Here is a 72,089-nt window from a genome sequence, read left to right on the forward strand (position 1 = left end):
CCTTTAATTAAAACTGTAAATAAGATATCATATAAAAGTATCTGTATAATAACCCACACCTATGTCATTTAAAATATGGAAATTTTTTGAATTATTTATCCAATCATACTTCTAACTATAATAGATAATCTCTATTTTCTGTGTATATTGTATATGACATGATTCTGAAAACTTCCCTAGATGGTTGTATGTCATGATTTAACCCTTCATGATAGGGTTGTGCGGCCCGTAGGCGGGACTAAACACTGGGTGGTCTACCAGAGGTAGTATAACTGTATGCATATGCTTGTGTATGCCTATAGCATGAAAGGCCCACTCCACCTGGTCCGGAAGTTAGGGAGCCCTCTACTCTATCTGTGGCACAATCGGCAATATTATACTCTATCTGAGATGTATGGTTACACTATCTATACTGTATAGTTACGGTACCGTGCTCTATAAATTGCTCTGTTCCATCAAGGTCTAATACTATAATTCTCTGTATTAACCATGACGTTATAATAATTGTAAATCTGTATAATCTGTATATCTGTATGTCATGGTTTTGTAAAATACTATACATTCATGGTATTGTAAAACACTGTATATTCATGGTACTGTGAAACACTATATAATCATGGTTCTGTAAAATACTGTATAATCATGGTTCTATAAAATACTGTATAATCATGATTTTGTAAAATACTATATAATCATGGTTCTTTAAAATGCTATATAAACATGGTTCTGTAAAATACTGTAATATTCCAGTATTACTCATGCCACACAATTAAATAAAATTCATTAAATAAAATCTGTAAGTCTGTATAATTTTCCATGCTCTGATATACTTAAAAATCATACTTTAAAAACTCATGATCTAATACTATATTTTACTGATAAAGTTTCTAATTTAACTGGCATAACATATTTTCCTTACCAAACTTTCTGAGAACTGTTTATTTTTTCCCTGTTTCACGCTTGCAGCGTTCATAATTTCAATGCCTTGAAATAACACACACACACACACACACACACACACACACACACATATATATATATATATATATATATATATATCCCCTATTAATCAACTGAATACCTAGAATAATTATCATACTCACATTTCTAAACTATAAACAATTTATCATTTTACCTGGGTTCTTAAGATAACACCCGCTGGGATCCTTAACCCATGCCTACGGTGTTTGGAAACCCAAACCCTGAAATCATAACACCCTAGTTTAATCATCTCAAACACCAGTATATCAACATCTAATACAAAATCTGCGTTCAGAAAGGCCTGATAACTATGAAAACCCTAAAATATCCAACTTACCCTGATTTTGGAATGGTGTCTGAACTCCTTAAACCAAAATTCTACTCTTGTTAAGTTGTAAAGAATCTCCCCAGGATCATTGTGGTAGCTTCTTATCGTCGAACCGGGGAGAAACGGGGCCAGAATCTTAGAGAGAAGGTGAGAGGGCCGAATTTCTAGAGAGAGAAACAGTAAGAAAACAATTCTCTCGCTGAAAATGCAATTTCCGACTATATATAGGCAGTTGTCCACGTGGCTTCGTCAACAAGCCACGTGTACTTGTCGACGAAACAAAGAAGGGAGTTTGTTGACAAAGGTGATGAGCTTGTTAACGAACCAAAGGGTCTGAAATCACCCTTCTCAGTATCTTTTCGTCGACGAAACACTGAAGTTCATCCACGAACCTTATGTGGGAGTTCTTCGACGAAACTAAGATGTTCGTCAACGAACCCGGCTTTGTTTCTTTTCAGATTTTCTCTCCTCTCTATTATTTAATTGCTATTATTTTTCAGGTCTTTACATGGGTGAACACCAACTTGACTCAAAATTTTAAGTCTATTAAGTCTTGGGTCTAACCATGTATATTGATGGGGATCAACATGCTTTGACTATCTCCTTTGCTGATATGGTGACACGTGGACGACCTCCTAATGTCCACTATTACTCATAATTGTTTTGTAAGTATACATGAAATTACTTGAAGATCATCTACCTTTTGATGAAAGACTTTTGAAGACATTATTTGTGGATGCATACTTGAAGATAATATTCTATGTTGGACTTTATATTTTGCATGGACATTTAATTTGGACTTGGATATTTTATGGACTCATGGATTGAAGATTTGAAGACTTAGCTATTTAGTCTTGAAGTCTATTAGGTGCATTAAGACCCAAGTGAAGATGTTGAAGCAAGATTAAGCCCAAGACCCATGTGGGCCCCACACGATTTTATGCTCCATAGACCACACGGTTTTGGCCTCCCTTTTGTCACATGTTTGAGTCTCTAATTTGAATTGTAATAGTTTAAGACAACTAAGCATGAGTGTGTGTCTAGTAAGTAGGAAAGTATTAATTATGTTAGGATTTAGTGAGAGTATTTAATGTTTTGTCTCTCATGCTAATCTTTATATTCTTCTCATTGTAAAAACTCTAAGGCAACCTATGTTTTGAATATTAAAATAAAAACTCCATTGTTGAAAGTTGAAGCTTTGTCCAATCTTGTGATTGGGTAGCGCGAGGCTACACCGTTCTCACCGAAGATCAAGTGATGAGAGATCACTCTATCCAACACCACCATCACCCCCCCCCCCTCGTCCCTCTCTTACGCACACGGCCTCCCCTCTAAACACCCACACGGCCTCCTCTCCCTACACCCCCATAGCTACCTTCATCTTGGTGTTTTAATGCTTGTTCGAAGGACTTCCGATGTGGTCCAAAATCGTGTTGAATAACGTTAAATCATTCAACGATTCTCTTGGGTAAATTCGTTACTTATCTTGAATTCTTGATTTATTGTGAGAACCATTGCTTGAAGCCTAGAATTCCATATTAGAGGAGCCCATTTGAATCCTCACATTTCAATATTTTCACTTGCTGATATCATCCTAAGAATATTGCATTGTTTACGTAGAACTTGCATTCTTGAATTTTAAAATAACACCTTTTCGCATAAAACTTGATTCCTTGATAAAAGAACACTTGAGACTTAATTTTTGGATAAAATCATACACCTTTTCAAAAATCTTAAAACATGTGAATCATAGCATAATTTATGATGTTTACTTTTGGTTGATTGAATTCTTAAATTAAAGTGTTTACATGTATGTGCTTATTTGAGAGTTGACCATAGGATTAGGCCTACCATACCTGTCCTACATCATATATAAGCACCCTTCATCCATTCAAGTTTTTCAATATGAGACAAACTCACAAGTGGAATTCTTAATAATCCCCTCCTCACTTATGAGTTCTAATTGCTCCCTCTTGAGCAGAAACCCATCTCCCCCATGGGAGTAAGTCTAACTCTCCAACAGTTGCTCAAGTGGGTCATTACCACCGTGCCTTACATCCCTCGGACTACATACCACATGCCTTTGAACCAATTCTACTTCCCACGTCTTGACCTTATTCGGATCCATCTTTGATGCCTAGATGATCCTTTTATTGGTCTCGATCACACCCTTGGTCCTTAACTATTAGCACGTCAAGAGAATTAATTTCACGTATCGATTTCTTTTTTTTAAAGATGTCGCTCACCTAGAGTTAGCACCGGAGGAGCCCATAGATGAGTTTGTTACACATGGGCGAACACCTACTTGACCCAAAAGCTTAAACTTATTGGGACTTGCGCTCAACCATGTATATAAGCACCCATCATCCACTCATTTTTTTCATTGTGAGACAAACTTACAAGTGGAATTATCAACATGAATAAGGTTGAGATGCCCATGATAATGTTTGAAATAAAACTTTTCAAAGGCGGCCCAAATTTCACAGTTTATATCAGTTACCATATGATATATTTGAGTTGTTTCTTTAGAATTTTTTGCCTACATTGTTCTAGACTTGAACTTAAGAAGAGACACCATTTGCAAGTCCCTACTTTAGCACAAGCTTAGAGAGACAAACTTCATTGATCGCTACCCAAAGGCTTGCCCAATGGTAAGATACTTTTCATCCCCATCCACCTCTATCTCTAATTTTGTTTACCCCTTCCTTCAAATTGTAATAACATCTCTCATTTCCACACAACTCACACCTATGCAGTCCACCCATCCCGTATCAAGGGATTTTTGTCGTGATGGTCTAGGAGCTGTTTATTTTTAGTGGCAGTGGCTCATTAAGAAAAATCATCGTAAATTTGATCCAAATTGATAGAATTTGAAAAACAAAAAATGCTAAAAAAAATTTTTGCTAACAAATTGTTTGCACCAAAATTCATAGATCAATTCAATTTCCAAGTTTAGGATATAACACATCAAATAAATACTGTTTAATACATTGTGTACCTAAAACGTGAATCAATTTACAAATGAATTCCACTTAACAAATCAAATTATAGACTTGAGCCCTCTTAAAACTAGTACAATTTGCAAATATCCTCGAAGGGAGATCAAAGGACAATTTCCGAAGAAATTATATTCCTCATAACAGAATTCAATTGAATTATGATGTCCAAAACATAGCCGCGTGAATTTATTATTGGCACATGAATTTCAAAAAGAATTCTTTGTCAAATACAGAATTTTATTTCCATTTGCATTCTTGAGGGAAAGGATGGCTCCCACAAATTTCACAAATAATACGTATTATTGCTGCAATAATCCTTTTGTTATATTCATTAAAAGTCTGATTTAGTTTGTGCTTAAATTATCAACTTTTTTTGCTGTTTAATTTCATTAAACTAAAAAATTTCAATCGTCAATTTTCTAATTGATTTTTGGAATTTAGTTTGGTTTAGATTCTTAAGGGAAGAGTTACCTTAGGTGCAACTACATAAAAGGGGGTTTTTTCCTTGATTATTGCCCGAGTTCTCCCATGCTGCAGAAACATGTCGACTCTTCCTCTTCATCTTCTCCGTGTGTTGATTTACTTAAGCTGAGATTGGGCTTAGTTCATAGGTACCGATTAAGTTTGCAGCTTGCCAGTTACCTCAGGGCGGCTCCCTCTCTCTCTCTCTCTCTCTCTCTCTCTTTGGCCATGAGCGCAGCGCCTGCTTTCCCCGTTCCCCACAAGAAGCTGTCAGTCGATGTCAAAGTAAGTCTTCTAATTCTCTTTTATGATTAATTCCGAAATTATATTATTACTTGCCGAGCGCTTATCGGCATAGCTTTCACAACAGTATACTGAACTAAGGAGCTTGTCACTGAGAAGGCATGTTGCCCATAACCTGTTCGATTTATTGCCACTTCCATTTCTGCATATGAGATTTTGTTTTAGCACACCCTCAACATTGAATTTTCTCCACTTATGTTATTCTAATTAGCTAATATTTTAAAAAAAAAAAACTTTAGGTGATTATATCTGTACCCAAGTTTGACTTACATTTGCCTTAATCTATGATTAAGAGTTCTGGGGTTTTGGCTCTAGTATGGTAATGAATGCCCAGTTGGAGCGAGAGCTTTATTTCAGTTTTTGAATTTGTGGGTATTTTCCCTGAAATATTTTTGTTGAACCTCGTGTAGTGATTCGAGATAAAATGGGTGTGGTGTGCAAATCCAGTTGGAGTGACATTTAGTTTTAATATGACAAATAGTGATAGGCTGTTCCAACTGATTTGAAATGAGGTGTTCTTTGAATCATAGTAAGTGGAATAAGTTGTTCATCCTTGTGTGTCCGCACATCTCAAATTGAAGAATCACTCTTGTACCACATTGGTGTGGCAGGGGCAGGAGGTTGTTCTCCCATTCATATGATATTCCCAAATAGATTTGGTCTCCTCTAGTGTTAGACTTGGTATCTTATAGTGGTGGGCTAGAGAGTAGACCTCTAGCAGGCGTATAAAATCCACTGGCACCGTCTTCATGCATTGACTTGTGTTGAAACAAGAATTCTTCTCCCTTTTTTTAAGTAGGGGTCAATTTGTGGAGTAAAAAGGATTTCTCTGGCTTAATGCATCTCATCCAATACATGGCAGCAGTAAAATTATTTTTAAAATTTGACTTTTAAGTATCCCGTTAAAGATTTTAGGCACTGTTATTGCTGCAATAATCCTTTTGTTATATCCATTCAAAATCTGATTTAATTTGTGTTTAAATTATCTACTATTTTTTGCTGTTTAATTTCATTAAACTAAAAAAAATCAATTGTCAATTTTCTAATTGATTTTTGGAATTTAGTTTGGCTTAGATCCTTAAGGGAAGAGTTACCTTAGGTGCAACTATATAGAAGGGGGGGGGGGGGGGGGGTGTTGGTTTCCAGCTTTGAGACATAGATTCTTGCCTGAGTTCTCCCATACTGCAGAAACATGTCGACTCTTTCTTTTCATTTTCTGTGTGTGTTGATCTACTTAAGCGTAGATTGGGCTTAGTTTGTAGTAACCGATTAAGTTTTCATCTTGCCAGTTACCTCAGACCATCAAATCCTGGAGACCGATGTCAAACACCTCTTGCACCATAGTGTGGTGGATTTGGATTTAGGGCAATAGAATAATAGCTTCAGCTTGCTGTTCTTCTGCTGTAACTTCTTATTAATTATCCTTATATTTTTTTCATCTTACATTGTAATTTTAACTTTGCTCCCTGTGATTAATTATGCTAAATTATGGAAATTATTTTTTCTCCAACATAACCATGGTTACATGAAGAATTTCATTTTGGGGATATATATGGTGTTCAGATTTCGGGACTAATTGGCACTTTGACTTGAGTATCTAACAAGTTTATGATCCAATATTGGTATAAGTGTGGTGGCGTGGTTTAAACAGTTCATTCATTCTGCTTTCTGGGAAAAAATTATAAGGCTAAATTAGTTTCATATGCATGTGTATTGCAAATGATAATGTGCACTGGTATGCACTGTTGGTACATTGCTCATTCTGTGTTGAATCTAGTTGCTTAAGCTCCATGTCTATCATTATGAACTATACCATGAACACCAACCTAAACGTGGGGCTTTTTTAGAAAACTACAGAAAAGTTTTCCACAGAGCTGGCAGTGCTTCATCAAGCTTATGTATTGCAAGGCTAATCACAGTTTTGATTAGTTGGCTGATGCTGGTCTCAATTCAGACCTTGGTTTTCATGTGTTAAGCTTCCCTCCCCCCACTGCTGAATCTTGTTTTCTATTTTGATGTTATTGGGGCTTCGTCACTCTGATGGAATTGTGCTTACTTGTTTTGGGCTTAAGCCTACCTTTGGACCCAAAAAGGTGAACACATAAAAGACTCAACTTGGGAATCTACTGTTTGCCTCTTGTCTTAAATTTTTTTCCATTTTTTATTTTTTTTGTATTTTTGTTTTTGTTTTTCTTTCTTTTTATTTTTTTTTTCATTTTATTATCAATATTCACATGTACCAATCACATTTACTTTTCTTAAAATGAAAAGCATCTAGAAGTGCATCCAAATGGGCCTCCAAGTGCGCATGCATGTATGAACAATTTAGAATCTCTATGATCACTTATATATATAGACTTTTTTGTTCTAAAACTCTGCTCAGTTGCTATTTTTTTTTTTCTCTTGCAGGGGTTTAAAACAGATGTAGTCATATGCAGCTATGATGATCATTTTCTTGTAAGTTATGGCCTCCCTTTTCTTTGTAGTAGGGTTTGTCTGCATGCGTGCTCATGTGATTTCTTTGTTTAGAAACTGTTCTGAGGTTTAAAACAATTCTTAGGTTATTGCAACTCAAATTGGAAGCATGGGAACTATACTACAAGCCAGGTTTGCCATTTCTTTCTGCATGAGATAGCTATGTTACTTTTAATGATTGATCATATGTATCATTGGATTAAATTTTCCCACTTCCCATTGTATGATAGGAATACTTATGATGATATTGGGATTATTGCAAACTGAAGTGTGTCACTTTGTCTAACAAAGCAATGAATCTTGAGCAAGAGATATCTTCACATTGATGTGCATTTCAAAACTTTCAGATACTACAATCTTGCATAATTGAAAAGAAAAGGAAACTGCATTGATTTTGAACGTTTTCAGTTTTAGGTTATTAATCACTGTCAAAGCACCTTTCACTAAGTTGTTTGATTTTAGGGATATTTGAGGATACCTGGAATCTGAGCTTTGACAATCCCAAGTGCCGAAGTTTGTTTCATATAGGGAATCCTACATGTGAGGTGTTTGGGATTCCCACTACTTCTGTAAGCCACCTATTGGATATTGTTAATCTTTGACTCTCATTGGATAGGCATCCTATTCCCCAGTTTAGGATTCTTAGGCTTGGATTCCCGTAACCAAACACCTAGTTAAGTGTCCATTATCAATTAATTTGTTCAAGCATTCCATCAGAACCTGTCTCTTAGTATAGTTGTAAGCATTACGGCCATATCCTTCATTTCATATTTTTTAAGTTTTGATGGTGGAGTTGAGTAGCAGAATGGAACATCTAGAGGTGAAGCTTGTGCAGTGGGAAAAAAACTCCTCACCGTGATATCGCAACAGGATACCTTTTCTTCATATTTTATATTGTTTTTGGATATTGTTGTCAATTGATTCATTCTTTTCCTCAGAAAATTTATGTTAGCTTTTTACCTAACTTCTTCTGCTCTCATTTTATTATCTAGTACTAGAGATGTGTAATGTGTGGTATTTCTTCCATCCCTTGATTTTTATATTTATATTCAATACCATTCTTAATCTGAAATAATCATTCATATATTTTCTCTACTCCACTTTATTATGGGTTCATTTGGATCAAGAATTTTATCTGGAGAAAGGAAAGAGGAAGAAATTTATTTTCCATTATATTTTCTTTCTATACTAAATGCCGTTAAAAATGAAAACTTGTTTTGATATAATTAAAATTTAAGAAAACTCAAATGTTAATGATGTGTAAACTTGAATTTTTGCTCATTCATTTTTGTATATTTTTTATTTTCTTTCTTACTTCTCTTGATAACCAAACATGAGAAAATGGATTCCTTTGAATTTTTCTTTCATTTCCCTAGTGTTTTCCAAATTTCAAATGGAGCCTACAGAACTCTAGCTAATACTATGAAAGCTTGTCCTGGATATTTCTTTCTTGTTAATGTCCATCTTTAACTAGTTAGTGATATATATATATATATATATAACAGATTGTGACTCATACGAAAGGCAGTATTTCTTTCAAAAAAGTATAGATTAACAATCTCTTGGTTTTAAGAAGTTTTTGTGTTGGTGAAAGACCATATTCATAAACATACTATTGACTTATAAATAACTGTGTGAAACTACTCGACTTTTAAGCTTCCGTTTGGGAGCACCTAAAAAAAAGGTGCTTACAGCACTTTTCATTTAAAATAAGCATTTTTACAACAAAAAAAATGCCATTTGGCTTATACAGTTATATTACAGCAAACACTTTTTCACTTATTGCTAGAAGTGCTTTTTCATAACAACTCTTTTTTTAGAACGGTTTAAGTGAATTTTGAGAAGCAATCAAAAATAACTTTTTCGTCACTTATAAGTGGCACTGTTTATAAAAGAGATCAATTTTGTAAATATAAGAAAATTTAATGTCTATTTTATAATTTAAAAAATACATTAGAAGATAATTATATATTATTTTATTATGTACTATACTATATTAATTATTAAGAAAACATAATTAAATTCTGGAATGAAGAAAAAGAATCATATATTAATTTAAATTGATATTAAATTTTAAAATACTAATTTAATTAATAATATTATTTTAACATAGATTAATATAATAATCATATGTTATAAATATAAATTAAGAACAAGTTTATTGTTTATCAAAAAATAATATTGTATTATTTTTACTTAATAAAAAAATAATTGTTAATTAAAAATAATAGTCAACATAATTATTAATTAAATTGTTAATTAAAAATTAATTATATATTATTTTATTATGCATTATAACCAATTAATTATTAATTAAATATAATTAAATTCCGAAATAAATAAAAATAAAGGGCAGCTCGTTGCATGAAGCTTCCGCATATGCAGGGTCCGGAGAAGGGGCGGACCATAATGGGTCTCTATTAACGTGATAATCATATGTTATAAATATACAATTATACATTAATAACAAGATTATTTTTAATTAATATTATTTTAATTAATATAAAGTATCAAATTTTAATTATGAGATTAATATAATTATAATTTAAATTTTTAATTATAAAAATGTTAATATTTTTATATAAAGTATATTTAGAAATACATATTAGTTATTATAATTAAATTCTAGATTGAACAAGAACTATTTATTAATTTAAACTAATATTGAATAAATTAAAATTTTAAATTTAACTAATAATATTAATTTTTCCTAATTTAATATGATATTTATATGTTATAAATATACATAAATAACAAAATTATTATTAATTAAAAATAATAACCTTATATTATTTTTAAATAGAAAATATTTAAATTTTAATTTGTAAATAATTAAAATAATAATTAATGAAATTGTTAGTTAAAAACTTAAAAATATTAATATTTGTAATTTAAAAGTAAGCATCCGAATATTACTTATTTGAAATACAATCAAACACCACTTATAACTTTCAACAATTTTTTAGTTCAACACTTATTATCAGCACTTATCAATTCAGGACTTTTTTTCTGAAAAACACTTGTGCGTTGTTCCAAATGACCCCTAATACTTCAAAGAATACATATCTTCTCCTTGAATTATGTTCTTGGAGCTGAAGGTTAATTATTGGAAACTACTATCAAGGTATCGTACCCTCTTCATAATTCCTTCACTTTCTCAATTATGACTTCTTTAATAATTAGAAGCTTGGAAGTTTTCTTTTCCTCATTTGAATGACAGAAGAGGAGAGCAGTTGACACTGTTCATGATAAAAACATTAAAAGAGTATATGAATTTAGGCATCACACATGTAGAAGATAAAAGGAAAGGACAGTTAAGATAATTTGGGCATTTGCAATGTAAGTCAAATAGCACACCAGCGATGAGGAGTGGGCTAACTAATGGTAGTGGGAAGAGGGGGAGGGGTAGACTCAGAATGACTCGGAAACAAATAGTAGTTAAGGTTTTGACAGCCCTGTATTTATCAAAAGATATTGCCCTGGATTGTACAGAATGACGGAAGAGGTTCATGTAGCAGACCCCACCTAGGAGGACTCAAGGCTCCTTCATTGTTGTCGTCATTGTAGTATATGACTAGTGTGGCCCTCCTTTAGTTATATTAAATTTATTTTTTCGGATGACATCTTGTTTGCAAACATTAGTCAAATTTGGCAATGTCAGATGATCAACAATGCAGTAATGCAGCTGGCTTGGTCTTATGTCCGAAGAAAGTAGAAGGTTGCATTGAGGAAAAATTAAAAAGAAAAGGGAAAAAAAAAGGGACAGTTTGATAATCTAATATTGGATTATTCCCATGCTGGCAACTTTTGGGTGCAGCCCGATTACTTTGTGGGTTCAACCTGATTCCCTTGCAGAGGCGCACGTTTCACTGTGCAAATCTAGTGACTGTTGGTTTAGTTGTTGTAATATAGCCCATAGTTCAACAGTGAATACAATGTAAGGTGGCAAAAATTTGGATATGTTCTTATTTGGCCATCCACAACTAGAGAACTTAATATTTGTTACAGAAAATTGTTGTACTGAAACAAGCCTTTGAGATACATTTTTCTTCTTCATGACCAGGAAGGAGGAAGGGGTGTCAACTCAAGCAACATTCAATGTATCTGTAATATTTGGAAAACGAGATGAGGTAAACTACCTCACTACCAAGCCTGCTAGTAAAATTTGTTGTCTATGCTTGATAAATCCATTGTGTGCAGCCGATGCTGGTGGCATGTGCTCGTCAGCTGATTGAACACATAAGGTATGGTTTTATTTCAGTTACTAAGTCATGATTGTTTCTGTTTTATAAATAAATAAAAAGATACAGTTTCTTAACTAGCAGTTCATCTTCAGTAGTACTGTCCCGGTCACCATCTTTTAGCATGTTATGTTGTGTTTACAGCAACTCAGGCTCCTCAAGACCCTTGGTGCTATCTCTTGGTCTGAAAGACCATTCTATGGTACTATCTAAAAAAAAAAAATTGTCTGTATCTGTCTTGATCATGGCATGATGAAATGTATAAACACGTCTCTTTATTTATGCAGGAGACACTGAAAGGCATTGCTTCTGTTGTAATTGAGAATCGCCTCTGGTAGCAAAACTTCAGGCTATTGTAGCTTGGTTCTGAGATACCTGTTTACATTCCCAAATCCTCAAGCTTGCAGCATTTAATGTTCTGTAGGATAAAAGAACGTTGATTCAAGCGGGCAGCACCTGTCGATCTGCTTTTCTATTTAAAGGAGAGAAAATTGATCATTTGATTATGTACTATGCTTTCTGTAATTGTGTAGTTGCTGCTGCAACTTCAATGATGTAATACCCACAATTTGAAGCAGCATTTTTGTCTGAACAAGGTTGGGATGCCCATGATAATGTTCGAAATTAAACTTTTTTTAGAGGCGGCCCAAATTCCAGTTTATATCAGTTACCATCTGATATATTTGAGTTGTTTCTCTCGAAGATTTTTGCCTACATTCTTCCAGATAGACTGGAACTTAAGAAGAGACACCATTTGCGAGACCCTACTTTAGCTCGAGCTTTAGCGCGACAAACTTCATTGATCACTACCCAGAGGCTTGTCCAATGGTTAGATAATTTTCATCCTCATGCACCTCCATCTCTAATTTTGTCTACCCCTTCCTTCAAATTGTAATAACATCTCTCATTTTCACACAGCTCACACCTATGCAGTCCACCCATTCCATATCAGGTGATTTTTGTCGTGATGGTCTAGGAGCTGTTTTTTTTTTTTTTTTAGTGGCTCATTAAGAGAAATCATCGTAAATTTGATCCAAATTGATAGAATTTGAAAAAAAAAAATTGCTAAAACACATTTTTGCTAACAAATAGTTTGCACTAAAATTCATAGATCAATTCAATTTCCAAGTTTAGCATATTGCACATTAAATAAATACTGTTTATTGCATTGTGTACCTAAAACATGAATCAATTTACAAATGAATTCCGCTTAACAAATCAAAATATAGACTTGAGCCCTCTTAAAACTAGTACAATTTGCAAATATCCTAACATAGACGCATGAATTTATTATTAGCACATGAATTTCAAAAAAAATTCTTTGTCAAATACTGAATTTTATTTCCATTTGCATTCTTGAGGGAAACCACGGCTCCCCCAAATTTCACATGTATATATATATATATAGCAATTATGTGTAGCCTCTCTTTCTCCCTCGTGAATCCCCCAGGCCCAAACTTAATATTTCCTCACTAGGGTAAACAAGTGTATAGTCTTGGCCATACGGCTTAACTCATTAACCTTACAATTTTACTTTATAAAAATTGTCTTGCGTAACTACTAGAGTCTAACCCAATGTTTAAGATCTCCCTAACACATATTTGTATAAGAGCCTCGCATACTCTCATACCAATATAGTATCCCCGAGGGGTGATAAAATGGATCGTTACTCAAATGGTGACTCATTATTTGTCCATTTAAAACACGTTTGAGTCTAAGGAGTGACTCGTTTATAAATCAATCGATCTGAACTCAACCCAATTAATAAACAGGTTAGTCAAACTTGAGTTAAGTACACACTCGGTCACTATTTTAAGTTTTTACAAAAAATAATATATATATATATATATATATATATATAAATCTCTATATATTTTTAAGTTATGATATTTGATGCATGTATGATATACCATGTATTTTTTAAACGAATAGAAATAAAATACAAGTTATATAACTACATTTTTTGAAATATTTAAGAGGAAGAAAATAATAAATAGGTTATAAGTACTATTTTTTAAATTTCAAATCACTTTTTAAAGACAAATTTAAAGAGAAAAATAAATTAAATAATTATTAACTCACAAATGTTAAGATATTATACTACTTCTAAAAGTATAAAGTCAAAAATATGATAGCCCTTGAGATAACAAATTTCATAATAGCAAAATTATCCTTAAGAATATATTATTTTATGTTTTAATTCATATCTTATCCTTCTAAACCTCCTTTTTTTTTTTTTTTTTCACTAAAGGAGAGCGACACCACCAATTATTTATACCCTCACTTTTGGCGGAAGAATATCATGGTTACAAGAAAAACATTGGGAGTTTACAAATAAAAAAACATTAAGGGCCTCCCAAAAACAACACCAACAACCACCAAAACAGGACTACAAATCCAAACAAATCTAAATAAGCCTATCAAAAACAAAAATAATAAAATAAACTACAATCAAAAGATCTAAACTAACCAAACAGAAATCGAGAGGATGAACTAATGACGAAAGGAAGTGAGACCCAACATATTCATCCAAAGGATACCTTTCAGAAAACGTGGTAAAAGATGTTATTCTTCGTAGAAGACATTGTTTCCCATTTCTCATTCCCTAACAAGAAAATCAGTCACACTATTGTCTTCCCTATATTGATGGATCACCATGAAGTTCACTCCTAACTCTACTACGAGGACCTCCCAAAAATCTCAAAGATACCACAAGGTACATCTACCTTTCCGAAACCAATCAATAACAATTCGCGAGTCATTTTCAATAATCACATTAAAATAATGAAGTCGTTTGTATAGACGAATTCCTTTCAGAATTGTTTTTAATTCCGCACTATTGTTCGTACCATTGCCAAAATAGTTTGAAGAAACCGCTTTCACCATGCCATGGCAATCTCAAATAATTCTTCCACTTCCTGAAGTACCTGGATTGTCCCTACAGCTCCCATCACAATTAAGTTTTATTCACCTTACTGGGGGTTTAACTCACGAAATAATTTTTCCAGATCTGACGCAAACTCCCTAATACTGAATTTGAAACTCTTTCAAAATCGTAATGTTTGATATCTTCAATTTTTGAAAAGAATTAGAACTCTCAGCTAAAGAACTAACCCATTATCAAACACTTCTCCACGTCTGATCCGTACTTTGATAAACTCCTTCCATTCTCGCTTTGCATCTTCAATTCCAGAGGCACCACGTAATCAAACACAGAATCAAACCGATTAAAATACCTTTAATAGATGATTTTTGAGTATAGTGGAACCAATTTGCAATTCTATTTTTCTAGGGAAGAAACCGTTGGAAAGGAATCCCCAACACCACACTAACCCGACGCCAAACCTATAAAGCCACATCGCCTAAAGAAAGAATGTGATCAGTGTTTTCCTGACTTCTCTGCACGCAGCAATCACAAGCCTATCTTTGCTATATGAATGGTTATGACCTATTCATAATTACCTTTTAATAATGCTTAGGAGCTCTTTAGATTCATTATTTTAACTTCAAAAATACACCTTTCCTCATTTATTGTCTGTCTTTTGAATTCCCCAAAACCCCAACCGTACTATTTTAATAACATATTGAACTATTATTCAATATTAGGAATTTGAGGATCACTCCACCAATGGCACCAACGTGGTTGGGGAGGCGAAATGAGCAAGTGTCATTTTGTCTTTCATGTCTTTTATCTTTGTGAATGTTGTGTATAAAGGAAATCAAGTAGTTAACCACAAAACTGTCAACGGTTATTGCATAGCCCGTTGATAGTTATATTGACGGTTTAAGACAAAAACATTTTCAGACAGAAACCATCGATGGTTTTCTGAAATCGTCGATGGTTTTATTAGTTGATAAATAGTCGAGAATCTTCATAGTTGAATATTGGTTGATATCCGATAGCCTACTAGCCTGGAATTCTCCTGTTGTATTACTTGAATATTTGTTCATATTTGATAGTTGAGGATCTTCTTGTTATGGTATTTAAATAATTTTGAATTTGTAACAACCCAGCTCTGCAAGTCTTATATATAGGATGTAACGACCCGGCCCTTTATACGGACCAGCACCGTTAACCCAAATACAAAATACTTGTACCTGTTTAAGATACGTAGACAACCCACCCTAAACAGAGACATACATGTGTAGATCATACATAGTTACAATGTAAATGTTGCGGAAAAACATAAACATTCATTGGGATTTCTGCTAGACTTATACCAGAGCTTACTATTACATCCTCAAGTACATAAATTCGAACATAAAATATAGCCAGTTATTACAATCCTTCAAAAAGGAACTTCATTTAAGTTTGATACATGATTTGAACGCTTACATAGCTAACCAAAAACAATCTCCCTAGTCCCTCTAGCTACTAGGACCGACGTCCTGATGGATTTGAAAACAAAGGTTGTATAATGGGGGTGAGACACCTCTCAGTAAGGAAGAAAGTGTTACAACAATGTGTGACGACATATATGCACATTTTCATAAAAACTCATACATATGGAACATTCGTTTATAATACTGTAACATATAAAATTTATCTGCGCATTCAAGTATTTAAATCATGCATATGATTATTAGAACACTTCCAGCTTTGTATGACAATTTGCCTATTTACCCCCGTGGCACGGGTTGTGCACAGATACCTCTGACAATGTCATGTTCGTGCAGACAAAGCCGAGCATCTTTTATAGTCTGACCGCCCCCTGGTTTATTTTTACCATCAGCTTACTAACTCCTCGCAGGTCGACCATCTAGAGTACCCATACTGATCCCTTATGTATGGTTGCACTGTACTACCAGCATCAGAATCGTGCTTATAATAGTTTAGAGTATTTTTCAACCCCATCACTGAAGTCTTTTTCAACTTCTTTTGGTCGCAAGTTGTGGTTCCAGTATCATATATACAATTTATAACAAAATATAGTAACTTGTGCAATTCCAATATTTTCACAAATTCAGATAATCACATCGGGTTCAAACCGGCGCTTATCCACTCGCTTTACCCCTTTTTGTTTCACTGAGACAATTCGGTGTATATCTGGCCTCTGTTTTCCACATTCTCAGTATAACAAATTTGGAACTCCATTCCCATAATCCATATCAATAATATAGAAAATTCATACATTTCCATTTCAACATATATCACACGAGTTTAATTCAAAAGTCCGCTAAATGATAAATGCAAATAGGTGATTTTCATAAAATTTGGAGATCATACGCCAAAATTCTCGTTTTTACAAAAAACCTTAAAATCATAAAATCAGCATTTCTACTCGGTAGAATTTAGAAAATAAGCAGTTAAATCATACATATAAGTATAAATTAGCTTTTTAACAGTTTAATTTTCCAAAAATGCTATTGTAATTAAATTCCTCTTACCTTAAACTTAAAACAAAACTACGTACGAAAACTGATCCAAACCGACAACCCGGGATCCTCAAAACCTAAAAACCACAAAACATAATCTTACTATAATTTCGACTACTATTCGAATATTCAATCGAAATTGAGATCAGATCCTTACCTCAATTTTTGGGAAAACCCGAAAATCTTCAAAACAATGATCCGATCCGCAAAAGTTGTAGAACTTCCTCCTCTAATCCCAGCAAGAACTTCCATTTTTAGAAACGAACGTCGAACGGTGAAGAACCTTAGAGAGAAAGAGAAATTAGTTTGGTTTAGAGAGAGAGAGAGAGAGAGTTTGAAGAGAAACTTAGCTTCTAAGCAACCAAAATGGATATTTATAGAATCTTTGACCGGGTCAAACTCGTCGACGAGGCGGCGTCTTCGTCGACGAATCCGCCACATAGCTCGTCAATGAAACCATCCCTTTGTCGTCGAGCCCAAATTCTGGATATTTCTCTGACCCGCTCGGTATTTGCTCGTTGACAAGGCCCTGAATTTCGTCGACGAGGCTCTGAAGGATTTCGTCGACGAACGTGACTTCTTCGTCGACGAACCCAGTTTATACGGGTTTGGGTCTCTACATAGGACATATTCATATCAATGAAAGTATTCTGCAAATTTTATATGGTATCCGTCGACGAAGTACTGAAAATGTTTTTGTCTTGCGGCGATTGTCAAGGAGAATGGGGAATTCACATCATCTCAACAATAGGTTGCTGAGGAGTTTATTACATTTAAAAAAGTTCTGCTAGGTACAGAGGAGAGATGCACTTCAGTTGACCCCCAGATTATAGCAAAGGGACACATTCTGAGTTTTGAACAAACTGGGCAGATGGTGAAGGAAGTTTCAGATGGTGAGATTAAAGGTGTGTTATTCAATATCAGGGAGGAGAGGTCACTAGGGCCACATGGGTATTCATCATGCTTCTTTAAGAAAGCATGGAGCATTGTTGGGAAGGATTTTTCAATGGCAATGAAGGAATTCTTTAGAAATGGGAAACTTCTTCAAAAGATAAACCACACAGTACTTGCTCTGATTCCTAAATCCAACCATGCTAACTCAGTACAAGAACTTAGACCTATGTCATGTTGCAATGTAATTCATAAGGTCATTTCGAAGATTATTACAAGTAGAATTAAGCCTTGGCTTGGTACCTTTATTAATCCTGCTCACTCGGCCTTTGTGAGCCAAAGGAGTATGATTGAAAATATTTACCTTGTCCAAGAGCTCGTGAAGAAATATGCAAGAAAAAGAATATCTCCCAAATATATGCTGAAGATAGATTTAAAGAAAGCCTATGACTCTTATGTCTTGGAAGTTCTTTAAGGAAATGCTAGAGCATCTTAATTTTCCAAGCTCTATGGTGAATTGGATTATGCAATGTGTGACTACAACGATATATTCTTTATCATTGAATGGAGGTTTGTTTGGTTTTTTTAGGGGAGGAAAGGTCTTAAACAAGGAATCTCCTATCACCTATTCTTTTTGTGATAAGTTTAGAATACCTCTCAAGAATTCTAAAGTCCGTTGAAGAATATTCAGATTTTAAATTCCATCCAAAGTGTGGGAAGTTTAGGATAAACCATTTGGCGTTTGCAGACAACCTAATTTTGTTTGCAAGGGGTGACACTCGATCAGTGGAGTTGATTATAAATTGTTTGAGTAAGTTCTCAGAGTGCTCTAGATTGAAAGCTAATTGCATGAAGTCTAACCTTTATTTTACTGGTATTAAAGGCATAGTTCTGGAGGAGATAAAAAGTATAACTGGATTCCCTGAAGGGGAATTCCCCTTTCGGTATTTGGGTATTCCCTTGCCCCTTCAAGAATTAACACAATGCAATTCCCCCCTTTAGTAAACAAAATTACTGGTTATATTACTGCTTGGCCAAGTCAACCTATCTCATTTGCAAGGAAAATAGAATTAATAAACTCTATTTTGCAGGGGGTGGAATGCTACTAGCTTGCTATTTTTCCCATACCGAAATTAGTGTTAGCTCAAGTTGTAAAGCTATGTGAAACTTTCCTTTGGGGGAGGGGAGGAAAAGTTCACGTGTGGCTTGGAAAGAAGTCTGTACGCCAGAGAAGGAAGATGGCCTTGGTGTGTTTGATCTATTTATATGGAACAGGCCTTGTTCACCAAAGCATTGTGGAATATCTAGGAAAAGAAGGATTCACTATGGTCTAAATGGATTAATCATAATTATTTGAAGGGAAGAAGCTTGTGGGATGCATCTTCCAAGCATGAAGACTCTCCATTGTACAAAAGGATAGTTGAGATTAAAAATAGAATTCTCCAGGAATGTAGGGGTCAGGTAAATGCTAAACTACAAATTAGAAAATGACTAAAGGGAGGCCAGCTGGACTGTTCTAAAATTTATCACTTCTGGAGAAGCAAATGCCAGAAGTTCCATTGGTATTCAGTTGTTTGGAAAGGTGGTATCACCCCTAAGTACTCATTTGTGTTATGGCTGTGCACGAAAGGTAAATTGCTTACCAATGATAAGTTTAGAGTGGAAGGGAGGGACAATTCTTGTGTATTTTGTAATGACTTTAAATCAAATCTTTTTCGAATGCAGAATATCAAAAGATGTGTGGGATTATTTTAGGGGTTGGCTAGGTTTAAGAAGATCCATGTCAACCATTAAAGCAGCTCTCAAATGGCTACATAAGGAGGCTAGGAGCACAGGGATTCAGGTTGTGGTTAAAAAAGCGTGTCTGGCTACTTTGGTATACTACATATGGCACTTTAGAAACAAAAGGAAATTTAAGGGCACTACCGCTACAACGAAAAATATGATCAGAGCTATTCAAACGAACACATACAGGATTATCTTTGAGAGATTTCCCACTTTTGCTAATTATTGGAAGTCAGGATGTAGATTGATTTATATATGATTGAGTTTGATTTTGGTAGGAAAGAAGATATTCAAGAGGTTGGGCCGTCAACGGTTAAGTCTCATTCCGTCGATGGTTCGTTCCATTCCGTCGACAATTTGTGGCAGAATGATTTTGGTGTGGTATTTTGAGGGAGTGAGAAGATTTGGTTGATTGAGTCCGTTCGGTCAACTGATAAGCTGAATATTGTTTACAAGTTTTGATTTTACTAGCTAAACCTTTTTTTGCCTTTGCGCCCCTAAGCATGCCCAGTTTAAGTGTAATCGCTTTTGATGTTTCTTTGATTGGGACTTAGGCTTCCATCCTCTCGAGTATGCCTAAAGCTTTTGTACATATTCATTTTGATCAATAAAATTTATCATTTACCGTTTTAAAAAAAAAAAAAAAGGTACAACAACAAGGCCCTATAAAGATTAGGAGGTACCAACATTATTCTATTTAATTGTGTGAAAACAATAATTGAACAAATTTGATTCTCGTCAACCAAACATTTTCAACTATGGTTCAAAAGGGCATGGCTGTGATACTTTAAAACAAGACAGTGTGATATTATATACAAGAAAAAAGATTTTTAATGTTTTAAGTTTAAATTTTTTTAAAATAAAGAATCCACAAAAGAAATGTTTTTTTTCTGTTTTCAATTGTTATGGCTTTGTTAACCCTCCACCAAACATAATGAAACAATAATTTGATAGTCTACCTTAATTAATGTTTCTATATTGTTGACTTTCCATGTTGTTATGTTGTTTTTCCTATACTTTCGAATTTTATAATTTGATTTTAATTTAACAACTAACACAACAATGACGGGTAAACAACAAAACAAATGCAATTAAAAATTCTAAAATTTTATTACAGTTATACATCAATTTGGAGTTCTGCATGTTACGTTCCTATGTAATTTCCCCAAAAAATTTATTGCACTATTATTTTTCGTTATATTTTGATGGCAATGCTTGTATGATATTTGTAAATCATTACGTAAAACAAATTCTTTCACGTGAAACTTCTTGACCAAAGGGTAAAATTTCCCACCAAAAACAAAAAAGCCAAATTATCCTTCAAATTCGGAAATCAGCAAGTAGCTGAACAATGTGCTGCAACTGCATCTCAAGTTTCGGATTGAAATTACAAGGAAGTTTGTCAGCAAACAAAACCCTAGAAATTATATCTGCACTGGGAACTATTTATCGAATTTGCAGGCAAGTGCTGCGGAAGCACGCACGCACGCACGCACAGAGGCACCCAGAGCAAGAGTACTTTAAATAATTACAATATTATCATTAAAATTACAACAAATACTATATAAACTGTGAAACTCGAGGAGGAATAGTATCACAAAATTTGAAGATATTCACCCACTATGTTACAATAGAAATACAATTGAAAAATTATTTGACGCACCTATATTTCTGACAATACCCTTCAGATCCTTGTGAGTTTCTTGTCAATCAATAAGCGACGAGGTGCCAGATATATCGCGGCCGCCGCCGCCTTCACCGCTATGACTCACATTCCTTTTCCATCTTCCCGTCCTTGTTGACAAGCACTCAATTGTCTTTCCAACTGCTAATAAAATAGGAGGCACGCATTAGATATGGCTATGACGAAGATATCAATTGAAGAACAGGCAACTGCACTGGGCAATTTAATTAGAGCATTCAAATCTATTCCAATTTCTTTAGTCTGAAAAGAATAGAAACCACAGGTAAGTCACAATTGTGGCTTTCAGAAATTCTGGTCACCCAACAAAAACCACCTTTTTAATAATTTTCTCATGTTATATGTAACAGAACTTGTATTAGACACCCCTACCAAGCTACTCAGATTGTTCGAAGTAAGCCATGTTTAACCACACCCATATCAGCATGCTGATTTGCAAGCCAATTGGTATGAATGATATCCATGCCAAACTTGCCAGTGCATTGCCATATGAAAATACAGCGCATAGTGCTTTTTAATACTCAAAAGAAAAAAGTAGGCAAAATAATTTCAGAAATTCTTTTAGGCAACCATTGTTAGAATGGTTCACAGAGGTTGTTATAGGATTAGCGTGTGCTTTGCTGATCAAGGCTTCAATAATAATTATCAAGGAGCAGGCTGGCAGTGGAAGCGCAAATGACAGTGACATTCACAGAGCACCAAAATTTGGTCAAATTTCGAACCCTACTAAATGGGTCATAGCTACCAAAACTAGCATTCAGAGAAAATGAACTTTTGTTTGTCATCGTGTAGAATTCCAACAAGCATGAGAACATTACTGGTCTACTACATTACCAAAAGTGCCATTGATTCTCAGGCACAGGTAAAGAGTGCAAGCCTCCATCTCTCACAACAATAGAAGACCTCAAACAACATTGGTGCACTCACCTGGGCATTTCTCATCTTCTGCCTCTGCAATTCCTCAACAAGACTCCCAATGCTGAAAATAGACACGAAGTTTCAGCTGAATGTCAAAAAAATAACATCCATAAGGTTGCAATAGGTAATTATTAGGTTCCATCTTATACCTCTGCTGCAGATGAATAATCTGAGAATGCAGCTCTCTTTCTCTAAAAGAAGCAGGAGATATCTGCATATTGTAACAGATTTAAGATCATTTAATAGACCAGCTAGCAGTTTTCCACATCATTGGATTACTCCACTAGTCCATTTCATAAAAAAGATAAAAACTAATAATTACTTAAATAGTCTCAGAAGACAGATTTTTCTCAAAAACAAATATGCTCTGATGTTCCCAAGAAGAAATTGCGTAGAGTGGGGGACTTGAATACTCAAAACATTCTCATGCTCCATATTACCCAAAAGTAAATAAACAAGTATGCATTGGTCTACTGCATCATAAAACAATTTATCCAACAAATATGAAATTGGGGTTCAATTTGACCAGGCACGAACAAAAAAAATACTACATCAGAAACTCAAAAAGAAACCAGAGTCATCCTGTCTAAAAAGGGTATGAATATTTCTGACATTGTGTTCTTTGGTTCAAATATGAAGATGTGCTTATTTGAATATTCTTCCCCAATAATCAAGATGTGATAGTATAAACATGACAATTATGAGTTGTATGAGCAATCAAAAACTGACAGCTCAAATCCACTTCCAACCATAATTCTTCCAATGTTCAAGAGGCACATCCATTTAGTGGCAAACCAACGTCAATAGTAAGATTAGGTTTAACAAAAAATGTCTGTCAACAAAATTGATATATAATTATACCTAATCTCAGGGAAAAAAAATGAAAAAATAAAAATAAAAAACTGCAAAATCCTGTCTTCATGCATGTACAGCTTACCATCCAAAAAGAAAAAGGCATAATCAGGAAGAGAATTACATCTCCACAATAAACTTCACCCCACATTTTTCACATTTAGCCTGCAAGGGGAAAAACATCGGGATTTGCCACCCTGCTTCCATCATAATTCTTCCAGGCTACTTGGCAAAATTGAAGTGAGGATGATAGTGGCAGGGCAAATGACAGATTTAATATGGTTTGGCAGCACCTAAAAATAGTGCTTATAGCACTTACCACTTAAAATAAGTACTTGTAAGAAAAAAAGTGCTGTTTGGCATGTTCCTGAGAAGCAAGTGCTGAAAAAGAACCAATTTTAAAGTGGATATTGAGAAACAACCAGAGATGAATTTTGGACCCTTACAAGTGGCTACTGTTCATGCCTGGTGCATTTCCTGTAATATTAATAAAACCTCAGCAGTCTTCTCTGCTCTCCCACCCTCTATACCCTTCTCTCGTTCACTTTTTCCACAGCTGCAGTACGATGGCCATCTCCCTCTCTTGCTGGCAACACACTGGCTCCAACCAAACAGGTTAACCCCAGCAGACCCCCCCCCCCCTTCCTCTTTCTCTCACATAAAAGAGTATTGCAGTTCTGAATTTGACAACATCACGAAGGTGCCATTGTTGCAACTTTATAGGGTTATCAAATTCATTATAGATTTTCTCTCCCCATATTCACCATCAGCAAATCCATGGCTCTCTTGTTCAAAATCAGGGATTGGAAGGTTGACAACAACAACAAAAAAAAAAAATCAAGCCTTAAGTCCCACTAGGTGGGGTCAGCTATATGAATCATTTTCCGTCAATTTATGCGATCACGGACCATTTCTTTAGATTGGAAGGTTGACAGAGAATGTAAATCAGAAACTGTGAATCTGGGAATGTAAATGGGGAAAACAGTGAATGAAAATAGAAGAAGAAGAAGAAGAAGAAGATACGTAAAATAGAAAAGAAAAACTAAAAATTAGAAAACTGGAGAGGCCCGAAGCCTCTGGTAATGTAAATGGGGAAACTGTGAAGGAAAATGGGAAATAGGGGGAAGAAGAAGAAGAAGAAGAAGAAGAAGAAAGTAGGTATCAAATTAAATAGGGGAGAATTAAAAAATAAACCTTGGAAATAGAAATCAAAGAAGCAATAATGGGATAAATTAACAAACAACAAGAAGAATCCTTAAGTCCCACTAGGTGGGATCAGCTATATGATTGTTTTTCCATCAATTCACATGATTGAGGGTATTTTTCTCAACTAGCTTAAGAGCTATTAGATCCTTCCTCACTATGCCATTTTCTGTTATTTTAGGTCTACCCCTACCCTACCTAATACCAATAACAATAACTAGCCCACTCACAAGTGCACTACTTCGCCTACATTTCAAATGTCAAAACCAGTGTTTTAAAAGGTGTTTGTAAGGTACGCCTCCTTGAGGCGCCCTAAGGAGCCTCAAATGCATACACCTCAGGGGAAATAACTCGCATTTTACGCCTCCATTTGGAAGGCGTACGCATTTCTAGATGGATGGCCTGATTTAAAACATAAATTTTAAAAAAAAGGAACCAGCACAGAACCTCTCATCTAAACCCCCTCGACCAAGCTTCTTCCTCCCTCTCTCGACGAAGCTTCCATAGACGATTCCTCCAGCTCCTTCTCCCTCTTTGATGACTCGACAAAGCTTCCGTAGCTCCGACGATTCCTCCAGCTCCTTCTTCCTCTTCGACGACTGCTTCCAACGATCCCTCCAAGCTTCTCTTCCCTCTTCGACGACTCCACGACTGCTTCCGACGATTCCTCCAAGCTTCTTGTCTCTCTCCGACGAGTCGAGGATCCCTTCCAATCTTTGATTTGCCTCCAACGACTCCTTCAAACCTCTCGTCTCTCTGCAGCGACCCTCTACCACCTCTCTGCTTCACATCTCAGTCTGAGGTCCTAGTTTCAGATTTCAATTTTCAGTTTTAAGTTCCTGCTGCAGCTGCTGATTGTTCCTGTTCATTTTTAACATGCATTGTTTGACTTTGTTAGCTAAAATTGGCCTATATGATACTTAAGAATTATGTTTTTATGTTTTTCTCCATTATTCTAAATTTTTTTCTCATTTTTATACTATATATAAATTTATTTATTTATTACTAATTTTAAAAAATACAGTCCCAAAATGCTTATGCCTCAACGCCTTGAAGCTTACGCCTCGCCTCCCGGAAGGTAAAACGCCTCGCCTTATGCCTTCACCTTTTAAAACATTGGTCAAAACAAGTCGTCCCTCCCTTATCTTATCTTCTACCGGTGTTGTGTAACTTATTGAGAATATGTTCGTTCCTTAATTTACCCTTTAATGTTATACCACTCATCCATCTCAGCATTCGCATTTTGGAAACTTTACTTTTTTTTGGATAGGTTGCTTCTTAATTGCCCAACAGTTTGATCCATATAGAATGGCTGGTCTTATAGTTGTTGTAGAACTTTCTTTTCAATTTTAATGGTATTCTACAATCACATGGCACGACCCACACACTCCTTCATTTTACTTAACCTACTTTAACTCTTATGTATTAGATCCTCTTAAATTTCTCCTTCCACTTGCATAATAGATCTAAGGTATCAAAATATACAAGTGCTATTGATTTCTTGATTACAAAGTTACATTTTATCCTCAATATTCCTCCTTACATAGCTGAAATTACATTTCATATATTTTGTCTCATTTCTACTAATTCTAAAACCTCTAGACTCTAAAGTTGTTCTCCATAGTTCTTAGTTTCTACTCCAACCCTACTTTCATTAATCAAAACAATATCACCTGCAAACAACATATACCATGGGATCTTGTTTTGGATATTCTTAGTGAGTTCATCAACCACTAAATCAAACAGATACAGGCTCAAAGTAGAGCCTTGATGTACACCTACTATGATTGAAAATTCTCTAGACTCTCCTCCATTAGCCTTAACGCTAGTCATTACTCTATCATACATATCCTTAATTATATCAGTATATCTACTGCATGCTCCTTTCTTTTCTAAAATGCACCATAAAACTTCCACATATACTCTAGCATAGGCTTTTTCTAGGTCAAAAAAAAAAAACCCCCATATGCAAGTCCTTTTTTCTGAACTTTTCCATTAATCTTCTTAGAAGATGAATAGCTGCTATTGTCGATCTCCCAAGCATAAAACCAAATTGATTCTCTGCTACCCTTGTTTCCACTATTATTCTTTGTTCAATTACCTTTTTTCGCAGTTCCATTGTGTGAATCATAAATTTAAATCCCACAATAATTATTAGAATTTTGAATAGCACTACTGTTTTTGTATATAGGTATTAACTATTAATATGCTTTTTCTCCAGTCCTCCGGCATTTTCTTGATTTTTATAATAATGTTGAATAGATTTTTAACCATATACTGCCCTTTATCCAATAGACATTTCCAAACTTCAATTCAAATGTTAGTTACGTCATCCAATCCGATAAATTTCTCATTTTTCATCTTTTTTAAAGTCATCTGAACTTCAGTGACTCTAATTTTGCAAATAAATTTCAAATTTTGTTCTTTCCTTATTTGTCACTTTTTAAGTTTAAGCTTTCAATTTGGTTTTCATTAAACAACTTATTAAAGCATCTTCACCACGTCTCTTTTACGTCTTCTTCTTTAACCAAGACTTTATCAATCGCATTTTTTGTACATTTTACATTACCTAAACCTTTGCACTCGTTCTGTAGCTCTAAAAAGCTTGTCTCTTTCCTCTTCTTTTGTATCAAATCTAGCATATAATTATCATAATTATGTTTAGCTTCAATAATGGATAAATTAATGGAAAAAGTTAATAAAAATTAAAACAAAATATATATATATATAAGTGGTTCCAGCCAAACAGTACTTATGAGTTTCAGAAATCATCCACTTCAGCACTCACCAAATTCAGCACTTTTTAAGTAAGTGCTTTTCGATAATCTAAAACTCTAAAGAGCTAAAGAAACTGGTTTTCATGTGAATTTGAGTTGACATTTGGCAAAGACATTGATTTGTACCAACACATCACCCCACAGGAAAATGGTTTGGGTTATTATACTAAAAATCACAAGAAAAGTCGTGTCTAAACTCATAATAAAACCTAAGCATAGTACATATGGAAGTATTCTTTAAAATTTTGAGAAGACACATATCTGAAAGGTCTACATGCTCTACATGAGAGACCAATGTTTTAAAAGGCAAAGGCGTAAGGCGAGGCGCTCTAACCCTTACGAGGCAAGGTATAAGCCTTAAGGAGTTGGGGCATAAGCCTTTTGAGATTTTATTTTTAGATAAAAAATATGCAAATAAATTACATAATTTAAAAATAAAGAGAAAAGTAATAAAATCACAAATACAATGTAAAAAAAAAAAATCAAATATAATTTGCAAACTACTTGTTGGCCATTCAAAAAAAATTGCTAACTTAAATTCATTACGTAAATCATGACAAGAGTATCTATAACATTACAAAGTTCAAATTATTTTTCAAGATCTAATATGCAACTAAATTGTTTTGGCAAGAGTTCTAGAAATCAACTCATATTATCACATTCCCTTAATATAAACAAGGAGTTAATATTTTTAGCCAAATCTTACTTGAGAATCACACACCCAAAATGCGTAAGCCTCAAGTAAAAAGGCGCAAAAGGCCTGTCTTTTGTGCAAATGTGTAAGCCTCGGTATGTAATGTGTTAGCCTTTTTGGGATTTGATATTTTAGATTAAGCCTCAAGGTGTTTTAGGCATGCCTTGCCTAAAGGCGAGCCTCGATTAAGCCTTTTAAAACATTATAAGAGAATTAAATGGAAGCACTGCAGACCCCATATAATAATAATAATAATAATAAGAAACCTAAATCTGAGGGCCTTTGTGATCTTTCATCGCTTGTTCTTCAACACAAAAGTATAAATTCATTGATAGAAAAATTAATCAGATGCCTGCTTTCAGCTGCATTGCAACCTACATGGCAATAAGCATGCATAACTAAAATCTAAGTCCTCATACTGCAGTTCCTGGTCTACAGAAATTCCAAAATAATGAATTTAACAAACTTCACTTTTGAGAGACTCCGTCCAATTCACGGTGTTGCTGTCTTAACAATAAAGCACAGATTGTAGAATAACGGACTACAACTGAATATACCACTATATTACAGCAAGAATAACCAACCACTTTTCATCTATAAACAGAAGTTACAAGAAGCAACTATGTCAGAAGAGCCATTTTCATCCCCAAATACAAGCTAATTATAGCTTTTCACGACCACAAGTAGGATTATACCTAGACATATTAGAATGTCTTACAAGTAGCTGGGCCTACCCCTGAAAGATACAATACCTGTGAAAGGTCATTGCTGCTTGCCTCAGCTAATTCTACATGATTGCCTGTGTATCAAGCATAAGAAGTCAAATCAAACAATATTCATGCACGTGACATTGATAATCAGCTCTCTTCCAATGTTAGAAAAGAATGATCAAAAGATCAAAGTGTTACCAGAGATTTGCGAGAATTGCTCCACAATCTTGATTAATTTAATTATTTCTTCCTGCCAAAATTAATTAAAGAAGACATTCAGAAACAGTATCTCCTGGGGCAAATATATATAAATAGATACCCTTTGCGCAGTGTTCTGCTGTAAAATGTGTTGCAATGATGGAAGAACAGGGGCAGATGTAAGACTCATGGTCATTGGTGTTATTGAACCTCCACAAGCTGGGTTGAAGGAACAGTTTGAAGAACCCTACATAGAAAAATAATGGCAATGGTTACAAAGCCATTGCCTAAAAATATAAATTACTAGCTCCATCTTTATAACTAGTGAAGCTGCATATCAAAAACAAGTAAATAACAGAAGCTTGTATTAGATATGACAGGGAAAACTGCATAGAAAACTTCAATAACGTGGTCCATGCTGAGGCATAAACCATCAAATAAACAGTATCAACTTCAAAAATCCCTAAAGAACAAGCGTTCAGCATACAGACCACTCAAATGATTGGTGAGCAAATAGGACATGTAACTAATTAAAGTGCGAGCCATATTTCTGGACAGGGCGGAACTTTATCCACAGGTCCATATACAGTAAATGATTGCTGAGTTAAAATAGTGCAAGCAATTTTTTGTTTGCCAATCAATGATAGAAGTCTCACATTTTTCCCAAATTAACAATCTTCACATCCCAAAGAGCCAAGCCATGTAATATCAAAAAATGCAAATGTTTTCAATGTACAGCGCCTTAATTAATTTTAGCATTAAGAAATTTTGTTGAAGTCATTTCTATAGAGATTCAAAACCTATGCCAAAGACTACTAATCAGGCTCAGAGGTAGAAGTAACTCATACACACTCATAATCCAGACATGGTGGTACCTAGGTCATCGTTGAAAACATTAAATGTCATAGGAAGTTTAGTTTTTTGAAGACCTAATAGAGGCATAATGGAACAGCCCACATGTTAATTGAAGGCTGAGTTGCACCGAGTAAACTCATATGAATGTGCTATCAATGCAATACCTTGGGACTCAGCTCTGCTGAAGTGACTTTAAAACGTCCCTTGCGTTGGACAACTGCTCCTTCAGATGTATCATCCACTACAAAAACAGACACGTCAATGGGAAAGAAAAACTGTAATATGAAAAATAAAGTAATAAATCTGCTATTAGAGAAGTGAGAAATTGCAAGTATAATTAAAAAAAACCAAAGGACATACCAGCTGAAAGGTTATTGGTATCTCTCTTTTGACGATACAATAATGGACCACTAAAGTTCCGATCAGATTGGTATCTTGGTTGTTGACTTTCCCTTAAATAAATTTCCAAAACTCAGTTATTATGGTCAACTACATCCAAATATTTTCTTTAGAGTAGATATCAGTATTGAAAACAACTAGATACGAATCAACAACCAGAAATTGTTGTGGCACATCGAAAGGCAAGCATACTCATGACAGAAGGAAGAAATGCTGATAAAGCAACATAAAGCATACCAAGATTATATCTGAAATGAAATAGAAGTTTTATCAGAAGAAAATTTAATCATATAGAACTAAATGTCCACATTTTTAATAACAAGAACTCCATGCTCAGCCCACTTAAAAGAGTAAGTTAAATCTATAAGCCAACAGTCCACCAGTTCATAATTGAGTAAATTTGGGGCCGTTTGGTACCACTGCCAGAAGTACGAAAACAAAAACTATAAACCAAAAGCAAAAACTAAAAACCAAAACCCAGCAACCTATTAGGTTAACACTGCAAAGCACAAGTGAAAAACTTGATTAAACAAATGCTCATTTTTGTCATTGAACCAAATTACAATAGAAAAAATAAATATACACACATATATAATCAAAATAATAACAATACAAAAGGAATACAAATTAAAAAATATTACAACACATATGGAAATTATTATAATTATTTTACAAGTATTTTTATATTTAAAAAATCAAATCTAGTGCTACAACAACAATCAACTTCACCAAGAATTCCAAAAAGAGCACTCCACAAATTCCAAGTGAAAGGGCCATGTCAAAAAAATGAGACATCCTCAAAAGCTCTCACACATGAGAGATATATTGAGAGATAAGGCTTTAGAAGGCTTCCTACTCTGCAGCTGGCTTCCTACTCTGCAGCTGATTGTCGGTGTTAAATAAGTGCCAGCAGCCATACAACCACATTTGTCTTAGAAGGCACTTTAGCCTCCAATGGGTGATAGAGGAAAAATCACATCCACCTTAATAAGGTGAGAAAAGAAAGACTTACACGAATCCCCCCCCCCCCCCCCCCCCCCCCCCCCCGCCCCAACATGAATCCAAAGACCAACCCTACCATCACTCCTAATGAATATTTGGTAACCCTCTAGAACAAAGAGTGAAGAAGAAAGCCCCCCGCCTCTCCATCATTTAAATCCCTTCTAAAATGAAAGTCCCAAGAAAAGGAATCCCTCTCAAGAATAATGGGAAATCAAAACATTATGATGAGAAGAAAGGCGATACAAACAAGTAAAGGAACATGATAAAGCCTCCCCCCACCCCCCATCCTCCACAAAAAGAAAAGCACACCTTCCCAAAACCTAATATGATTACACCCAATTGAAAATCTGTTGAAGGAAGAAAAGAAGGATAAACTCTTGCAAAATGGACATCCAAGGACTCCGTAAGGAACTTCTTGAGCCCAAATCAGCATCCCATCCATGATCGTGTATCCACATTTACTTCTTACTTTGTGCCAAAGGGATTCACCTCCAAGGAAAAACTCAATAACCATTTCGCCAAAAGGCCCATGTTTTTAGACACCAATTTACCAAGACCCAACCCTCCTTCCTTCGACCTACAGACCATTTCCCAGTAAACAAAATGGTCTCTCCTCTCCCCTACAACTGATCAAAGAAAATCCCCATAAACCTTTGAAGCTTTTAAGCCTCCCTTCCTAGAATCTCAAAAATATTAAAAAAAAAAAAAAAAAAACGGAATAGTAGAAGGGCTAGCATGTATTAGAGTAATTATATCACCTAAAGAAAACAAAGTTCCTCTCCAACCATTCAACGCTTAGGTACCTTGGTTACCACCAAATCCAAAAATGCTAAGAAAAACAAGGCTTTTCTCTCAAAATGACTCCTAAATAAGTCATGGGCCACTCTAAAATACCACACTAGCTAAGAAAGTCAGCTCCAAAACCCTCTCCTGAAGAAGGTTAACCAGCCCAACACTACTCTCACCCAAATTAATTCTAAGACCAAAGACCCTCAAAAATCTGCAATATAGTGAGAATGTTCTCAAGAATCAATGATCATCAGAAAACTACAAATGAGACATTATAACGTCCTACCATACAACAGTAAGACCTCAACCCCCTACCATCTTGTATCTACCATTCTACTCAACACATCCACCACAAGGACAAAATGAAAAAAGGAAAGAAAAAAAAAATTGATCCCTTGCCTAATCGCCCTTGGTGAACCAAACCATTCTTCAGGGTGCCATTAATAATCACTGAAAAATAAGCATTAGATAAGCACCCTTTTTGTCCAATTCCTCCACCCAACTCCAAACCCTTTCCTCCTAAGCACCCTATCCAAAAAGCTAAGAAACAAGACTTTTCTCCCAAAGAGACTCCTAATAAGTCATGGGCCACTCTAAAATACCACACCCAGCTAAGGAAGTCAACTCCAAAACCCTCTCCTGAATAAGGTTAACCAGCCCAACACCACTCTCACCCAAATCAATTCTAAGAAAAAAGACTCAAAACTCTGTAATATAGTGAGAATGTTCACAAAAGAATCAACATGGTCATCAGCAAACTACAAATCAGACGCAACAACTTCTTTACTCACGCTAAGACCATAGTAGTCAAAAGCGCACCTGAGGCGCACCTAGGCACAAGGCGCAGAGGGACAATGAGGCCAGCGCCTCATCACTAGTTAGGCGAGGCGACCTTTAAAAGGCGCAGAGGGGCGCACTGATGCACCAGGGAGCCAGAACGAACCCTAGCCCTCGTTCAACTTGAACCAACAGGATTCATTTGCAACTCTTCGAGTCAGCACAACACCTGCTGAAACCCTTCTTCTTTGAACCTTCAAAGCAGCACGACACCAACAGGAGCCCTTCACAAGTTCATCTTCGAGCCTTCAAACCAGCAGGCAGGAGCCCTACGTGAGCTCGTCTTCTAGCCTTTGAACCAGTTGGAGCCCTTCGTGAGTTCGTCTTCTTCTTCTTCTTCTTCAGTTCTGCTGCCTCCTGCCGTCTGCTTCTTCTTAAAACATTAAGTTGCATTACGCCTCTAAGTTAATATTGTATGATGTGTAATTAATTATGTAGTTTAATGCAAGTTTATACTTCATAATTAATATATAACATTTTTTTACTGAATTTTGATGCTGTTTTGTAATTTGTTTGAAAATGCAGTATACAAACAATACATTTTTCTGAAATATATTAATATGTAACATTTTTTTACTGAATTTAGCTGCTATTTTATTGTACTCTTTTCTTTTGATATTGAAGATGCTTTTGGGCCTTCAGCTTGGCAATTTTATTTCATTTGAAACTTGAAACTTGAAATCTTGCAAGCCTGATTACTTATGTGGAACTATATTTGTTTCACTTGGAACTTGGTTGTCATAATTACTACTGAATATTTTGGCATTTTAAATTCTGATATTACTATTGATGTGTTTTTATATCAATTACCCACCAAATAGGCATTGTACACAATTTCAATAATTGTGCGCCTTCGCCTCGCACCTTGGTGCTCCTTGTGCCTTTGACTACCATGGCTAAGACCTCTCGCAGCACCCCTACCTACCGCCCTGTATCATTCTACTCAGCACATCCACCACAAGGACACATAAAAAGGCAAAATTTGATCCCTTTGCCTAATCCCCTTAGTTGAATCAAACCATTCTTCATGGTGCCCCTTTGCTAACCACTCAGAATAAGCATTAGATAAACACCCTGCTTGACCAATCCCAGCACCTAACTCCAAACCTTTTCCTCCTAAGCACCCTAACCAATCACACCCAACTAACTCTATCATAAGCCTTCTCAAGGTCCAATTTAAACACAGTATCCTTCTTTTTTCTATGGAAAACATCATCCACCACCTCATCAGCAACCAAAATAGCTTCCCCTATCTGCATCCCTCCCAGGAAAGCACTTTGAGCAAGAGAAGCAGCATCACTAAGGACAGAGAACCCTCAATGTACTGACAAGCAACTTAGCAATGATGGTATACATGCTAGATACAAATTAATAGGTTGAAACTCCGCTACCTTAATCGACCAACTTTTGTTAGGCACCAAGGCAATAAAGACAAAATTAACACACTTCCCCAATTTCCCATTACCATGAAACTATAAAAGATCTTTTATACATCCTCCCCTCGCCACATCGTAAAACTCATGAAAATAAAGGCTATGTTACCAGGAGCCTTATCCCTCTCTAGACTAAACACTACAACCCTGACCTCCTCAGGCCTCTCCAACCAAAGACGTGTTGTCTCTGAAATAAGACTCCAGTCCTACCCCTCAATCACTGACTTTTCTAAATAATCCTCAAAAAACAATTTTTTAAGAAATCGGTGCCCTCTTCAAATACCATCCTAACACCAGCAACCATCTCCCCAGTCCTCAATTCCACTTCATTTACACAATACACCTCATTTGCTCATTTACCACCTTACGAAAAAAAGTTTGAATTAGAATCCCCAATTTGTCACCCATTTGAACTTAGTGTTTTTTGCCTCCAACTCCTAACCTCCTCCAATAGCACATACTCTTAACTCATTCTTCAAGCTCACTCTCTTAACTCCCTCCTCTCCATAAAAGCCCCTCCCTCCCTCTATCTCTTTCCTATCTAGCAAACTCAATTACTCAAAATACTTTCTTTTTTTATTTGTTATCTCCAAACACCTCTAAGTTCCACCATTTAGCACCTCTTTAATCCGCTTAAGCTTCTCCATAAACCAAAAACCTCCAATCCAAGAACATCACAACTACTCCAAGTCTTATTAACTAGATTGCAAAAACAATGACGATCTATATATTCTCAAAACAAGGAGTAGGGCTCCATCTAACCTCTAAAGACTTCAGCCAAAGCGGAAAATGATTTGAAACAGCTGGCATCTCTTGAGTGAGATTAGGAATCTCAGCATCCCACTAATGAGTGAAAAGAATGTCCAGCTGACTAGCGATTGCTCTTTCCCCTCCATTGACCAAGTAAATAAAACATTATGCAAACGGAATCTCTCTCAAACCACTCCCCAATAAACAACAACAACAAAACCAAGCCTTAAGTCCCACTAGGTGGGGTCAGCTATATGAATCATTTTCCGCCAATTTATGCGATTATGGACTATTTCTTTTGACAGATTCATGGATATTAAATCCTTACTCACTATCTCCTCCCAAGTTATTTTAGGTCTACCCCTACCCCTTCCCCTTCTACTACCCCTCACAGTAACTCACTCACTCTTCCTTTCTAGTGCACTATATGGCCTACGTTGCAAGTGTCCATACCATTTGAGTCGTCCCTCCCTTATTTTCTATAGGAGCTACACCTAACTTACCTCAAATATGTTCATTCCTTAATTTATCTTTCAATATTATACCACTCATCCATCTAAGCATTCTCATCGCAACAACTTTTACTTTTTGGATATTATGTTTCTTCGTTGCCCAACATTCCGATCCATATAGCCTAGTTGGTCAAACCACACTCCCCAATGAAGCTATAAAAAAGCTGCATGCTATAAAAGAAACTCTCACCCCTATTTTTTCCAACATAAATCTAACTAAACTAAAGCCAACCCCAATCATCCATCCAAGATAACACAACCCACACACAGCCCCCAACTCCTCCCGAAACTAGGACCTACACGTAGGTCTAGAAGGACCATAACTAAACCATCACTGCCCCCTTCCCCACGCCCCCAACAAACACACACAAGGGGAGAGAGCCACTCGAGTGTCCCAAACCACCAAAAATACCCCCAGATGCCCCCTTTGAATAGCCCCATCTTCGCCCCTGCCTTTCCAGATTCCCTAATAATACCCCCAGCTACACATTCTAACATTGTTTCCTGCAAAAGTAAAATATAAAGAGAGTATCTAGACATCAATTCTCAGACCAAACCCCTTTTTCTACATTCTCCTAGCCCCCCTAACATTCCAACTCATTAACCTAAAGTTTTAACAATCTTACCCGCTTTACCTATCCACACCAGCCGCCCCCCGGGGGCGCACAATAGTTAATTGAAGATACTCATTTTTCAGCAGTTTTTTTTACCTTTTTTTCCCCTCTCTCTCATAAGTTTTAGGCCAAACACCCACTCTAACCTCCTTTCCCAACCCTACGTTTGATTAGTAGAATGTATATTCCCAGGAATAGATTAGTTAAAATAGGTCACTTACAATTAGTTATATAAAAAATTATGTCGATACCATAAAGTAAATAACAATGTGAAACTTTCTATGACTCCATGACATGGAACATACACGGAATAACTATTCCCAAATTTTACCATGAGAATATCTATTCCTTTATTATTACATGTTGAATGAAATAATAAGAAATATACAAGGAATAGCTATTACCTACATTCTTAAAATTTTCACAATATTCCTTCTTATTCCAAGGAATAACTATCCCGTGAACCATACAAAAGCCATAAAGGACCCAGCAATTTAATCCCCATATCCTCAAGGTCTTGCAGATCTCGATTGCCTATCCTAACCCTAGAGGGCAAATAGCAATTTCCTCCCCACTTTAGCTCCATCCACCTGACACAAATATATATATATATAAAATAAATTAGGCTCACTGCCTGGAACAGGAAGTTTTCCTTTCAAAGGCGTAGAAACCCCTTGAGCAGTACTATAAGAGATCACTTCTGATTTACCCAAGACTCTCAAGATACTTACTTGGAACAACAGCAGAAGTTCCTTCCTCAACTTCAACATTTTAACAGCCTACAGCTTCATTCAAATGGCAAACCAAACTGTACATTCTTAGTGTTCTTCCCAAAGTCCAATGACTCTCCCTCTTGCTCATTAAATGATTCACCATCTCCCCCAATTCCACAGTATCTGAACTTGACAACCTCATTTTCATTGGAAGTTTCATTACAATCAACTTTATGGGTCTCAATCAATTGTTCCAGTGGTAAACATCTTTCAAAATCACTCACACTATCATATATTCATCTTCCTCCTCCTCACTGAAAACCTAGGACAAAGGAGTATTAAACCCATCATCCCCCAGCATCACCTCCTTTCCTTTTACATTCATCTTGCCTTCAATTTTCCCCAAGTAATCTCGAGGCTAATCATTCTTACATGTCATATTAAACCTGAGCCAAAGGTTCAAAGCCCCCACCATTCTCAGAACCTTCTTTTGCAGAGTTCCCTTGCCACGAGTCTATTCTTAGCAATACATCCGGAAGAACATAAGAAACACTCCCCCCTTTTCCTAGAACAACTAACACAATGTGCATAACTTCTCCTGGTACTTCCTCAAATCCATCCTCTCCGCAACTATCACCAACAACTCCTTTGAAACCAGCTGATCAAACCCTGTGTAATTCCTTGTTCCAATCTCCTTGCCAGCACAAGTTTTCTTGATGCTGGGATTTGATTTAGCATCCCAAACATAAGTTCTATTACCTCCAGTTCAAACCCTCGTATAAGATTGCATAAGGTACTGGGTTGAATTCTTTCAACCTCTACAAGGCCCAGTTTCTACAAGCGCAACTTTTGAGTATCTCCGCTGACTCTAACAGGCCAAAATTGTGATAGCCCATTTAAGCTACTTTGCACCCTAGCCCACCAAGTCCAACTCCCCATGTTATCCCTAACCTTGGGCATATCTAGAGATAAATTAAAATTAAGGGCAAAAGATATTGACCTTCCCTGAGGTTTCAAGAATTCCAAGGACTTAACCCGAGATAGGTGTGAGGCATTTTTGAAAACTCAAGGAAGGTCAATAGGATTTTCGAAACCTCAGAGGCAGTTCTTGTCTTTTTGTCAAACCTCAAAAGAAGTCAATGTCTTTTGCCTTAAAATTAAAATTCCACTAAATCTAGCCCAAATATTTATCTTTCCAATCGCAATCTCCAACAACACCCTCATCCACCACCTACAAATTCCAGCCAAGCTCCCTAGCAAATGGCAATGCTTTCTTCCCTATAAAATTGAATCCCATATTAGAGAATATCCACATATATAGGTTTGTGTTTTAATCTTTGAAACAAAAACAATTTTCTTTGAGCTTATATAATGTTGAACAATCCACAGTCCATGCATTTTAATTGTCCCTCCTGCCTATTGACCCATCCTTGAAGGGATACAAAAAAGATTTCTTTGGGGAAGCATAGGGGAGGAGTTAAAATATCACCTTGTAAGATGGGACTGGCCAAACAACCGTCATGTTCAGGAGGCTTGGGGCTGAAATCCCTCCTCACTTTTAACAAAGCCCTCCTCAATAAATATTTATGGAGGTTCACGAAGGAGAAAGACCATTTTTGGAGGAAAATTACAGCTTCTAAATACAGACTTGAGCATAACGGTTGGATTACCCACAATAGTAGGGGGCCCTATGGAGTGGGAGTTTGGAAATTCATTACGAAAGGATTCGATGTTTTTTCCAACATGTGAGATTTCAAGTGGGGAATGGGGCCAATGTTTACATCTAGCATGATGTGTGGCATGACAACAAAAATCTTAAAGCAGCCTTTCCTTCCATCTACAGCTTGGCTTGCAACAAAAAATGCCCTCATCAATCATCATCTCCAAATCACTGATACAGGAATTGTCTAGAATATTCCTTTCACTATGAATGAGGCAGATTGAACCTTCAGGCACTCTGATGACTTCTACAGCTATCTCTATAATTTCTCTATCAAAACATCCCCAATGAACCAAAATGGGCTTTGGACAGAAATGGTGGTTTCACTGTTAGATCTTTCTACAAGAAGCTCTCCCCAGTGGGAACAAAATTGCAACAACTCCCCTCAGATTCATATTTGGAGAAAAATAGTCCCTTCAAAGGTTGCCTTTTTTGTTTGGGAGTCCACACATGGAAATATTTTAGCCCTAGACAATATTCAGAAAAAAAGGGGCTTAAAGTTACAAATAGATGTTTTCTTTGTATGGCTGATGCAGAATTGGTCAACCACATTCTTCTCCATTGCCCCTGGACAAGGAATTTGTCGAATATGGCTCTATCCTTGACTAGATATCAGTGGGATATTGTAAACTCTGTGGGAGGGAAGAACTGGGTTTGCAAAGGCATCAAAACCACCATGGAGAAGCAAAAGGCTCTGAATCTCATCCCTCTCACCATCCTGTGGTGTGCTTTGAAATAAAGAAATAAGCAAGCCTTCAAAGATACAGTTACTCCGCTTCAAATTTGCGAAGGGCAATGGACTGCTGTTTCCAGCTGGCTTAGTGGGCAAATAGTTAATGATCATTAACTAATTCTTGATGTTTGTAACACTCTACAGGTAGACATCTTGTACCACGGGTTGGTATCCCCTTGATGCCCAGCTAATAAAGTTTCTCTTTATTGATCAGAAAAAAAAAAAAAAATACCGTCCCCAATTTATTCTCCAATAATCCCATCAAGATGACCCCTTTTTGAGTTCTCAGCTTCTTAACCCAAAAAAACAAATTTTTCTCACCAAAACTGCCAATCTTGATCCCCTACCAAATAAGCTCAGTCGACCCTAAAACCAAGAGAAACAACCATCCTCCAAATTTCTCCTTGATTCGCACTAAGTTCCAACCCAACACACTTCCCAAAGTGGAATATTTTTCTGTGTGCGCTTCGATGAAATGTGATAAGTCCCTGAATTCAGGCATTGTCATCTTTGAAGCACTACAGTGTACACATTGCATGTTGTTCTGTTCATCACTACAATAATCATGATGCTGGAACTTCCGCAGAATCAATTATTAGTCAAAATAATTTCATGGTAACAGTAATTCCCACATCATTGTGAATAGATTAATCAAGGACGAAGGAAAATTTCCAGAGACAATAGTGGTTTCTGGTTCATCTATCGTGCATCAAGCTCTCTCATCCAAGTCTCCCTTTTCTAAAAAGAAGGTTTTTAAACAAATTGATAGCACCTTGTAATTACACTTGTTTTAATATTATATATTAGCCTACAGATGAAAAAATTTACACAAGGACTTTATTGACATGAAAATTGTCTAATGTTGAGCTATTATGCAACAGACATGCATAAATATAGTTGGGTTTTTGATGTGTGTGTGCGCATGGTGGTCTTCTTTCAACACACTCCCGTAGCAAATTTACAGAAAGATTGTTCTGCTTTTCTCCAGTATAGCTGTTTTGTAGTTTTTTTAGGGCTCTCTGTCTTGTCATTTTCCATGTCTTTTGGGAGGATATCTTATTATGCCTGCTTTCTTTTTCATCTTTCTGATGCATTCTTTCTCTCTCTCTCTCTCTCTCTCTCTCTCTCTCTCTCTCTCTCTCTCTCTCTCTAATACATTTCTTTTGTTTATCATTGTGTGCACATGTATCTGTACATTAAACATAGCAATTGAACTGTAAATTGAGAACCAAGATGTCATTTTTGGAACATTCTTAGATATATTAATTGAGTAATACATGATAGGCTTGTGTCAGGTATTGACGTGCAAATTGTGAGTTCTTAACTGAGAGGCCTCTCCTTGCAGGCCCTCATGGGATGCAAGCCGGGGGCTCTTACAATGACCTACCCTGACCTTCCTCTTGATGCTAAATTCAAAGATGAAGGTGTTTTGGAGCCCAAAGATTTGGAAAAAAGTTGGTTGTTTGTTAAAGGAATTATCTGCCTAGAGGTGGAAGGCTTTATCTAATCTCCCAGCCTACTATATGCCCCTCTTCTCTTACCCTAGCTCTCCAAAAGGTTAGAGTGAATTCAAAGGAGATTCATTTGGGAGGTTTGTGGAGGAATTCAGATACCATCTTGTAAAATGAAGAGTTGTTAAACAACCTCAATACGGAGGTGTAAAGCTAAAATAACTATCCACTTTCGATAAAGCTCCCCATGGAAAATAGCTTTGGAGATTCATGAAGGAGAAGAATAGAGGGAAATCAATGCTTCAAAATATGGTATTCTGCATAATGGTTGGACTGCTAAAGCCTGGAGAAGAGAACATGGCATCGGAGTTTGGAAATTCATCAGAAACAGTTGAGGATTCTTTCCTTTACATCAACTTCCAGGTGGGAAATGGGGACAATATTTTTTTTCTGGCATGATATATGGTGCGATTAATCTCCCCTTAATACCACATTCCCTTCTATCTTCAGTTTGGCACGACAAGGAAGCACTTGACAGTAATCATCTCAAAATTTCTGATTGAGGAATATTAGGAGCATTCCTCTAATAATTAAGAACACAGAGCAACTTACTGATTTTTTTGATTGGTTATACAAAATCCACTATCATAATACCACAAACAACCCCAAGAGAGTCCTAGAAAAAAACTGCATGTTCACGGTCAGATCCTTTTATAGGAAACATTCTCCCCCAGCAGCAACTATAAAAACTTTCCTTGGAAGCTCATCTGGAGAACAGCAACCCCCGACAAAAGTTACTTCCTTGTGTGGGATGCAACTCTTCGGAAAATTCTTCTAGACAAAGGGGGCTGCCTCTTGTAAACAGATATTTCTAGTATTTAGAAAGTGTGGAAACTATTGATCATGTCCTCTTGCACTGTTCCTGGACAGAACCCTACAGCAATTGGCCATTTCCTCAATCAGACATCAGTGAGCTATAGCTAGAACAATGAAAAGAGAGTTAAAAAGGATCTGCACTAGTAAGGAGAGGAAGAAAGCCTTGTCCCTCATTCCCCTAGCCATCTTTCAGTTAGTGCAGATGGAAAGGAATAAGAGAGCTCTCAAAGGAACGCAAAGCCCTACATGTTTGTAAAAACCACTATATTAATATTATTACCATATGGCACAGTGGTCTGTCATTAGTTGATTCACCTGTAATTCGTGATTTTTTTATACCTTGCAGAGCAAGCAAGTGCATTGTTGTTTGTACATGTGTACATGTGTGTATTACTTAATGGTCAATTAATGATACATTCTAACATTGTATAGATATCAAATTAGTTTTTATTTTTATTTTTTTCTGCAAGTAAATAATTGTATTAAAGGAAAAGAAAGGAATGCCAAATGTCCAGCATCATCAAGGAAAAGTTTTGAAACTTGTTTACTTAGAACAATTTAGTGCATTTCACACAAGGCTGCTTCTGAACCATAGCATAAGAAAATATTTTACATTATAGATGACTTTTTTTTAGTGGAAACATTATAGATGATATTACCTATATGCAATCCTCTTTTTCACCAGCAAATTTTCATCAATCTATTCAGTCAGCAAGCTCTAATTTAGAGGGAAACTAACAATGACAATGACAACAAAAACAACAACAACATAAGCATTTTTTATGTCATATACAAAACCTAAGTGAGGACATAGCAATATTAAAACACATCCTACTCCGGTAGAACGCAGCTTACCTATCACCATCACAAGTAACTTTTCTAGGAGAATGAGCATTGTCCTGGATCAAAGAACCACTGAAGAACTTCTTTGGACCAAGGATAACATGGCGAGGCAGAGAACCACTTCGACCCCCATGCTCACCATTATTTCTTTCAGATTCTAGGTCCATGGCCCTTGGTGATGACTGTGTTAGAAACTGCTGCTCAGAATCCGATCGACTAGCATCTTTATAATTTGGACAACTAGCACTTGCATCATCCTCACCAACATCAAAATAACCTCTGCATCAAAATACATGGTTTGCATGAACAATCACTTAATCCCAAAGGAGTAATTAAAACACCGGTGTAAAACAGAAAGAAATTTGTCTAATCTATTACACTATACATAATATATGACAATCATTATTGAAAATGCTGAAAATATTGATAAATAACACGAAACCAAAAAAAAATGGTTGGATGTAATACACCAATAAAAAAAACGTACTCTTCTGTTAATTAGAAAAAGAAGATTTTTTGTTTCAGCATGCTCAAAAACTTTTTAATAATTATCAAGTATTACCAAGCATGATTAATATAAACCTTTAGCATCTAAGTATAAATGGCCATACTTAAGCGCCTGAAGTGGTTGAAAGGGAAATGAAGCAAGAGAACTCTCCAAATTATGAAGATCGCTGAGACCATCCTAAAACAAATGAAAGTGTGGATGTGAGACAGACAGGAGAATCTTGGCAAATCAGAAGGATTCCTAAGAAGATTTTACGACATAGTTGTGAAAATTTTTTAGAAAGATCACTTTAGCACAGGTATGATACCTCCTGACTGGATGCAGCATTTGAATGGTTAACCCTTTCAGGGGACAGCTGCTCCGTTGGAAAACCAACATAATCACCCCTTTCATTTTCCTTCCTATTAGCATCTGGCTCCTCAGCATTAGACATGCCATCATAATCCTGAATCTTCAGGCAACAAAATGCAGAATACTGGTTAAGAATAATGATGCACATTTTCTTCAGAAATAAAACCATTCCTCAATGGAACTGAAATAATCATATTAGGCATCAAACTAAAAGTTGAAAGTACTTACAAGGGCCGCTTGACTTTTCAAATCCTCCAGATTAAAATTCCAGGCACTAATTCCTCGTATGTACTCTTGCTGCGAAAGAGTTTAAACATAGATTAATATGATCGATTTTGGTCTTCATCATAAAGCATTATAAAGCAGTATTAAAGTGTCACTAAGATCAAAATTGCACCAACAAAAACTCAAAGCATAACATTCAATCAACATTTTTTATATTAATGAATATTTGTTCAACCAAAAAAATGCTGGTTTTTCTCCTGTGATATTCACTAAGATCAGAAGTGCACCAACAAAATCTCAAAGCATAACTTTCCATCAACATTTTTTTCATTCAGATATATTTGTTCAACCCAAAAAATGCTGGTATTTCACCTGTGATAATTGCTCTTTATCACCATATACAGCCTTGTTTTGTACAAGAAGATCAGCCTCCTTTGCCTGAAAAATAAAAAAAGGGGGCAAGTGAAACAAATAGTAATAGAAATCAAGCCATTTCTTCAATAAATTTAGGGAACTTCTAAGACAGCTCAAGATGAGAGAGAGACCTTCAGCATCCTAAAACGATCGCCTAGTGGAGAGAGGCCCTCAAGAATGGATCGTGCCAGATATTCATTTGCACGAGCATGTTTAAAGAAATGATGTTTCAAAAGTTTCTCTGAAGTGGGGCGTTTCTTTGGATCCTTTACTAAGCAAGTAGCTACCAAATCTTTAAAAGACTAAGAACAAAGAACACAAAAATAAAACTATTAAAGCACACCTGCATATTATAATATTCACTAATGTCTCTCAAAAGTTTCGATTAAACACCACAGACCTTTGAAAATCTCCTGTCCCTTTCATAGTCAAGACCTGGAGGCGCATTTTGTAAGGTCATCAGCAATACCTGCAATAAGAAGAAACCAGAGAAGTATCATCTTCTAACCAGAAGAGAGAGAGAGAGAGAGAGAGAGAGAGAGAGAGAGAGAGAGAGAGAGAGAATTGCATCTGAAGTGTTCTAATAAGCATGGGACTAAATCTTCCAGTATGAAGATAGCCACAGAAAATTAAAAAAAATTACCTTCATTGGCGGATACTTAGAGAATGGGGCATGACCATGAGCAAGTTCAAGTGCCGTTATTCCAAATGACCATATGTCTGCTCTGCTCACAGAAAGTTAATCTTAAAAGAACTTCAATTCAGCTCAAAGAAATATTGAAATCAAAATTCTTTGTTAGGGAGAAAACAAAGACAAAGCAAGAAGAGTATAGGTTAGATGAGTCACCCACTCACTTAAAGTCATATCCATGCAACTGCTGCATTACTTCAGGAGCCATCCTGAGAGAAACATTGAATAAATAAACAAACAAGGATTTCAAGTCAAAAATACAAATTCATTCACCAAATATAATTCAACAATACACTCAAATGCTAAAACATTCGATAGATGGATTGTGGGCAAAAGTACCAGCATGGTGTTCCAACAAAAGTATTCCTTGAACGTTGCCTATCCCCAGTATCAAACATGCATGCAGATACTCCAAAATCTGCTACCTTGACTGCACCATTATAATCAATTAAAATATTTCCAGCCTGCAAGGTAGGTAAAAATCCAAATAAGAACAATAACAAAGAAGAACCATCCCTAAAATAAATATAAAACTAAACAGAAAGGATAAAACTGCAGCAATAACATTATAATGAAGTGGTATATCATACAAAGCAACTTGTATCCCCACTTTTACAGATACAACACAAATATGTGTGACCTTGAGGCTAGGCATAGATGGAAGTGCAGAAGGCAGGCAGCAGGTTTCTCCCAAAAGCTCAGTAACTACACATTTTATGTCAATTTTTTTAAAGAAAAGAATAAATTACTTTCCAACAAACGATTTCAGGTTTAAAATTTTTTTTTTTTCTAATAGAATGAGCTGTAGTTCATACCTTCACGTCTCTATGGATGTGCCCATGAGCATGGAGATAAACAAGAGCTTTGAGAACTTCTCGTAACAAAGTCGCAATAACAGGTTCTTCAAAACCTTCGGGATATGCAGATTTCATTATGTGAAGACAAGATCCGCCTGCCATGTACGGCATCACAACCCACAGACTGTGACCAGTAGTGAAAGAACAATGAGCCTGTAAAACATTTGGATGATCAATCAAGCTCATTGTTTGGACCTCCCGACGGATACCATCCTGCAATATTTTTAAAGAAATGTCATTGTGAGGTTCAACATTTGAAACCAGCATCGTTAATGCATGCATGAACTTTTGTCTCCAGAAAAGATACACTGGTACAGGGACGTTTTGCAATTTTTCAAGTCACATTTGTGCCAGTGAAAAATGTAAAATACCCTTTGAACATTTTGCTCCAAAAAAATTTGTGTTACAGATGTGCATTGGGGGAGGAAAGCTTGCTCTGTGATAATATTGAAAAGTATAATAACACGAAGAAACCAACATTGACAGAATTTAAATATGTAAAACAGGCCCGCTACTAAGAACATTATGCAGAAGGGAAAAGTAATACGAATGTGAGCATGGCAAGTAATATCTATTGCGAAAAAGACAATAGGCATCAACCAAACACATAAATTGACATCTCAAATTACAAGTCAGGAAGCAGCCAGCTTACCAAGTCATTGTTACACTTCTCCAGATCAAGGACCTTGATCGCAACTATCTCATTCAGGGGAATGCAGAGAGCCCTGTACACAGTAGCGCTGACACCTTCGCCAACCTCCTCATATAACCTGTAATCTTTTGCATTGACGGGAAACCTTTTCCCTAATACATACTCCATGGTTTATTCTTATTGCAAACCATTAAAACCCTCTTTACTCCTAGATGTGCCAGAGAATATAAATAAGAAGAATACTAAGATCAGTCAAACAAATACGAGGTTTCTTCCAATTTGGTAGCATTTTCTCCCTGTTCAAAGAAAAATTGTACATGAATTCAGTGTCTTCATCAAGATGGTTATTCACCCAATATTTTCCTTGCAAGCAGAACTAAGAAGAATGATCTCAAGAACCTTTGGTCAATAACCTGTGGTCAATACTAGCAAATCACGGTCTCAATATAACCAGAATTAATATGGGAACTAACACAATAACAAAAAGAACAATTACTTACAGTCACATATATTCTTGACTGAACTATTTGACCTGGAAAATTGCACTGTCAAGAAAAGTGCATATTAGAGGGAAAAAAAACCCTGCCTGAGCACTGTAAAACGGCATCTCACACTGACAACAAACAGAAATGCCTGAGGGGAATCAGAACCATCCCCATCATCTTCTGCAAAACAGCAGTCCACTATCATCAACTCTGAACTACAAAACATTCCTCAACTTCTGACTAAAAGCCAACTGCATGAGGTGCATGTAAAAGCTGTAGAACCAATAAGTCTGAGCAGAAAAGGCAACTGGCTCTTACAAATGAACAAGGTATTGCAGTAACAAACCTGGAGGGAGAAGAACAACATTAATATATTTTATAATTAGGAAGCAAAAGCAGCAATAGAAAGGGAAAGAAACAAATAACATTGACAAGGAAGAACCACAGTTATTTTTTTACACAGTAATGGAAGAACAGCAGTGACTGGAGTATCAGTTCCAGGACACATTCATGAAGGGAAAATAGGATAAGCAACTGGCACAGTAGATGATGCACTAGACCTACCAAAAATTTTTAGGTTAGCAAACAGAACTTGAAACACTTTTTTTCACAATAATCTTGTCTTATTCCAAGCTTCAAAACCACAGACAGGACATTGACCAAGCTAATAAATCAGCATATTGCTTGTTGCTTTCCAATACACCTTATTTGATGCACTTGCATTGATAGAAATTCAATTAATACCACGACAAGGTTGTTCCAATATCACCCGCAAGGATATCAAAACAGGAAATGATATCAGCTTTCCATGCTAAAGGATTCCTGGACAATTAAATACATTATCATGACAGAAATGCTTCAAAATTTCTATTAAATGTTGATGAATGACGAACAAGGTTGAATACTTGGAATGTTTGATTAAATTTCTACACTCCACCAGTATTAATTTACTTCTCTATTCATAAAAGAAGAAAACATAGAAGCAGTTTGGTAACATTGTGAAAAAATATGAAAATGAAAACAAAAAACAAAAATTAAAAACCAAAAACAAAACTGAAGTCTGAAAACCAGAAACCTCTTGGGTTAATACATCCAAAACTAAAAATAAAAATAAAAAACTTCATTGAACAACTCCTCAATTCTTACACCAAACCAAATAACAATTAAAAAATACCATTAAAATGCAAACAAATTCAAAATTATTAATAATAGAAATTATTAAAAATATTTTACTTAATTACTATATTTCAAACTCATTTTTTAATGCTACAAAATCAATCTAATTGTACAAGACAATTGAAAGGTAATTATTTTTTAAATTACTTTTTGTTTCTATTATTTTTTTCCATTTTTTTAGAATTTTTTTTATAGATATTATTGTTTTAATTATATTTTTTTTATTTTAAAATATGTATAAATTGAATGATTTGATCCATAAAAGTAAGTTATGGATGTTAAAGTACTGCAGCAACAGGTTGCAAACCAAAAATTTGGCTTTCATTTTTTTCAAAAGAGTTGAAAATTGTCATTATAAATAGAAAACTAGCAATATAAAGAAACACGTTGTCATTATATGTTTCTTCACGATATAAAAATGAAAATAGAAAACAAAAACAAAATTGATACCAAACAGCTCCTTAGTAAGAAGAAGAAAAAAAGAATCACAGTGGGCAGCATAACTGCAATAGATATATAAATAAAATATATTATATAATAAATTAAATAATTGTAAAGTAGATTTATGTAACGATTGAAATGGGGGTTGATTCGTACATTCTATTTGCATTACATTTTGAAAAGATTACAGAAAAAGATTATTGAACTTTAAAAGGCAAACAAAATACGTATAAAACAAGGAAATGCTTATATACTGGAGATGCTAATACACTTATTATAATATTATAGACTTACTTACATATTTTATATTATATTTTCAATACTTTATTATAATATTATTTTATTTAGTTTATTTTATTAGAATTTAATTTATTCATTTCTTCATATCATATACATACTATATATTATGAATTCAATAAGAATCAATAAAGGAGAAAACATGAGGAAACAAACTAATGAGGTAAACACACACTCAATCTCCCTGCAGATTGATCAAGCGCACTCCTTTTAAAGCAGCCAAATTCTTACCTTTGGCATCATTGGCAAAACAAGCAGAGAAGGTAAAATTGAACCCATCACCAACTCTAATCCAAGAAAAATCTCTGACATTGTACTTGGAAGTATGGAGTTCAAACCTTGGATCTGATTCATGTGAATTTCACACAATGACAAATCCAAATATTGAACTTTGTGCTTCCAAACACCAAAAGCAGTATCAGTGCTTTTTCCAAGTTACTACCAACCAAAAATAGCATATTGATTTCTAAGAACAACAAAAAGCATGCAAGAAAATTTAGGCATCCTACTTTGAATCAACGCTGGTATAACATCCTTAGATGAGGAAGTCTTCTTCCACCAACAAACCATCTTTAGACTTTCAAAATCAGTCCATACAAGAATGGTTATTAAAATCGCGCTTCGGATCGTAGGATCATACAATTATAAGATCCAGATTCACCCAAACGATCCAAGTCGCAACAAAAACCGGAATCAAGTAGAATCGTAAAAAAAGAAATCAGTAGAATCGTAGGTAGAATAGTACTGATCCTACTTTGTTACCTGGATTTGGATTTTTTTCCCTTTTGGGCTTCAATAATGTGGCCCAATACACGTTTTTATTCACCCAAAAGATTTATGTTTCGGAGAAATGGCTCCCAGCCTCCCATCAATGAACAGATCCAGCAGAATCTGCGCCTGACTTCCCCAGAGTTCAACACCCCAGTCCTCTACTAATTGAAATTCAGCAACCCAGCTCCCAAATTTCTCTCCTACTTGACAACTAGAGAACCCTCCATCTGGTGACTGGTGTTTGATCGGCAGCAGCTAGCATTTTTTATATTTGATCAACAGCTCTTTGGCTTCAACAAACAGAGTTATGGGGGTTTGACAAGAACTCAGTCCTCAGTCCTCTTCCTTCTTTGGTGTTCGCCAAGAACACATCAGTCCTCTTCAACTCAGAGTTCTTGTTTCATCAGCGGCAGCCAAAGTCGAGAAAAGAGCCAAGCCAGCAGGCCCAGCTGAGCTACAAAGGTATGCTTTGAAACAGATTTACTTCTTGAAAAGATTCAATATTGAGCACTGTTTTTCTCCTTCTTCTTATCCTTTTCTAGCTCTTCGTCTTTTTCTTCTTTTTATTGTTTGAATTTTCATTGTATTTTTAACTTCTTATACTTACTAAATTACTAACCAAGTTTTTAGTCTTAAGACTTGTCATAAGTTCCATATATATAAGTTTTTAATACTTATTTTACATTGAAAGTAGAATCTTACAATTCTCGATCCGATTCTACAATTCGAACCTGCAGACCCCTCCAACGATCCCACTTAGAATCCCGATTCTAACAACCTTGCACACAAGAATCCAAGCTTACAAGCATTTTAAAGGAAGAAATGGAAACACTAGCAACTACATTGTGAAGGAAGCTACATCACCAAATATTCCAACAAGAAGCAACCGACTGTTCATTGACTACCTTCAGCCCCAAGACTGTCATGGATAAAAAACGCACCTTATGATCCTAAGTTGCATCCTCAACCACTCAGCATAAACAAGAGCACTAAATGTTCCAAGATCCCCAGCTCCCCCTTTATTTTCCCCTTTTTTAGATAATAATCCCTAATTCCCACACATGCACGCAGCAAAAGCAACCATCAAAATGAGTTGAAGATTTATGAATCGTTTACCCATATATGATCTATTTATGTAAAATGGATAGATCCAATTATAACTCGGCCTATTTAAAATTGAATCCAAAAATAAAACCATTTAAATTTCAATATTATATATTGTATATTGCATTGTTTTCCAATGCAATTTATTATTAAAAAAAAAACAACTTCAGTATAAACAAATAGCCCATCAGGCTTAAGTGCCCATTTAAGTCAATTTTGCTTCCTTATTTTCTTCCGATGTTGAATTCTAAGGTTCAATTGGGTGGAATTTTTGTCATTTTTGTTAAAACTAAGAACTGCTTTGATTATTGAGAAGATTTAGGAAAAGAAAACCCCGGGGGGGGGGGGGGGTGTTGTGTGTGAGGGGGAATAGAACCTATTAAGTTAATTAATCAAAATCTCAACTCTTTCCCTTCCCTCTTTCTCTCAGTAGCCTAGCAAAGCAAGAGACTATCATTATCAGAAAGACCGGAGATGGAATTATCTTATTCAGTGTTCAAGCAAACAACAAAGCCAAGCAAAACTTAAAATTGAAAAACCTCAATTTTTTACTTCTCCCCCATTTCCTCAGCAGCCAAACCAAGCAAGAGACTATAATTTTCGCAAATAACAGAGTTAAAATTATCATCTTCAGGGTTCAGGCAAACACCGCAACGCAAAACATAAAATTCCAAATCCCAATTCATTTCCTTTCCCTGTCTTTCCTCAACAGACAAACAAAGCAAGAGTAAACAAAGCAAGAGTAACGGAAATCGGACGCCTATCCTTTAATTTGTATTACACACATACATAATCGACGATCAATTCACTGAAAATGCAAGTAACGCAAAACCGATAACATACGGACAGCAAAGGAAGAAACAAAATCCATCTGTCCAGGGATCTAAACATGCGAACATTAACGAGGAAGCAAACGAAGATCAGAAATGAGAGTGAGGCACCGATGACTTTTGATATGTTTCTAACCAAGTAGATTTGATGGATCAAAATGAGAGAGAGAGAGAGAGAGAGAGAGAGAGAGAGAGAGATTCCAGCAGACCTGTGAAACTTCACAGAAAGAGAGATCGTCTGGACGAAAATAGAACCTCGAACCCTACGTAGAGCTTCAAGCAGCGCAGAAGGATCTATGGCGCTCCGAACCCTAGCGGGAGCTTCCAGCCGAGAGAGAGAGCTCTTTTGTTTCGTTTTTTTTTTTTTTTTTTCTCCTTTTTGGGGTACAGACCGGGGCAGCGCCGAGTGCACAAGGCCGCTACTGGGAGCATTAGGGAAGCCACTGGGGATGAGATTCATCCAAAAAAACGGGGCAGCCTCATAGGCCACCCCCCAACTCACACCAGCTGGCTCTAATCTAGACAGACCACGTGTCCACCTTGATCTAAACTCTCTCTAGTCATTTTTAATTAGAAGGATTTAATATATATATATATATATATTATTTTTATATTTTATACTTTAAATTAATATAGTCAAATTCAAGAGTTAAAGTATATTTTCCTATTCAAACCCATATATTTTTGAACAAATTGAGCTGTCTCAACCAACTATCAAGTCTCAGTGTCAAACTTTATTTTCATCTAACTTTATCTTTACAGTCTAAATCCTCAGTGTCAAAGTTCAACATATTTATATCATGTATATAAACTATTAACCCTTCCAACCATGAGTCAATAGAACTTGTAAACAAAATATTTCTATTTCGGTCACCTCTTGCTCACCTATATGCATCATTATTATTTTTTGTAACCTATTCACATACCCCACTGGTTGTTTCTCAGTTCATATAATTTTGCTTACTTGAAGCATTATGGATCTCTTTAAAAAAAAAAAAACAATTGCAATGTGTTGCAAAACATTAAACTAGCCAACAGACTTGTAGTCAAATACTTGCGTAGTTTTTCAAGTCAAAAAGCATACGACAAGCAACTATAAGACTAGTCGATGAACAATTTAACTTTCTTCCTTATTTTTTACTTTGTTTTTTACAATGGATTGGCCACTTGTAAATTAGCCGGCTAATATTGTAAAGGCATCAATCAAGTCATGTTGAACTTTTGGGTGCTCAAGATTGGTTTAATTAAAAATACACGTGCTCAACTTAAGCTTTATTATTTTTAAAAGTTTGACCTTAATTAGAACTTATACACACTCATTAAACAAGAGGACTAAAGGGCGAACAATGCTAAAAGCCCAACCCTAGCATTGTGAGACATGCAAACTGTAGTAATATGTAAATTTTGTTAAAGAAAAAAACAATGAAATATACTAATTATAACAAATAGTACTATGAGACTTTTGTTATAAGAATGTATAAACTATACTAGCAAAGGAGCAAATTATATAATAGTAGTATACCCAATACTCCCAAAGCTAACTATTATGTTACACACATTACACAGTACATGCACACGTGTGCCTGTGAATTTGATAGTTAGATGTTGATAACTCAAATAGATAATGAGAAGCTCTAGCTTAATTTGAGCTCATTATAATTCAATATCAAGTTAAACTTGATCTAGTCGAGCTTTATAATAAATTATCTAAGGACTATCTTATAATAAGATGCATACTCTTGGCTAGGCCAAATAGTGAAAATGGCTATCAATACGCATATAAAACATATTTGGATCAAATTTTAATGTCACTAATTATTGACACCTGACTTGAGTGACTTGTTTGGTTACGAACTAGTTTAGTGACCATTTTGAAAATCAAGTGTAAATAATCAAATCATTAATTATCTAACTTACCCATTTTATTTTATAAAAATGAGTTACCACTTTATTTTAGTTTTGAAAAAGACAAAATAAAGGAAAATCTTTTGAAAAGAAATTTAGGTTCAAGAGTACAATTGTGAACATGGAAGGTGGTACCTTTAATTCTTTTTGGATGGAAATTAAAGAGCTAGCACCCTATAGCATCAATTCTATGAATGGTTATTGTATGTACTTTCTATGTGTCTTGTCTCTCTCAAGAAAAACATTTTTTTTGTGGAAAAATCATTCAAAAAATCATGGAGAATGAGTTGCAGTACTGTCCAGTCAACTGTGCGCAAAGATCGATCAACAATTTTACAACAAACTCTTCCCTTTTCATTCTTCTTTACAAAAAAAAAAAAACCTTTTTTATACCCAAAACATTTTGAAATGGTTTTTGTAAGGTCTATGTAGAGGACTTAACCTCATGGAAACCAAGTACTTTATGTCTTTTCAAAATAAACATACATTAAAAAGAAAAGGAAAAAAAAAAAAAAAGAAATGGAGGACTTTTTGGTTTTTTGGTTAGTATGGCTAAGTTTAGCATTGTAGATTGCCTATGTATCCTTCAGAGAGGAGTCAAATCATCTATATCATCTATAGTTCATCAAAACATTTTTAAATTAAATTTGAAAATCAGTTTGACGATTTTTGAAATCTTTGAAAACACTTGAAACCCTTAGTTTGGAAAATCTCCATTTTGTTTGAAAGCTTTTGTTTTCTAATAATTTTTTTGCAAAAGCAGAGCCTTGAAGTCAAGTTTAAGTTGAAAACAAAACACTTTCCACCCTTAGCCACTTCATAGGTGATTACTTTTAAAAATATCATTCTTTTTCTTAAACTTTGAAAGTGTTTGGTTTTTTTGTGGGAGAATCACAAACCGACCTTAAAAACTCATGTTAAGAAACTTGAAATCACTAAAAAAAAAAAATGCCTAAAAGCCACATCATGGGTATTTATTTCAAAATTTTATTTTGAAAACTTGAAAACACTTGAAATCTCTTGAACACACTTTAGAGTTATTGGCTTTTTTATGGAAAAACAATAAAACCACATCATAATCTCAGCAACAAACTCAACCATACACTCGAGGGAGTATTTTGATCGATTAACATCATGAAAAAGCATAAAAAGTTAGGAGAAAATTGCCAAAAACATAGCCTCTAGACTAGACAATCGATCTCCTACAAAGATCGGTCAGCTATCGACAGTACGCAGCGACTACTTTTTCAAATGCAAGGAGGGGCAATCAATCGTGTCAACAAGCCGATGGACCATCTACATGTTATATTCTTAAAAAATGCAGTTCTATGCAATTTTCATACGATTTTTTTTATTTTTGACAAAATCAGACTACAACTTCACTTTATATGCATCTTATATGACATGTTCATCACAAAAATACATTATTTTATGTAAAAAATAATAATTACAAACATGCTACATAACAACACACATGGTTTTGTGAAAAAATCAAAATGAAACTCGAAAACAACAAGGGTAGGGTGATAGGACTAACCACGTATCAATACCACAAAGGAATATCAAGTGGGGATACCCTCTATAGAATACACACATGGCAAAGAACCCTAAAGTAAAGAGAGAGAAAAAGATGTAATTCTCTTCATAAAATCCAAAATGCAATTTTCTCTTTCAAAACCCCAAGGATGCTCGAATTGTCACTATAATTCTCTCCCTTATCTCCACTTGTACATGGCAAGAAATGTGCCCCACATGGTCTGTTTATAGACCATTTAAAAATGGAGGGAAACAACCTTTAAATTCTGAATTTTGAAAATCCAAAGTCAAACTAGAAATCATCAACCAACAACTTGTTTGCCTCAAGGTTTCATTAACTTGATTTTGATGATAATAAACTATTATATACTAATGGGTTTGTGCTTATGTTGTTTTTTTATAAGATTAAGCCACTGAAGTTAAAGAATTAAGATAATTCTTGAAGATTTTATGTTCTATTTGTTTATGCTTTTATTCTCTCAATTATATTGTATTTTAACTTTTAAAAGCATAAGTATATAAAAGGCATAGCATAATAGAGCTAAAACTATAGAATCAAAATCAAAGGAAGACTAAACTCGACCTTGAAGCTAGGGGTGGTTAATCGGCTATAGGGGCGGTCAATCAGTCCAGGCAAAAGCTGGAGAAGGTCAACCATCTCCTGAAAGTAGTCAATTGGCCTAGCAACTTTTAGTTATAATGGTCATTTATCTCTCTAAGGGCTAATAAGTGATCAACTGGTTTAACCAGTAAAAAGGCTTAAAGAGACAAAAAACGGATAGTTTTTTCTCCTATCTCTATATATATGCCCTTCAAAGCCTAGAGAGCCAATCTATACTAAATATGCAAGTGTTCTTGTTTTTTAATTCTCTCGTAATTTCTCTTTATGCTCTAAATTGTTTATTTTTTAAAGGAACTCTACAAAACTTTTGAGACGTATATTTGATTATTCTTTGAGAATTTCCCTTATGAGTTTCAAATTATATATCTTCTTTGTGAGGAATTTGTGTTGTAAGCTTTGTTGTTTTGGTTTCCTGGTCTCCAAAAATAACGTGTGTAATTGGTTTCCTTGGTTTCTATTACAATAAGGGGAATTATTGGAATCTTTAGGTGGTTTGCCTTGAGAGAGTGGATAGAGGCTCATTGTCAAAACATTATAAAAGAGTTTGCAATTTCTCTTCCCTTCTCTATTTGATTTTTTTATTCCAATATTTGTGTATTTGCTTTATTTTTTGCATTAAGCAAATTAATTTGTATTAAACACAATTCACCCCCATTTTGGGTTGCCACTTGGGCCAAAAATTAGTATTAGAATAAGGGTTCTTCTTTTAAAATTTGATTTAACCATCTTTAAGTGATCCATGACAATTGTCAGCATTGGCATTGATGGATTCTCCCATGTTTGACCTCCATTTTTAATGGAATCATCTGTACATTCATTTTGAAGGTTCCAATTGAAATCTTTTTTGTGGTGGTGGCCCCATCCATATAATTCCTAATCCAATTAATGTTTTCATTTATCTCCCCGTCATATTTTCCACTTCTAAATTAAATGGTTCATTATCACAATATGTATCCTCATCATCCTCACACATGATTGCCACCAACATCAAATATGTCCCTAGGTTTTGATTTTAAAGCAACTAGCCAATCTTTATGCCTTTCATCTTTTACATAAAACAGAGGTCTAGCTTGAGAAGATAAAATAAAGAGTTCATCAATCAATCAATGGTCAGTATGGATTAAGTGTGAGAAATTGACAATATCAAACCCAAACTCATTCTTTAAGCCCTTGTTTTGAGTGACATCCGCCCAAATGCACCTGAATAAAATGTATCTCAACTTATCAAAATCATTTAACTTAATAACATCACTTAAGACACCTTAGTAGGTTATGCTTTCTTCAAATTCCACATAAACACCACTATTTTGAGTTTTCTTATTCCCTTCATATTATTTGGTGTGAAACTTGGTGCCATTGATGACATATCCTCAAAAACTTTGACAAGAATTGTTTGGACCATGAGCTAGCCATTGAACTTTATAATTAAATGATCGTTATGTCCATCATCATTCATATTAACCAATAATTTTATAAAGTGTATTAATATTATGAAATTAACATTTATAATATTAATATTTTTTTCTTTGAGTTTATAGATTAATAAATAGTACTTACATATGCTTGGAACCAATCAACAAAATTCTCCATGTGAATTTTTTTCTATAAATGCATCACTAGGGTGGGTTCCACGCCTATGCCTCTTTGTTACCTCTTTGTGAATACTATAAAGAAAAAAACTAAATGAGCTATTATGACAAAGAACTAACAAGATGGTATATCAAATCAATGTGATTTTAATACTAACGCATGAAATGGAGTTATCTCATCACTATTAAATAACAAATAGCTATGTGCTTGCATCAAGGGGATTTGTTTAAGTGATGTTAGAAATTGATCCCATGGCATCATTAATGTTCCTTATTGGTTGATTGAATATTGTTTCAACAGATTTCAAGTATCTTGAATAAAAAGTCAAATACTCCTCTACTAAGAATTCTTTTGCGATCGAACCCTCAGGATAGGTTCTATTGAGCACATGAAATGTAAGCCGTTGAAGGAACCTATGAAAAAGAAGTTTTCAATAAAACAAATCATTGAGTAACAAATTTGGACTAATTAGGCAAAACAAATGATTTTGAATAGTTTGGATTGACCTCTTAATAGGATACATGCAGCGATAATGAACAAGTACTCCAACCTTAGCTTTAGAAGACAGATGAGTCACCAAATGTACCATAATTGTAAAATAAAAATAAAAAATGGAGGGTAGATCCCTTACAAGTGACATAAAATCTCTACACTTTGAGACTAGAGATGCTCAATATCTTGTACAAACAAAGCCTTGGAACATAGTTCCCTAAATATGCAACATAAATCAATTAAAGGGGTAGTAACTTTCTTTGGTAAAGAACCACACAAGGCTATTGCTAACAATTGTTGCATCAAAATGTGACAATCATGGCTTTTTAGACCAATAATTTTTTGCTTCTTAATTTGAACACAACGTGACAAGTTTGACGAATAGCTATTTGGAACTTTCACATTCTTTAAAACTTTCAAGAAGGCATCCTTTTCCATTGAAGACATTGTGAAGCAAGCCGGAGGTTTATACACCTTATTTGGGTCATGATGTTGAGGGTGTATCTCACTTCTAATACCCATATCTTGAAGATCAAGGCATGCTTTTAAGTTGTCATTTCTCTTACCATTCAAATTCAATATTGTCCCTAGGACATTATCACACACATTTTTGTTCTATATGCATTACATCTAGATTGTGACACACTAAATGATGCTCCCAATAAGGAAATGTGAAAAAAAAAATGTTCCTCTTAGTCCATGGTTGGAACTCTTCTAGCTCACCCCATTTTTGTTTTCTTCTTATTATATTAATGGGCATACTATAGTAGTTACAAACAAGACCTTCAATGTGCCTTAAAACCTCATCACCAATAAGCATTTTTAGTGCTGGCTCCATTTTTCATCTATCATCAAAAGATTCTTATCGGGATGTGGCTCATATTTGAGTGGAATGCATGCACCAGAAAGGTAGTGTAAGGAAAAAAACAAAGGGAGAAGTTTGCAAAAAGAAACCATCGCCGGTTTGGGCAACATTTTGTTCGACGGATTCAGCATCTAGGGATAACTGTCGATGGTTTCACTGTAATGGTCGACGGTTTTGTTCAGCGCATGTTACGATTTTTGAATTTGGAGATCAGTAAATTGGGGACACATGGCGGATCCTTTTATTTTTTTTTAATTTACTGTAGCAGGGTGACGTCAACATGACGTCACTTGCCACATGTCACCCCTCGATCATTTCTCCTTTTTTTTCCTTTTTTTTTTATTTAGTGTAGCAGGCTATCAGCATGACGTCACCTGCAACGTATCACCCCTTAATTGGTTCTGACAACAATCCAACTATCCAGAGAAAACCCAGATTAGATGGCTAGGATTGCTCCACGTTGTCCCTAAAAACTTGGATAGGGCAGTGACACATGTCACCGCTCGTGTGGTGACACGTGTCCCATGAAGCCCTTAGTATAAAACCCCTTTCTCTTTTTTTTCTCCATTTCCCCTATTCATTTTCTCTCTCTTCCCTTCTCTTTTCTCTACGAATCTCTCTATCTCTCTCTACTCCTCTCTACACAGTTTCTCTCTAATCTCTCTCTCTCTCTCTCTCTCTCTCTCTCTCTCTCTCTCTCTCTCTCTCTCTCTCTCTCTCTCTCTCTCTCTCTCTGTTTCTCTATCGCTTTATGTCTCACTTTCTCTCTCTCTCTCTCTCTCTCTCTCTCTCTCTCTCTCTCTCTCTCTCTCTCTCTCTCTCTCAGTTCCTCTCTGATCTCTTCTTTGGTTTTTGCAAGTTGGAGATAGGAAAAGGAGTGGATGATGTTTGATTCTACAGGTCAGTTCGAAGTGGGGTTTGTTCGATTTTTGCAGATAAGTTTCCTTCCTTATCTTTTTATTTATTTATTTTGAATCTCCTTTACTTAGCCACTTTTCATGGTTGCTATGGTCTTTCTAATGTTTCCTTGGGATTTTCTTAGGAGCCAAATAAACTCCCATGGTTAAGGTTTGGTTGAGTTAAGCTGGGTTTGGGTCAGGTTTGGGGTTTGGTTAGGTTAAATTGGGTTCGGGTTAGGTTTGGGGTTTGTTTAGGTTAAGTTGGGTTCAGGTCAGGTTTAGAGTTTGGTTATTAACTAGGCTAGGTTTGGCTATTAACTGCGCTAGGCTTGGCCCATGTTGCTTTAATGGGGATTTTTAAAACAGGTTGGGTTTTTAAAATTGGAACTTGGGGGCTTTTAAAAAAGGCTGGGTTTTTGCAACTGGGTTTGGGCCAGGTTTTAAATAAAAAATAAAAACTAGATTAGGCCGAGGCTTTTAAAACATGTTCTTGGGCTAGGGGTTTGAAAATGGTTCTAGGCTTGGGCTTTTTAAACATGGCTTGTCAAAACTAAGCCTTGGGGATTTTTAGAGCAAGCTGGGTCTTTAAAACTGGGCTTGGGCCATATTTTAAAAAAAATAAAAAAGGTTTTGTGATATTGGGCTTTTAAAATAAGGTATGGGTCGAGAACCAATTCAGTGGCTAATGGACCCAGGTCCAAATTAGACCTCGATCGCAAATCCTTGGGTCCACATATCATATGGGTCGGGTCACTGGATCTATTTACTGGATTGGGTTAATGGATCAGATCGTGTTTAATGGGTCAATTTTTAGGATAATTTCTATGTTACTGGTGGTATGAAATTAAATGAAAACAAAACAAAACCAACCTTTCAATCTTTAACTCCTTGAGTCTTCTTGTCAAGTGTCTATCCTTCAATTTTCTCTATGCCTCTATCTTTTGCTTCCGCTCCCGAGTCCAGAGAGCATTTTGGACTGTATGGGATCCTTTGTTCTTCAATCTCTTAGCAATCTAAACCTTTAGTTTGCTTCAGGAAGGACTTAGTCAGCCCTTCTCTCAATCAATATTCCTCACTCTACTCTCTCAACATTCGTGTGCATGTCTCTTCGAGAGACACCAAATGTTATGTGTATGGCCACTCAATTGCCTCCTCTCTTGCCTTGTGTGTGTGTCTTACTCCTTTTACAGAGGCCCCTATTTATAGGGTTAGGGCCTCGGCCAGTATTAAAACTGAATCAAACCATCTTATGCAATAAATCAACCCTTTCCCCACTGTCTGTTTCCAAATTTCTTGTCTTTCCATGTGCATGCTTTCCTATTCGCAGAGAGTTTCCATCATAGGCTCAACTGGATGTCTCCTACTGATTTATTTCCATGTGAATTTCAAGCATATCAATTGAATTTAGGGAACAAATCATCATTCTTTATTGCAAATTATTCAATTTTGAGAAACAAATCATTCAATTTTATTGCAAATTAATTGATTTTAAGAAAGAAATCTGCTATCTTTAATTGTTGATTTTCCTCTATGCCCTTTTCTCTCTGTGTGTGTTCAGGTGTTAGCAAGGACAGCCGAATATTCCTGCATATTCCCTATATTTTATTTCTTTTTGTATCATTGTATTTCCCTTTATTTTGTGTATTTCTAATGTATTTTTATTTCCCTGTACTATGTGTATTTTCGATGTACTCTTTTTGTTTTTTATTTTCTGCTGTATTTGTATAATAACAAATGTACAATTAGGCCCCAGACAAAATGGGGTGTCTACACCCATGATGGCATAAAAATATGGAACCAAGATAACAAGCCAACAACTATGAAAACTATTTATAGTTCGAAAATGATTAAATCCATTAGCTGCTAAACCAAGTCTAATATTGCAAGAATATGAAGAAAATTCTAATTATCTCTTATCAAAAGCCTTCCATATTAAAGAATCAGTTGGGTGTCTCATTAACCCATCATTTGTTGTACTTTCATTGTGTCATCACATTAAAGTTGCATTTTTTTATGACATAAATAGCCTTTGCAATTTGGTTTAAGGGGAAACCATCATAGAACCTTTGCAGCCTTTTTCCTTTCAAAGGGATGAATTTATGTGTTAAAATCAAACCCACTCTTATCAATTTTCCACCTTGAACTTCCACATATGGAAAAAAATTTATCATTTGCTCTCTCATTTCAAAATAGCATGCGGCCATTATGACAAACATCAATCTTCTCATATTCAAGTCGCAAGTAACATCAAAAGGAAGAATATTCTTCAATACCTCAAGTAACATCGTAAATGATTTATTTCTCCATCCATTGAGGCATTTTAAATGGTACAATACTACAATTATTGACAACTTGCTATATTTGTCACATCCAACATACAAAGATTTGTCAATATCATTGAGCAACTCATAGAACTTTTTCCCATCCTCATTTGAGTCTTGTTTAGGTTGTTAGCTAGTACTACCTTCTCTAGGAAAGTCTTGAAAATTATTTACATCTTCATAGTCATCTTGACTGTGGTTATGCATTTGGAAGACATCATACAACATACCAACTCTCATTAGCTTTAGAAGAGCTACCACAAATTCCCCATAAAAAACCAATTATTATAGTTTGGATTAATCCCCATTGTAAACTAGGTGATCGCACACTTCTTCTTGACCAATTATTATAGTTTGGATTAATCCCCATTGTAAAGTAGGTGATCACACACTTTTTCTTAACTCCAGCAATACGAGTTTTTGCACTTTACACATGGATATGAAATCTTTCCTCCATTCAATGCATCTTTTCAAAACAAAATAAAAAAAATCAACAACCCCTCTATAGTATTCGAGTATTGACCTACTCTTTTTAACCTAACTTTTATCCATTGTCATGAAAATAAGCTATAAGATCACTTAATCCTATATACCTTCAAAGAATAAACATTTTCCAATGTAGTAGTACTAATGCAAACCTCAATATACATAAAAGGTAAATAAACCAAACAAAATCATACCATATGATGCTTAATTGGCTAATAAACAAAAGTAAACTACTACATTTAGACAAGTCAGTGATGAGTTAACCAAATAGCCTTTGCAATCTTGGTTTAAAGGGAAACCATCAAATTTTTTGTAGTGGTCCCCTCCGCATGTTTTAAGGTGTCACACTGTCAAGGGTTGTGTGACACTATCTAAAATTTCAATGAGTTTTTTCTAGTTGGACATGAACTCCACTTACACATAAACTAAGACATTTAAGTGAACCACTTTGCATGTACGTTGGCTTGCTCTCTCTCTCTCTCTCTCTCTCTCTCTCTCTCTCTCTCTCTCTCTCTCTCTCTCTCCTATATTACCTAATAAAAAAAAATTACTTTCTACCCAATAAAATTACGCTTAGTGTGATATAAACCCTACCTATATGCGGACCCTCTCTAACTGCTCGGCGTAGTTTTATTATACGAAGAGAATTGATAAAAAGATCATTGTTGTAACAGCCTCAAAAATCTTAATATAAAATGAAATATAATAAATAGAAAAGTCAACCCGAACCCGTGGGTAACGGAGATACCCGTCAATCACAGCGGAAACCTAAGCAGCAGTAAATATAAATCACATTCTCAAAACCATAGAATACATAATATACATAGTACCAGAGTTTACTACATCACCAAAATACTGTTTTTATATACAACATCCAAAACATCAAAATAACCCTAGGATCATACAACAAAAATCTCCTGATTCTTGATCAACGCTTACCCTTCTAGTAGGGAAGCTCAACTCACTCAACGGCGGCCTTGACCCGCCGGTCTCTCTGGGTTTCCTAAAAATCATTTAATGTTCGGGGGTGAGACACTTCTCAGTAAGGGAAAATAAACTAAATACAACTGTGTGGCAACATGAACATTTAAGATAATTATACATATACAATACATTTCATATTTATGTAAACGTTCATCATATCGTACTGAATAATCATATACTTTCATATTTGCTAATAAATCATATCGTACATAAAACATTTGTTATAACTTATAATACTGAAAACATACCCAAGATGAATAATTAGCTGATGTCATGTATTACCCCCTATGACGGGTTGTGTAGCCCAAAGACGGGACCCGACAATGGCCAGCCGACCACTGCCGGGTCAAAAATGTCTGTAAGTACGATGAGTCCGCCACACCCTAGTCCGAACTGCCAAGTGGACGTCCACACTCTACTAAAAGTCACATCGATTATCCATCTCCTACCCCCTCGTGGGGTGGTTAGCACCAATTTGATCATAGATATCTGATTTATAAGCTACGGTACCGTGCTCCTAAACTAAACTAACATCCGGGTTCTGATAACATATAATACATGATATTATAACATTTTTCATCATTTCTTAAATACGGTCTTGCACTGAAATCATTTCATATATACGGCCTCGCGTTGAACATGTCATAAATACGGCCTCGCGCTGAACATTTCATAAATACGGCCTCGCGTCGAACATTTCATAAATACGGCCTTACGTCAAACATTTCATAAATACGGCCTTGTGCCGAAATTATTTCATATATATAGCGCCTTGCGCCGAAATCATTTCATAAATACGACCTCGTGCCGAAATTATTTCATATATATCATTCTAAAAATAAATCAATTATCATGTATTTTCAACATCATTTGTACTGTAACATTTCATATTCCTGAACACATGCTTCATTTGTTACAAATTCATATCGTAATACATTTCATGTAAAGTAATATTCATGCCACACATTTGCTGTATAAAGTCATACATTGTATTCTAAAAATCATAATTTCTGACATCTCATACATATATATACATTTCAACATAATAGCAGTATTTTCCCAAACGTGCATTTCCTTTGTAATATACATATATAATACATGCTTCCCTAAAAATAAATTAACCCATATTGCATGAAAAATAACTACTTTAGTTTATTCCCTTACCTAGCTACTGAGAAAAGCCCCTATAAATTCTGGACTCACACCCGTAGGATTTCCTAATCAATACCCTGAAAATGAAAACTCCTAGTACTAAACTTCTATCTTCATGCGAATATCATTTCCTATAACTACAGTAGGACCAAATTCGGCATAAAAGGTCTTATCTCAACTCAAGGATTATTTTCAACGGAGTTCCACCGACGATCCGCTCCGGCAGATATGCAGAGAACTTCTCCAGGAGCGTCGTGGTGGCTTCAGATCGTCGATTTGATGAGCGATGGAGCCGGAATCGAAGAGAGAAGGGAGAGAAACAGAATGAAGAGAGAGAGAGTGAGATTTTTCTAAATTTTGACGTTTAAATCTGGGTTTTTGATATTTATAAGACTGGATTCGTCGACGAGACACGTCACCTCGTCAACGAGTCTTGTAGAAAGTTCATCGACATACCTGCACCTTCGTCGACGAATTTCAGACTTCCCCAAACCCTATCTCGGTATCTTCTCATCAACGAAACTTGGCTTCGTCGACGAGGCCCTCTTACACCCTCGTCGATGAATCCCCTGTGTTTGTCGACGAGGCCTTGACAATTTCCCTCGATTATTCCTTCCAAGTGCAATGTTGTCGAATGCCTCCTTCTGTTATTATTTCCATTTCCCTTCCTTTTTATTATTTAAATACCATTATTATTCGGGTCATCACATTCTCCCCTCCTTATAAAATTTCGTCCTCGAAATTTACTATTAATATAATTCATCATCCCTTAGTAGGCAAAATGGTCTACATATTTTATTACTTATCCTCACTTATGGCGAAAGAATACCGTGGTTACATTTCAAGTCCTGGGAGATTACATATACAAAAGAAAATTTTCCCCCAAAACTAAAATACCTCTCACTACTAGAATATTACATGTACCTGCAAAAGAAACATTACATATTTACTTACATTTCTTAATCACATATGAACTTTTTGGAATAATTACAGATATTTCCGTCTTATCTGTTCCTTGAGTTCCCAAGAAGTCTCTTTTACTGCGTGATTCCTCCATAGAACTTTTACCAGAGGAATCTTCTTATTACGTAGCTCTTGTTCCTTTCTATCCAGAATCTGCACTGATACCTCCTCATAGACTAGTGAATCACTGAACCCTAACTCACCATGGCTGATAATATGAGAAGGATCTAGGACGTATTTCTTCAACATAGATACATGGAATACGTCGTGCATCCTGGATAGTGTAGGTGGCAAAGCTAGCTTGTAGGCCATAGGCCCCACTTTCTCTAAAATCTCAAACGAACCGATAAACCTAGGGCTAAGTTAACCCTTCCTACCAAACCTTATAACTCCTTTTAACGGAGCTATCTTTAAAAATACGTGATCACCCACATCGAACTCCAAATTCCTGCGGCGATTGTCGGCATAACTCTTCTGTTGGCTCTAAACTACACTGATTCTATCTCTGATAAGTCGAACTTTATCGTACGCCTACTATACCAGCTCTGGTCCCACAACTTTCCACTCACCCATCTCATCCCAATACAAAGGAGATCGACATCTCCTACCGTACAGTGCTTCAAATGGTGTCATGCCAATACTAGACTGGTAATTGTTATTATATGCGAACTCGACTAGCGGTATGAACTGAGTCCAACTACCTTCAAAATCTAATACACACGCTCATAGCATATGTTCTAGTATCTGTATCGTCCTCTCAGTCTGCCCGTATGATTGAGGATGGAATGTCGTGCTGAAAGATAGCTGAGACCCTAAAGCTTCCTGCAAGCTTCCCTAGAAACATGACGTGAAACGCGGGTCTCGATTTGACACTATGGATACAGGCACCCCATGAGAACGAACTATCTCCTGGATATAAATCTCTGCCAATCGACTGAGGGGATAGCTGATCTTGATAGGAAGAAAATGGGCGGTCTTAGTCAACCGGTTTATTATCACCCAAATCACATTCTGGCAATGCAATGTCGACGGCAGCCCTGAAACAAAGTCCATGGAAATATGATCCCACTTCCACTCTGGGATAAATAATGGCTGCAACTGACCCGCTGATCCCTGGTGCTCAGCTTTTACCTGTTGGCACGTCAAACACTGGGCTACATACTCGGCAATCTCCCTCTTCATACCACTCCACCAGTAAAACTCTTGCAGATCCCTGTACATTTTCGTACTACCGGGATGAACCGTATACAATGATCTGTGAGCCTCCGCCAGAATAGTCTTCCTAATGTCAGTATCGGCAGGAACACATAATCTAGAACGGAACCGTAAAGCTCCGTCATCTGAAATGCAGAATTCCTCTCCCTAACCACCCTGCACTCTGTCCATCACCTCTACTAATTCTGGGTCTTCTTTCTGAGCAACTTTAATTCTTTCATGCATAGTAGGTTGTACCACTAGACTGGCGATATATATCTTTGGGTCACTCTCAACCAACTCGATGCTGAGTCTCTCTAAATCCATCATAATCGGATGCTGGATCTTCATAGCCCTCAACGTTGATTCTCCAGATTTCCTACTCAGTGCATTAGCTACCACATTTTCTTTCCCTAGGTGGTAACTGATAGTACAATCAAAATTTTTAATTAACTCTAACCACCTTCTTTGCCTCATATTCAATTCCTTCTAGGTGAAGAAATACTCTAAACTCTTATGGTCGGAGAAAATTTCGCACTGCTCACCGTACAGATTATGCCTCCAAATTTTTAATGTGTGTACCATTGCAGCCAACTCAAGATCATGGGTAGGGTAGTTCTTTTCATATTCTTTCAACTGTCTGGATGCATATGCCACCACTCTGCCATGCTGCATTAATACACAGCCAAATCCTTTCAAGGACGCATCACATGAAAATAGTATAACCTGCACCCCCAGACAGGATGATCAGTACTGGCGCTATGACTAGCCTCTACTTCAGTTCTTGAAAACTCTGTTCACAACTGTTGTCACATTCAAATCTGGCATTTTTCCTAGTCAGTCATGTCAGAGGCCCTGATAAAACTGAGAACCCTTTGACAAAACGATGGTAATATTCGGCTAACCCCAAGAAACTCCTAATCTCCTGTACGTTCCTCGGTCTAGCCCAATCCACTACCGCCTCAATTTTACTGGGATCTACAGAAATTCCATCTCCTGAGATTACATGCCCCAAAAACACAACTTTTTTGAGCCAAAAGTCACATTTACTGAATTTTGCGTACAACTTCTTCTCCCTGAGCATCTGCAAAATCTGCCTCAAATGTATCTCGCGCTCCTCATAGCTCCTCGAGTAGACCCGTACATCATCAATAAAAACAACTACAAACTGATCTAAATATGAATGAAAAATCCTATTCATCAAATCCATAAATATTGCAGGAGCATTCATTAGACCAAATGACATAACAAGAAACTCATAATGCCCATATTTGGTCCTAAAAGCCGTCTTCGATACATCTTCTGCTCTCACCTTTACCTGATGGTAGCTTGACCTGAGATCGATCTTAGAATATACCCGTGTATCCTGGAGCTGATCGAATAAATCATTCATACAGGGTAGAGGATACTTGTTCTTGATTGTCACTTTATTAATCTCTCTGTAATCTATACACATCCTCATAGATCCGTCCTTCTTCTTCACAAATAACACTGGAGCTCCCCACGGAGATACACTAGGTCGTATGAAGCCCTTGTCAAGCAAATCCTGCAACTGATCTTTTAGTTTTGCCAACTCTACTGGTGACATTCAGTACGGTGCTTTAGAGATCAGCGTTGTATCTGGAAGTAGATCAATAGGGAAATCTACCTCACGATCAGGAGACAAACTTGGTAATTCATCTAGGAACACATCCGTAAATTCTTTCACCACAGGCGTATTGATAAGCTTCAATTCATTTTCTAACATTTCCTTCACAAAAGCCATGAATCCCTGACAGTTATTATGGAGCAGCCTTCTCGCTTGAACAGTTGAGACCATCTAAGGTAAAGATTGCACTCTTGACCCTGTAAATCTGAATTCTGGTTTCCCTAGAGGTTTGAATATCACTTCTATTGCACGACAGTCTATAATAGCAGAATTAGCTGCTAGCCAATCCATGCCGAAGATGATGTCAAACTCGTGCATATCCAGCACCACCAACTCAGCAGATAGAATCTTCCCCTGAACGTCAACTGGACAACCACGGAGTACCCTACTACATCTCATCGCTGACCCGGTTGGTGTAGCCACTAATAACTCAACATCTAATGATTGTGTTTCAACCCCACACAATTTAACACATCCTAAGGAAATAAACGAGTGTGTGACACCAGAATCAAAAAGTACAATAACTTTAAATGAAAACATATTAACCGTACCTATCACCACATCACTGGTCGCCTCAGCATCGCCCGGCGTCAAAGCGAAAACCCTGGCTGGGGCCATATTCCTTTGCTGGCCTCCACGCGGCGGCTAGTAGCCTCCTCGAGCAGGTCTAGGAGCAAGAGCAACACCAATCTATATCAGACACTCCCTCATCATATGTCTTGGTTCCTGCACCTGTAGCATACACCTCGCTCGACACGACACTCCCCCAGGTGTCTCTTCCCACAAGATGGGCAAGTTAGAGATGGCTGCACACCCTGGAAACCGCGATTCCTGGTCTCTTGTCCCCGGTCTCTATAATAGCCACCTATCTTCCACGAAACACGACCGACTCCCTACTAGGAACTGGAAGGTGCGGATCTCTTCTTCTGCCTCTACTCCTCAGCTTCCAACCGCTCCCAAATCTCCGCTATAGTGGCTCTATCCACTAGCTTAGCAAAATCCTACAACTTCAATATCGATACCTGCTTATAAATTTTTCTTCTCAGGCCTCTCTCAAACTGTTGTACCTTCTTTGCTTTATTTGGTACAATGTATGGGGCAAAGTGAGATAATTCGATAAACCTCGCCGCGTACTACTGTACGGTCTGCTGTCCCTGCTTCAGATTCAGGAACTCCTCAATTTTAGCTTCCCTGGACGAGGCTGGAAAATACCTATCGAAGAACGTCTCCACAGATACTGTCCTCTGCTGCTTTAATAATTTCACCGCCGACCACTGTCTCTCAGCGTCTCCAGTCAGTCTGTAAGTGGCAAACAACATCCTTTGCTCCTCTAAACACTACAGCACTGCAAATATTTTCTCTATTTTCTACACCCAGTTTTCAGCGACTACAGGATCTGTTCCTCCTAAGAAAGCCGGAGGATTCATCTTTATGAACTTCTTTATCAAGCTACCATGGCCTGCTGATGGACCACCTTGTTCCTTCGAACTCCTGGCAATTTCTACTATAACCTACTGTGCCACGCTGCATAAGACGGCATCTGAATCACTACCTGTAGCACCTGAGGGTCCAGCACCCTCACTCCCACTAGCGTGGGCACTATTGCCACCAGGGTCCATCCTGAAAAACAAGTAACTTAACTCAGAACCCCCTTCTCTATACATATCATCCAACTCATATAATATATTCTCCTAATTAATTCATCTCTCCTGATCTTAATTCAAGGTTTAATCCTACAACCTAGATACCCAACCCGACGTTAGTTTACCATGACTTTCCTGAAATCGTCACCCCAGGAAAATCACACAAACCACCATGGAAGTCCTGCATCTAGACTACAAAACCAGACCTCAAATCCCCTTATCCGATACTCTGCTATTATTACTGCTGCACTTTAGAGTCTACAGAACCTAGTATCTTAGGCTCTGATACCAAATTATAACGACCTTAAAAATCTTAATATAAAATGAAATATAATAAATAGAAAAGTCAACCCGAACCCGTGGGTAACGGGGACACCCGTCAATCACAACGGAAACCTAAGCAGCAGTAAATATAAATCACATTCTCAAAACCATAGAATACATAATATACATAGTACCAGAGTTTACTACATCACCAAAATACTGTTTTTATATACAACATCCAAAACATCAAAATAACCCTAAGATCATACAACAAAAATCTCCTGATTCTAGATCAACGCTTACCCTTCTAGTAGGGAAGCTCAACTCACTCAACGGCGGCCTTGACCCGCCGGTCTCTCTGGGTTTCCTAAAAATCATTTAATGTTCGGGGGTGAGACACTTCTCAGTAAGGGAAAATAAGCTAAATACAACTGTGTGGCAACATGAAAATTTAAGACAATTATACATATACAATACATTTCATATTTATGTAAACGTTCATCATATCGTACTGAATAATCATATACTTTCATATTTGCTAATAAATCATATCGTACATAAAACATTTGTTATAACTGATAATACTGAAAACAAACCCAAGATGAATAGCTAGCTGATGTCATGTATTACCCCCCATGACGAGTTGTGCAGCCTAAAGACGGGACCCGACAATGGCCGGCCGACCACTGTCGGGTCAAAAATATCTATAAGTACGATGGGCTCGCCACACCCTGGTCCGAACTGCCAGGTGGATGTCCATACTCTACTAAAAGCCACATCGATTATCCATCTCCTACCCCCTCGTGGGGTGGTTAGCACCAATCTGATCATAGATATCTGATTTATAAGTTACGATACCGTGCTCCTGAACTAAACTAACATCCGGGTTCTGATAACATATAATACATGATATTATAACATTTTTCATCATTTCTTAAATACGGTCTTGCGCTGAAATCATTTCATATATACGGCCTCGCGTTGAACATTTCATAAATACGGTCTAGCGCTGAACATTTCATAAATACGGCCTCGCGCCGAAATTATTTCATATATATTATTCTGAAAATAAATCAATTATCATATATTTTCAACATCATTTGTACTGTAACATTTCATATTCCTAAAAACATGCTTCATTCATAACAAAGTCATATCGTAATACATTTCACGTAAAGTAATAATCATGCCACACATTTTCTATATAAAGCCATACATTGTATTCTAAAAATCTTAATTTCCGGAATCTCATACATATATATACATTTCAACATAATAGCAGTATTTTCCCAAACGTGCATTTCCTTTGTAATATACATATATAATACATGCTTCCTTGAAAATAAATTAACCCATACATAATAATAATTTGCATGGAAAATAACTACTTTAGTTTATTCCCTTACCTAGCTACTGAGAAAAGGCCCTATAAATTCTGGACTCACACCCGTAGGATTTCCTAATCAATACCCTGAAAATGAAAACTCCTAGTACTAAACTTCAGTATCTTCATGCGAATATCATTTCCTATAACTACAATAGGACCAAATGCAGCATAACAAGCCTCATCTCAACTCAAGGATTATTTTCAACGGAGTTCCACCGACGATCCACTCCTGCAGATATGTAAAGAACTTCTCCAGGAGCGTCGTGGTGGCTTCAGATCGTGGATCCGGCGCGCGACAGAGCCGAAATCAAAGAGAGAAGGGAGAGAAACCGAATGGAGAGAGAGAAAGAGAGTGAGATTTTTCTAAATTTTGACGTTTAAATCCGGGTTGTTGATATTTATAGGATTGGATTCGTTGACGAGACACGTCATCTTGTCGACGAGTCTTGTAGAAAGTTCGTCGACAAACTTGTACCTTCGTCGACAAATTTCAGACTTCCCTGAATCCTCTCTCGGTATCTTCTCATCGATGAAACTTGGCTTCGTTGACGAGACCCTTTTATACCCTCGTCAAGGGATTCGTCGACGAGGCCCTGACAATTTCCCTCGATTATTCCTTCCAAGTGCAATGTTGTCGACTGCCTCCTTCTGTTACTATTTCCATTTCCCTTCCTCTTTATTATTTAAATACCATTATTATTCGGGTCGTCACAATTGTAGTCTTCTAAGAACACCGAATTTTTTTCTCCTATTACCTAATCAAAAGCAAGGAGATCTAACGTTTCATAAATTTAGTGTCATACTTTAATTAGAACCCTTTTTCATCTTGAACTCCAATTAAAATAAAGTTTCATCTTAATATCCTTATTTAGAACCCTTTTCCATCACGGAGTCCAATTAGAATAAATCTTCAT

At 36.0% G+C, this 72,089-nt stretch overlaps 2 protein-coding genes across 16 annotated transcripts; one reads left to right on the plus strand and one right to left on the minus strand.

Annotated features, from left to right (window-relative positions):
- The first annotated feature begins 4,150 nt into the window (after positions 1 to 4,150).
- LOC131168487 (uncharacterized) lies at positions 4,151 to 12,440 on the plus strand. Of its 4 annotated transcripts, XM_058127943.1 has the most exons (8): positions 4,513 to 4,604; positions 4,750 to 5,055; positions 7,483 to 7,530; positions 7,634 to 7,680; positions 11,612 to 11,678; positions 11,749 to 11,792; positions 11,874 to 11,991; positions 12,077 to 12,440. In XM_058127943.1, the coding sequence occupies exons 2-8, from the start codon at positions 4,837 to 4,839 to the stop codon at positions 12,125 to 12,127; spliced, it is 594 nt and encodes a 197-aa protein (XP_057983926.1). In that variant the 5' UTR covers positions 4,513 to 4,604; positions 4,750 to 4,836; the 3' UTR covers positions 12,128 to 12,440. The 4 variants fall into 4 exon arrangements, with proteins under 4 accessions (XP_057983929.1, XP_057983928.1, XP_057983926.1 ...); XM_058127946.1 differs by having other exon boundaries at positions 4,151 to 5,055; positions 11,934 to 11,991; XM_058127945.1 differs by having other exon boundaries at positions 4,343 to 5,055.
- Positions 12,441 to 21,360: 8,920 nt separating this feature from the next.
- Positions 21,361 to 51,690, minus strand: LOC131168488 (serine/threonine-protein kinase BLUS1). 12 transcript variants are annotated; one of them, XM_058127958.1, is made up of 22 exons: positions 51,434 to 51,690; positions 46,621 to 46,951; positions 46,121 to 46,416; positions 45,427 to 45,681; positions 44,951 to 45,075; positions 44,776 to 44,820; positions 44,564 to 44,645; positions 44,321 to 44,389; positions 44,052 to 44,222; positions 43,879 to 43,944; positions 43,510 to 43,578; positions 43,238 to 43,381; positions 43,034 to 43,107; positions 42,435 to 42,701; positions 30,111 to 30,202; positions 29,915 to 29,991; positions 29,017 to 29,142; positions 28,896 to 28,947; positions 28,740 to 28,786; positions 22,611 to 22,672; positions 22,471 to 22,522; positions 21,361 to 21,666 (listed from the first exon to the last, which is right to left on the minus strand). In XM_058127958.1, exons 3-22 carry the CDS (start codon positions 46,286 to 46,288, stop codon positions 21,610 to 21,612), a joined length of 2,100 nt encoding a protein of 699 aa, XP_057983941.1. In that variant the 5' UTR covers positions 46,289 to 46,416; positions 46,621 to 46,951; positions 51,434 to 51,690; the 3' UTR covers positions 21,361 to 21,609. The 12 variants fall into 12 exon arrangements, with proteins under 12 accessions (XP_057983941.1, XP_057983937.1, XP_057983938.1 ...); XM_058127954.1 differs by having other exon boundaries at positions 21,361 to 21,669; XM_058127955.1 differs by having other exon boundaries at positions 46,121 to 46,533; positions 51,434 to 51,675.
- Between the last annotated feature and the right edge of the window lie 20,399 nt (positions 51,691 to 72,089).

The sequence above is a fragment of the Malania oleifera genome, chromosome 11, assembly GCF_029873635.1.
Source record: "Malania oleifera isolate guangnan ecotype guangnan chromosome 11, ASM2987363v1, whole genome shotgun sequence".
NCBI classification, from domain to species: Eukaryota; Viridiplantae; Streptophyta; class Magnoliopsida; order Santalales; family Ximeniaceae; genus Malania; species Malania oleifera.

What these genes read in the sequence shown, in the direction of transcription:
- LOC131168487 (XM_058127945.1), top strand. Translation starts at nt 4,837, where the DNA reads ATGCTGCAGAAACATGTCGACTCTTCCTCTTCATCTTCTCCGTGTGTT. An exon ending in GCTATGATGATCATTTTCTT is followed by an intron (nt 7,531 to 7,633) that starts GTAAGTTATGGC and finishes AACAATTCTTAG; the next exon opens with GTTATTGCAACTCAAATTGG. An exon ending in GGAACTATACTACAAGCCAG is followed by an intron (nt 7,681 to 11,611) that starts GTTTGCCATTTC and finishes CTTCATGACCAG; the next exon opens with GAAGGAGGAAGGGGTGTCAA.
- LOC131168488 (XM_058127951.1), bottom strand. Translation starts at nt 46,288, where the DNA reads ATGGAGTATGTATTAGGGAAAAGGTTTCCCGTCAATGCAAAAGATTAC. An exon ending in ACATCCATAGAGACGTGAAG is followed by an intron (nt 45,076 to 45,426) that starts GTATGAACTACA and finishes CCTACCTTGCAG; the next exon opens with GCTGGAAATATTTTAATTGA. An exon ending in TACCAATAACCTTTCAGCTG is followed by an intron (nt 29,992 to 30,110) that starts GTATGTCCTTTG and finishes CTGTTTTTGTAG; the next exon opens with TGGATGATACATCTGAAGGA.